Here is a 55603-nt window from a genome sequence, read left to right as displayed (position 1 = left end):
AAGACTGACTGTGGCTAAACCCCTCTTCCATATCAAGGCCATGATTGACAGCTGTGTGGACCAATCAGGATCCTAACCCTGACCCTGGGTGAAGAATGCTGAAAGGAAACCTGAGAGACCCTTAGACTCAGTTATGTTTCCTGTCCGGTCTGAGTGAAGAGCGACCAAGAGAGACCAAAAACCAGAGACCACAAAGAGCTCTTTTGGTTTTAGACCTTTATTCATGAGGAAGTCTTTGACTTCAGGAAAAACACAGACCAGATCATCTTACAGCATCTTTGGTTCGTCTCTACCATCTGCTCACTCTCTGAGCGCTCAGTCCAAACCAGCTACACCCCCAAAAGGGACCATGCCTCTGAGGAAGCATCAGGACGATCGCTGAGTGTTCGTTTCATTCACTGTGTCATGAAGTTAATGTGGCGTTACAATGGGACCGGTTGGAAACAGGAGCGCCCTCTGCTGGGGCCTCTGTGAACAGACAGGATGCTCCCCATGTTGTGTTGATACGAACAGATCCTTACATCACCCGCCGTGTTTCAGAGGACCTCCAGGTTGAAAACAAACACTTTAACCATTCTTAGTCTTATTGATCTGATTAGTCTGATCAATCTGATTGCTCTGATTGTTTTTCGATTTGATTGAGGATTTATGGGATATTATTTTCAAACTTATTCTTCAGATCTTGATTGTTTTTCCCTGAATTCATCCCAAACCTCATCACCCTGACTTCTTTAATCCGACCTCTCAGGTTATCCTCCGACGATGAGACTAAAGTCCTCTCTGAGTCCGTCTGAAGGTTTTTTATCCGTCACGATGATCACTTCCTGTAAACGATCGTCCACTTCAGGCCATTTGCTAAAAAAAGTCTCTTAACGTATAAAAATATCTGACGACCTCCATGGGGCCGAGGACCACAGCTTTGGAAGCTCTCAGGGTCCTTTTAAAGGCACTAATTTCTGTCTTTCTCCAGGGGGCGCTGTGTCCTCCATCGGGACACTGAAATGTGACATCATCTGCAGCAGCTGTCAGTCAGAGGATGAGGGTTCGATTCCCGAGCAGCAGAAAAGGCACTGAAGGTCAGAGGAACGTGAAGTGGAGTTCAGGACGGAGAGAGATCAGACGGCAGGTTGTCTTCATCTTCATCATCATCATCAGTTCATTTAAAGACAGCGTCTCTCCACTGACTCAGCTCCGCCTTGCACCGACTCGCCCTCCGGAGCGCGTAGACGTCAGAGTGGAGATGAGTCGACTTTCTGAGGAACTGCGGGACGGATGGGAGGAAGAGGAGGTCTTCTGCAGAGAGACATAGAGAGATAAAGACGGAGTCATGATGTCATCACTTATAGGTGACATCTAGTTTTACTAAGCATCAGGAATCTGTCCTCATTGATGTTTATTAATTATTATTAATATTGTTATGTTATTGATGTTTCCTCCCAGTGTTACTCTGATAGCTGCACCGTGTGTGGATAGAAGCGCCCCCTGCTGGAGCCTCTGTAGAAATGAGGGAGCTCTTCTTCTACTCTTCCAATATGAGTTTAATTAAAAAATAAATGCATTTCCTGTTGTCAGGTCGTTGGGAGTGATGTAGTGACAGAATTATCAACTCCTGCTCTGATAACTGTGATAATCTGAGACCTTCTGACTCTGTAATCCTGGTTTTCTCCTCTCCGTGGAGTAAAGTGGTGCCTCCTCTAACTTTGAAAATAAACATTCATTTATTTATTTCCACAAACGTCAGCCCCTCAGGTTTCGGAGGCTCTGATTGGCTGAAGCGGTCGTACCTGTTGAGTCCAGCTGCAGGTGCTGCAGCTCTGGGGATGGTTGGTTTGGTGTTGCAGGTGAAGCCGGGATGAGGGGGGAGGGGGGGCTGGGATGTCGGGACCAGAAGGCGGGGCTTAATAGGCACCACGGGTTTGGGTGGAGCGGGGACCTGAATGATGCATGATGGGAAATAAGATGAGAGTCTGAGCAGGAGAAAGGAGAGTTAGACCCGGACGTAAAGCTCCGACTCACCAAGGAGTCGTGCACATGCTCAGTAAGACAGGAAGTACATCATCACTTTAGGTGTTTACGCAGGGGAACAACAAACAGTTCTACGCCGCCATCAGAAAGATGACTCTAATCTAGGCGATTACAGGAAGCTCTAATCCTTATCAGATTATTAACTCTATGTTAACACAGCAGACATAACAATCCACATACAGAAAGTACTTCCTGTTTCTAAACCAGCTCAACCAATCACAATCCAGCAACAAAATCTACAAACACCCAGAGAAACCTGATTCACACAATCTGACCAATCATAGATCAGTGATCTCGGAGAAATCTGACCATTCAGAGATCAGAAAATTTGGATTAATTTGACCAATCAGAGATCAGTAATCCCAGAGTAATCTGACCAATCAGAGACCAGTAATCTTAGAGTAATTTAATCATCAGAGATTAGTAATCTCAGGGTAATCTGACGAATCAGAAATTAGTAATCTTAGAGTAATTTGGCCAATCAGAAAACTCAGATAAATATGTCCAGAGATCAGTAATCTCAGAGTAATCTGACCAATTAGAGATCAGTAATCCCAGCATAATCTGACCAATCAGAGATCAGTAATCTCAGTATAATCTGACCAATCAAAGATTAGTAATCTCAGGGTGATCTGACCTATCAGATATTAGTAATCTCAGAGTAATTTGGCCAATCAGAGATCACCTCTCATATATTTTTCAGTCTAGATTTCTCTCTACATGCTACATGCTAAGGGAGCTACATGCTACATGCTATAGGAGGTACATGCTCACAGCCTCCATCATGCAGGTGTACCTGTGTAGGTGAGGCAGGGTCAGGGGGGAGTGGCTTGTTGGGCGGAGCTGGTCGGCTCACCAGCGGCTGGAAGGTTAGCGAGGAGGAAGAGAGCAGCTTAAAAGAGGAAGAGGAGGCGATGAAGCAGCGTGCAGTGAGGTTTGTGTTAGCACAGAAATATCAGATCCAAACAACAGACCCAGGATCAAACCAGACAGACAGAGGGACAGACAGACAGATAGAGGGAGGGACAGACAGACGAGCCTCTGACACAGTTAAGTCAGTTTGATGAGTGGACCAAGGTGTAACAATAAATCCTCCACATTAAACCCTCTGATGAGGAACTAAAACCGCTTAAAGTGAAACCGTTAATGTAACTCTAGTCCTCCAAGCAGCAGGTGGCACTGTAGGCATCAGAATGACCCCAATCATCTGGACATGTAGTGTGGACAAACACAGGTGACAGACAGCAACACTACACACTACAGGTGACTGTACCTGGTATGGGGGGTCAGGGGGCAGAGGCTTGGTGGGGGGGGCGGGTCGCTGTTAAACAGATCGCACAGCAAAGAGACACGTCAGCAGGTCACATGATCAGGACGGTACACTGAGGTTTGATTCCTCACAAATTTATACAGATACAACTACAGTGAGGGGACTACAGGGGTTCATAGCTCTAGACACCTGTCACCAGGATGTGATGTCATGTTTCATGCTGACATCAGCATGTGGCATCACAAACATCTGAACTGTCCCTTTAAAGAGGCAGTATTCTGCTTTCCCATGATGCCTGAATCCATGAAACCCCTAAATCTCTCTGTAAACTGATTGAAACACTAATTTCTAAAGGTAGCACTAGATCTTCATAAGTATCTCCAAACTGGCTCATGTCATGTTGAAAGGGAAGGGCCTCAAACACCAAGGTCTGCCTGTAGCAGCCAATCAGAGGGAAGGGGGTTTGTGGAGCGAAGAGCCTTAAAGAGACAGCAGCTAACAAAGTGTTTCAGACAGAGGCTGAAATAAAGGTTTACTAAGCACCAGGGAGAAAAAAATATTTTTCTTTTTTAGCTGTAAATCAAGTGAAGTCACTACGGAGACACCAGAGGGACAAAATGATGTCTAAAAAATAACAAAATACCCCCTCTTTAACCTGGGACTCTTCAGATTTATTTTTTCTCATTCGACAGCCTGCTGGTCCTCACAGGTCTAAACATGAGGGGACACCTGGGTGTAATTACACTTTGACCTGTGAGGACCTGTCAGGACCTGAGAGGACCTTCACAGACTTTACATTGACTCAAACATGCAGAGCTGGAGCACAACACAGACCAAACAACAACAACAACAACAACAGTCAGACAGTTTGTACGGTGGCCTGTTTGTTAGCAGCAGAAACACAAACAGACATTAGCTCCTCCAGCTGAGGTCAGGTGAGGTTACCTGAGGCGGGGGTTTTAGAGCGGGGTCAGGGGGGAGTGGCTTAGAGGGAGGAGCAGGTCTATCACGATCCTGATAGGAGAGAAAACAGGAAGCAGAGTGATACATGCAGAGGAGGTCAAAGGTCAAGCAGGTGAGTGAGGACGAAGAATAAAAACACACACTTCCTGCTACTTCCTGTCGCTGGGTCTTTCACAATAAAAGCATGATAAAACATGTTTTCTTACGCAACAGTTCATCAGGGCGTAAAACTGAAAAGCTGAAGTGAAACAGGAATGTGTAACTTCCTGTTTCAGAACACATCCCTTCCTGTTTCTAGAGTTGAAGCTTGATAGAAAGAATAGGAGCATTGCTCTATCTGATTGGATAAAGACGTAAAAATAGTGTATTCTTCACTCTTTCTATAACAGACTACATTTCCCAGAATCCTTCGTAGCATCAGAGGTTTTAAAGGTAATTTTAGTGATCCTGCTGAGCGTAGGACTTTATAGCATCATTGTGGTCAACTCTTCAGGTGCAGTTCCTCTCTGCAGGATATGAACGTGCTCAGCTGGACACCTGAAACACCTGGACGTTTACTTCCTGTGTGTAGTTTAAAGGTGAGCTGTGTCTCCCTCAGGTCAGAGGGGAGGACAGGTGTCCGTGGTTACCTGAGGGGAGGGCAGGTTCAGAGGGATTTCGGTCTGAGGCTTCAGGTGATATCTGAGAGGTCGGACCTGATCCCCGTTCCTGTCGTCCACTCGCTCCATCACCGGCGTCCTGACCCAACAGGAAATAAAAACACAATGATGAACGTGCAGTCTGAGGTCAGAGGTCACAGAGACTTCCTGTTTGAGAGTTGACTATAGCTCTTTAACATGACTGTGTTACCACTTCACATCTGTATCTAACACACAAACAGGCGAGAACATAAAGACTAACAGGTCACATGACCAAGATACAAAGACTAACACAGGTCACATGACCAGGACCAGGAGGAGGGTTAACATCACAAAGTGTTCAGGCTCTGACCTGCAGCGTTCAAAGTTTAAAGCTTTATTTTCCCACACAGGTGGAAAGCTTTAAAGACTTTATTACCCAGAATCCTCTGTGACATCTCACCACAGTTTACAGCTCTTAAAGTTCAGATCTTAAGATCAGATCTGAGTCTGACAGAGAGAATCAGAGCAGTCTGGACCTCCTCAGGAGAAGGAGGAGATTTACCAGGTGAGAGGAACTCTACACCTGAGCCAGAGTCTACAGGGAAACAGGGCTACAGACCAGCTGTACCTGCGGACGTGGGCAGGGTCAAAGTCCTGACCCAGATTCTCAAAGTGAGTCACACTGCATTATGGGAAAGACATAGAAAAAAGAATAAATCTCTATTATCATTGTTCAACAAAACTGTATTGTAAGGTCTGTATAAATAAATAAAAATATAAATTATTAAAATTGACATAGATGACTGTAAATAAATATAAATAAATAAAAGAATATATATTATATAAATTGAGCATAAATGACTGTTAAAAAATAAAAATCAATAAAAAAAAAATCTATAAATAAACATTAATAATTGTAAATAAATATAAATGAATGAAAATATATATTCTATAAATAAACATAAATTAATGTATATAGATATAAATTAATAACATATATATAATATAAGTAAACATAAATGACTGTAAATAAATATAAATAAAAAAATTGTTATAAACCAATATAAATAAATAAAAATATAAGGTAAATAAATATTGATGAATGTAAATAAATAACAATAAATTTAAAGCAATGTAAAAAAATAATGAACCAATGTTTATTTATATAAATAAATGTAAATAATATTGAAATGTAAATAAATATAAACAAATATAAATAAATATTAAAAAATATAAGTAGATATTAAAAATAAATAATAATAAAAAAAATTCACAGCATGTAAATCATTTCACTTCAAACACGCACAGACGAAAAAAAAATAACAGTCAAAGTGATTAAGGGGAGCACTGACAGTAACAGTGAGTCATACACTGCCACCTGAAGGACACATGGTGTAAGAGCACCAGGAGACAGAAGGCCAAATATGCAGAGCAGCTTGTTTGGAGGAACAAATAAACCACACACACACATGCACACGCTGAGTGTTACCGGCTGTGCTGGCGAGCTTTAGTGAACGGTCCATTGTTGCAGAGAAGAGCTCGTCTGAAGCGAGGGAAACGCAGAGCGAGGAAGAGGAAGACCACGGGCAGGACGAAGAGGAAGATGATGAGCAGAGCCACACGGACCGGGTCGGATTCTGAGGGGTTGGACAGGGTTAGTGGATCCTGTACAGAATATGTGTGTGTGTGTGTGTGTGTGTGTGTGTGTGTAAGAAAGAGAGAGATACCTCCGGGGGACCGGGCCGGCCCACTGTCTACGCTGCCGCCATGACCCGAGAACTTGCAGTCAGGAGGAGCCCAGCCCACCTCACAGTGACAGTTCTTCATACTATTACACACCTGACGCACACACACACACAGATTAACAACTGAGGATGGATCATGTAATTGAGTCTCTGAGCTCTTTGAATCTTTCTACAAACACTAAAACATGGAGTAACAATCTAAACCATCAGCTGATCAACCATCCACTCACCCCGTGACCGTTACACTTAGTGCGACATTCATCCACGCCAAACACCGACACGTCCTGACACCGCTGGTTCAGACAGGCCTGAAACACACACACACAGACTCACGTTAAGTTTTCTCTTTAATGATCTTTAAACTGTCCTTCTAAATCATAAATATATTCTTCTATTCCTCCTGGCCTGCAGGGGGCACTGTCTGACCTTTCCAGGGCTGCAGGCAGTGCCCTGGGCCACAGTGGCCGGGTCGGACACGTCATCTCCCAGGTGGAAGAAGGTTCCTCTGCAGACCAGGTCACTGTGGTTGAACTTGACTTTGGTGGTGAGGATCTCTGCGTTGGTGCCCAGCAGGGGGCGCTGCCTGCCACCCTGACACTGGATCCTGCCACAGTGAACGTCGCTGCAGCGATGACAGATACAGTTCATCACATCCAGATTCTAAATAAAAGTGTGTGTGATGTGTGTGTTCATGGTGTGTTTTCTCACGAGTTTGCACAGGGGATGTAGGAGCCGTTGTTCAGCTGACCACAGTTCCCAAACTTGTTTCCTTGTTTGTTGACGGAGGAGAAGCAGACGGGAGGAGCACTGGTGGCATCTGCACACACACAGAGGTCAAAGGTCAGAGGTCAAAGAGGTACTGACAGAAGGCGCTCTCAGATGTTTGATTCAAACTTAAAACGTTAAGTCGGGAGGAAAAACTGTAAATATGAAATAGATCAAACAGACATGCTCAGTTTGAACAGGTTTCTGCTCTGGAGGTCAAAGGTCAAACTCACTGGGTCCCCACAGCAGCTGGCACTGCGTGTTCATGCTGGCACACACTCCTCCGTAGCAGTAGGAGGCGCCGTCCTCACAGGGCTCTCCGTTCTGCAGGAAGACGTTTGGCGGGCAGTAAGGGGAGGAGCCTGTGCAGAACTCAGGGAGGTCGCACTCTCCAAGGGGGTCACGGCACACGGAGCCCGCAGAGCGCAGCTGAGGGGGACCAGAACCAGAAGGAGGGTTAGATGTGAAAGTCTGAGCATTCATGTTTTTTATATGAGTGTGTGTGTGAGTGTGTGTGTGTGTGTCACCTTGCAGTCCTCGCAGCAGATGCCGTCAGACGAGCACTGAGCTCCAGGAACCAGCTGACAGGTGGACGCGTTACAGCACGGGTCCTCACACTCCTGACAGACACAACAAGGATGACTTTACACACATGAACAGGTAAATATAAAAGTGTTCAAGTGGTCAGGTGATAATACAGGTGGTAGGCCTGTCACGATAATCAATAAATCGATTAACCGACTGATAAATAAATACGTCCTTGGTAAGTTTGCCAGCCTAGATAAAGTGACACGTGCATGCATGTTTGTTTTCCTCCTCTCTTGTGACCAAAGAGGCTGAATGAGAAGATGGCTCACTACGTCTATCTTTCCTAACATCAAGGTGCATACGTTCTATAGCGTATTTATAGCGGAGTGAGCATCTGTCAAAAATGTGATCTTTGGGGTGAAGACGGGGCTGCTCGTGCGTACACACGGAGAGAGCTGAAGCGAGCGTCCTGAGGGGTAAGGAGGAAACACGCTAATATGAGTGATGGCACCAAAGATACGGTTCTTAAGCCGCCTGCCACAGTCCCAGTGTGGGAATATTTTGTTTTTTATCAGAATGAACAAAGTGTGAGCTCATGAACACCAACAAGCTGATATGTCGCATTTGTTTGAAAATAGTGGCGACGAAGAAGAAGAAGGGGAGGTGCAGCGGAGCCTTGTTCTTTGACAATCCGCTCTTACTGAGGCTTTTGGTCTGCAAAGTAAATAGAAATAAAAGCGCCAAATGGTGGCGCTCAAAGACAGCTACGTTGCCAAAGAAATGCAGCCCTTCAATACGGTTGAAAGCCAGAAATGTTAAAAATGTTTGACAGACAGTACGGATTGACTGGGAAAAAGTACATGTTACAAACAATTCAGGAAATGTATAAACTCCCTTTTATTTAGGCTATAGTTTTTATTGTTGTTGTTTTTTTGGAGTTTCGTTTTTTCTTTAGAGACAGGGTCTATGTTTTATTGTTTTTGATTAGTATTAATTATTTTCATTGACATGTATTTTTTTCTAAAAGAGTCCATTTCATTTACATTGAATTTTTTTTCTCTTTCTTGTTTGTTAAATTTATTATATTTCTTGTTTAATTTATCTTATTTACCTTTTAATTACAGTTAAATACTCTTAAGAAATTAAAGTTTCTTGCTTTTGATATGGTGTACTCACTTTAATATCCCATTTATCATAATTACATCAATGAAAAAATGGAAAAAAAACTAAATAATATTGACAATAATATCGTTTATCAGCAATCATATTTTGGAAAACTATTGTCTAGCAAAATTTGTTATCGTGACAGGCCTAACAGGTGGTCATGTGTTCAGGTGTGTACCTCCAGCAGCCCACAGTCACACTGCTCTCCCTTCTCCACATACAGGTTTCCACAGCGCGGTCCTCCCAGCAGACGGTCAGGCTGTGGCACGTTAAACAGACACATCCCGCCGCCGTGCAGCAGGCTGACGGACAGATCTGCAGCGCTGCAGCTGCTGAACTGCTGCCCAGGCATGAACCTGGGGTCAGAAAACAGAGTGTTACCTGGAGCTGAACACACCTGAGGTCAAAGGAATCAGTTCAACACAGTTAACGTTCTCACCCAGTGGACGGCTCCATGATGCATCCTCCGAGACGCGCTTCGTTCTCACAGGAGCAGCGGCGCTCAGCTGTATCGTGACTCATCCCTAGATTGTGACCAAGCTCATGGGCGACGGTGGAGGCCACGCCCAGAACGCTGACCAGGTGATCCTTAAAGAGAAACACACACAGGTGATCAGTATCCTCTACCACCAGCACGCTTTAACAAAGACAAGAAAGAACGATGATCTCACCACGTTGACGCCACCTGAGCGGTCTCTGGAGCACATGGACGACTGAGACGCCATCCCCACCGTGGTGCCATCAAACGACTCTCCCCTGTAGAAGAAGAACTTTTTAGACGAAGCATCAGGATTATAATTTAGCGTCTCGGATCAGTGTCTAGCCTACATGATGAGCTGGGCGTTGTCATGGCGAAGGCGTGGCAGCAGCTCCCGGCTCCTCCAGCTCAGGAAGTTGGTGAGCGTGTCTGTGGGATTCCTCTGCACCTTGATCTTATCCCTGTCGCTCCAGATCTCCAGACCGGTCAACGCCACGCGGACATTCAGAGGACGGTAGAACTAAAGGAAGAAAGACAGATGCTCTTTTCTTCTTCTACATGTTTAAAAAAACCTCACAGAGCAGAAAGGTCAGAGGTCACTCACCCAGTCCACCTGGTTGGCCACGTCCAGCATGCGGTAGATGATGGTCTTGTTGTTCTTCTGGTAGTTCAGGAACTGTGAGGAACAGAGACGGTTAAGTGCTGTGCTGCCACCTGCTGTCAGAAACTGGTTCTGCTCTACGTCAAAGACTCAGACTGACCTCTTGGTGGTCGGCTACCAGCACCAGCTCGATGTATTTGGTCTCTGACAGGATGTCTCTCTTCCTCTGCAGGTGGACAAACAAAGGTCAAAGGTCAGAAACTGGAGTTTGGAGGTCTGAAAGTAGAGCCTACGACCTCAATCTCAGAGTCAGAGGCTCAGTCTACTCAGTTAGCTTGAAGCTAAACCTCTGTGGACTCAAGATAGCATGTGTGCTAGCCAACCTGTTAGCATATTTTAACTCTCTGATCTGGGAAAACACAATACCCATGATGCTCAGCTGCTTTTCAAATAAGAGTGGGAAAACAGCTTGAAGTCAGTGAGAAAGTTTCCTCAGTGTTCAGCCTGTGAGTATATGTTTATGGGTGAAATGCACTCTGGGAGATGTAGTTTCCTGTTCTCTGCCTCACCCTGTGTGTGTGTGAGGAGCTGTGGATGGGGGGAACAGGTGTGTGAGACACCCCACAGCCTCCAGCACTGTCTCCCTCTAGAGGGCTGGTGGAGAACAGCAGGTGGACTTCCTCCCCATCTTCTCCTCCTGCTCCTCCTCCTCCTCCGCTCCCTCCACTCCCATCTCCTCCGCTCTCCCCTCCTGCTCCCTGCTCCTCCCCCTGGTGTTGGTGGAGGTGGTGTTGGTCCTCCTGAGGCTTCAGCTCAAAGCTCAGGGTGGAGTTGATGGCGATGACTCCGCTGTGGGAGGAAACAGAGGACGGTTTAAACCTCAAACAGCTCTCACAGCTCGCTCCAAACTTTTACGAACAAACTCTCAGAATCAGGCCAAGCCCTCCTCATAATCTGATTAAAGGTTTATTCTGTATTTTTAAACATTGGCCCCTTTTTCACAGATTTTGGGGACAGAATGTTGAACGTGTCCAAATGTTTTGTAACTGCTGCTGCAGGTGAACGAGCAGTAACACACTCCCTGATCCTACAGAGAGAGAAAGGGAGCGTTCAGTCATGGATTCTTAACCACACACACGCACACCTTACATCACTCTACACATACAAACACACTCGTAGCCACCACACACACAAACACAAACAAAAAATGTTTAAAGAGAGTGTATTTTGCTTTTAGTGCTGCTTCATGTTTGTAATAAAGCTGGATGTTCAGACTGAGCATGTGCAGAGTTTTCAAACCTCTACATATCCATACGTCATAAAAATCACTAAATCTGTCTGTAAACAGATCAAAACAGACCGTTCAACAAACAGCACCAGATCTGCACCAGATCTTATCTCCTTACTGCTTCATTACACATTGGAGGGCCGGGCCTCAAACACAAAGGTCTACCCATTGCTCCTCCCCCTGACAGGCCTCCAGGGGGCTGTCCAATCAGAATGAAGGGGGTTTGTGGAGCAGGGAGCCTTAAAGAGATACTCTGGGATGGAACAAGTTGGGTCCTATCACAAGGTTTAGGGCAGAAATTACCCCTACAGCAGTGTTTTTGTGCAGCAGAAGCCCAGAGCGCTCACACCAAACACCCCCTCCCTGCTCCTCTGCCGGTTTCCTCTGCACTCAGACGGGGCCATATTTTACTTGACCAAAAACACAAATAAACAGACTTCCACTGAAAAAATCTGATATCTGTCTGCATTCACGCTTTATTTAGAGAATTTTCAGTGCGTTACTTTCACACAAAAACACCACTAAATAAGGCTCTAGCGCTGCACCGCTGCAGAGCCAAAGCTGGCTACTAAGCGCTCGCCGCTTAGTGTAACGCACTGAAAATTCTCTAAATAAAGCGTGAATGCAGACCCATATCAGATTTTTTAGGTGGAAGTCAGTTTATTTCTGTTTTTGGTCAAGTAAAATATGGCCCCGTCTGAGTACAGAGGAAACTAGCAGAGGAGCAGGGAGGGGGTGTTTGGTGCGAGCACTCTGGGCTTCTGCTGCACAAAATCACTGCTGTAGGGGTAATTTCTGCCCTAAACCTTGTGATAGAACCCAACTTGTTCCATCCCGGAGTATCACTTTAAGGAGCAGCAGCTAAAACAAAGTGTTTCAGAAAGAGGCTGAAATATGGGTTCACTAAAACACCAGAAAAGGAAAAAAGGGTATAAATGAGCTTTGGTTACTTATAAGGATACAACAGAGGCTCCAGAGAAACAGAATACAGACTGAAAAAAGCTATTTCTGTTGCTGTAGATGTTAATATAAACAGAAAAGATAAATAAATGTTGTTAATCATTGTTTATAATAATGCTGCTATCAGAGCTGATAAATTAGGTAAAGGTCTTTAGTTTCCTACAAGTGTCTTTTAGAGCTCAGAGAGTTCCGGAATGTTGTGACATCATCAATGACAGAAAGCTCTCTGTCCTTGTTGAACATTCTAGAACCTCATTGATGGAGGCTGGCTGCAGAAAGACCAGAAACTGCCTACACATAAGCCAAAATAACAGACTTTTACGGTGTTAAAAACATATTTACAGCCTGGTTTAAAAAACATCTAGGGTCTGAAATGCTAATTCTGCTATCAGCACACACTGAACAGGGGTGAATTTTTTTTCTAACTCAGCGGTTTAGAAGATAGTAGATTGTTTTTTTGTCCAATCAATGACACAGCTCAGCTCACATTACTGACAAGCGGCCTATAGCTGTTAGAAAGGAATCTTAAAGCCAGTGTCATATCCAGTATGGTTGAGTTCGCTAACTAGCTTCATTTCACGGTATCAGGAACAGACAGGAGACGTTGTGAAGACTACGTCCATGTTTTATACAGTCTGTGGCTGCAACACACTAAAAAAAACTTCAAAAGCTTCAACATAACACCCGGGAGAAAAAAAGACTTTTCTGAGCTGTAAATCATGTAGAGAGGGACAGAATAAAGAGTCAAGAAAATAAAGTCCACTGTGATGACTCAGATTAAACTCAAAAGCCTTTTTTATTATAAACTTGCTGATCTCAGCAGCTGTTAACTGCAAATGATGAATAAAGTTCCTGTTTTTGAGTGTGTGTGTCCGGTGTTTGTAAGTTACAGCGTGTGTGTGCAGCAGGATGAAGGTCTCTTCAGGACAGGTCCCACTCTTTAAGCCCTGACTCATCTGAACCCTAAAACCTGTCAGAGTGACCCACATACTGAACCAGCACAGGTTTAATCTCAACTGAATGTTAACGATTCTGACACGGTGTGTTGAAAGTTCCCCCTCATTAGGTCCCTGACCTCAAACACACAAAGTGGACCAGGTTCTGATCACGCTGGTTTTCAGACCCCCTTTAATCCCACTGAGGCCTCCACGCTGCGGCCTGCAGGGGTCAAAGGTCACTGAGTGATCCGGATCAGTTTGACCTGCGGAGGAACGCCGCTCCGCTCGCTCACGTTTTCTGCTGAGCTCACACACAAACACAAAGACCTGAACCACTGTAAATCCTGGACTCTGCACAAACCGGATCAGAGGGGATTATTTTTCAGAATTCTGTTAAAGTGTTAAAGAGTCCGAGGTGGCCTCCCATACCACTCTGACCCAGCTCTGTGCAGCCGTGTGTGTGTGTGTGTGTGTGAGTGTGTGAGGGAGAGACAGGTGACTGACCGGAGTCCGGAGCAGGTGCTCAGAGCCACTCTGGACCGGGGAAATCCTCGGACGTTGCCATGGTAATAACAGTGAGTCTGCACAGAAAACCAAACATGTCACCGCTGGACACACACACACACACACATACACACACACACACACACACACACACACACACACACAATCTGACGGTGCGTTCACTGACTCACCACAGGGCTGGCTCTCACAGACACCCCTGTGCCGTTGGGCAGGTAGTAGAAGACGTTTGGTGGTTTGGGCAGCAGGTCGCTACAGACACATACACACACATATCACACACATTGCATTACACTCCATATGTTCTTGATGCATTCAGGATTCCTCAGTAAATCCCACTTACTGGTTCTTCTCTAGGTCCAGTAGGAAGAGTCGACCTCCGACCTCCAGCCCACACTGCAGCCTGTCAGGATGACCGTCCTAAAACACACACACAGGAAATAAATACGGAGAGGACGCACAAGGGCCACACAATCTGTGTCATACTGTGAAGAACGTACACCCCAGAGTTTAAGACGTCAAACCTCCATATACAGGGTATATGCTAAAACCCTGAGGTTGATTTCAATACCTTTTTAAGACTTTTTAAAAAACCTTACAAAAAGTTTAACGACTTTATCGCGACTTTGAGTTGTTGTTGGCGACCAATCTTTAACAGTTGTAGTTTGCATTTTTACAGAAATTAGGTAAGGTGGTAAGGAATAAAGCTTGAAAGAATAAATGAAACTAAAGGCAGGTTTATCGACACTCCCACAACAAGTAACAAGACTTATTCAAGGTCAACTTACCAAAAAAAAAAAAAAAGAGAAATTATTTCATCATTTTCAAAATTTAGGACATGGGCCTTGTGTGATTTGCTTTCATGTTGTTTTTAATTTCTCTTTTTAAAACTAGTAGTAATTCATAGCTGGTGTATATTCCTCTCACAATCTTTATTGTTGTATCTTAATGTAACTAAAATCTTTATGTATTTATTTTATTTTATTTTATTCAATTTTTGTACTGACTCTAAGTAAGTAAAGTAATTCTGTTATATTCTTTTTCATAACTTTATCGGCCTAATGTTTAATGTCCTAATCAGGGGACAGTCGCAAGGAGGAAAATAAATATTCATGGATATTTTTGGAGTCAAAGCTTGAATACCAATAAAATATAATACCTCATAAAACTACAATTAAGACTTTTAAGGGCCTCAATTTTCCCCAAATTGATTTATCAACTTTTAATACTTTGTAAGACCCCGCAGACACCCTGATATAGTATAGTGTCCGTGTCAGGTTTCTTTTTTAGTACTTTAGGAAGTGGGCGGGGCTACGGACATCCGTTGACCAATCAGCAGGATTTCCTGCCTGTTGATGAAGGAGCTCTTTGAAGAGGACACACTTCCTGTCCAACACCTCCGAGCTTTCTCCTCCCAGCTCACAAGGATGTCCAGGTGTGTGTGTGTGTCCCAACCACAGATCCATTATCCCAGTTTTCTTTTTCACATACAGGACCTGGACCTGAGGAAGTTTTTGTTCTCTAACTTAAACCTGCTCAACAACTTATCTGTTAATGATTCATTCCTCTGAACTCAGACTTTCAGAAAAACAGACGACAGACCGATAAAAAGTGACCTCACCCAACTTTTAACCATTGTTTCTTTGAACGCTGTTTCTATTTCCTCCGTACGATTGTACATTTGGTGTCTTTTCAAAATAAAACAAAGAGATAGGTTAGTGTAAAGCTGCAGAAAGGCTAAATTTAACTATTACACCTTTGACATCAAAAGTCTTCATAATTCCCCTCTTCTATTACCTGTGACCACTGAGGTGTTTTTCTGCCTCTACATACGACGGTTTAGAGCAGAGAAGAAGAAATGTTGTCCAGTGATGCCATCAACACCTCTGAGACGATTTTAATCAATCAGAGTCAGAAATACTCTGTTCATATCTGAAGAATATCACGGACTGATCCTTTAAGCCAACATCTGGAGGGGTTCAGCGCCCTCCGTCTGTCTGAGGACGTGACCCCAGCCCTGCAGGGTGGAGCACACGTTTGATTTTAATGGAGGAATTTTGGGTGGAGTGCTCCTTTAATCGAGCAGAATTCCCCTCCAAGGCGTGTTTGTTTTCTCCACCCTGTCCTCTGTGCTGTGTGGTGCTGGGGTCAGGTCATTGTGCAGCAGGATAGGGGTGGGGGGGTGGCTGAGTCATTGAGGGTGGTTTCATACCTCAAACAGGAAACAGTTATTCACAGACAGGAAGTATAAAATCTGGACCTCTCTCCAGGTTTCAGAAACGGTCTGAGTCTGAGAGATGAAAACTCAGGCGGAGGCGTTCACCGACCTGCCTTCTGTGTGGGAAATGAAAGCTCTGTCATTCAGGGTTGGACCCATCTCCCTCTGTAGCTCTTACAGAGGTTTCATGAGTTTATTTTGGGTCATTGAACAAACAGAAACATCTCTCAGGATCTGTGACAGAGAGAGTTTCTGTGGACTCGTGTCGCAGAGCTCGTCACCCTGAGCTCTAGGGTCACAACCTGCAGATTACAACAGGTATAAAAAGAGCAGAAATAAAGGATCCAGAAGAAAAATGCAGCGTAATCGGTCAAATCTTTCCAATAAAAGTTTCATAAGGAGATTAAAGGAGGACAATGATCCTGCTGACCCGGTTTCCTCAGGTCACAGGTGCAGACTGTAAACCCTCACCTCAGATGTTTACAGTTGCTGAAGCTGTCAACAAACCTACAGCACAGACTATAAACAGACCAGAGACAGCATACAGGCCACAAACAGACCATTAACAGACCCCAAACAGACTCAAGACTACTAACAGACAACAGACCAAAAGCAGACCATTTACAGACTATAAACTAGGGATGGGCGAGTACCGATACCAGGTATTGGTATCGGGCCGACACTTGGCCTTTTTTCAAGGTTTTGGTACTCGTGAAGGCTGCAGATACCAGCAGCAGATACTCTGGGCAAGAAAATCTTCAAGCAAGCGAGTCAAGCAAGTCCCCCTCACCACTAGTTGCTGCTAATTGCCGCGGTTAAACACCATGGTAAATGTGCTTCAGGTCCTGTTCAGACAACATGAATGAACCAGGGGGAGTTAACAGTTATGCTGTTTTATTTTGCTCTTCAGTTTACTGTAAAAAATACTTTATCTCTGACAGTTGCTAGTTTTATTGGGCACTTTGAATATATATTTTCTAATATTTATACAAATAATTTCTAAACTCAGAGAGAGTTGTTCGTGTTTTATTTGGACTTCATGTCAGAGTGACTGTGCTATCTCTGTTAGGAATCACCTGTCACTTTTAATTTAAATTTTATGTTTCAAAAGTACGAGTAGTATTGGTATCAGTCTGAAATAAAAGTGGTATCAAACATCCCTACAACAAACAGCAAAGATACTTCAGACTGCAAAAGACAACATAGGGACCACAAACTACAAAAAGACCATAAACAGACTACAGAAAACATACAGACCACATACAATTGACACACACTAAACAAACTAGAAACAATCAGACTCCAGACCACAAACAGGCCAAAAACAGACCTTAAACAGACCTTAAACAGACCACAAACAGACCTTAAACAGACCACAAACAGACCTTAAACAGACCACAAACAGACCTTAAACAGACCTTAAACCTTTTGTCACCAAGCTCCACTCAGATTCTCCCAGAATCCCTCATCGTCTCTACTGCGCAGACTCTGGCTGGACAACTGCTACATTGGTGGCGCCTGAGGCGGTATTTTGGCTTCAAAACTGTACAAGGACAAATGGCGGAGCCACGCTGTCCACTCTGAATACAGTCTTTGCTCAAAACAGACTAAAAAACAGACCACAGACGCACCTCTCTTAGTCACACACACACCTTGAGATAATATACACACACAAAAACCTTTGCAACAGGAACAGGACCTGGTGCCAGTAGTACGAAGCAAGATTAACACATCAGGGAATCTCTAAGTTACTTGGAGTGACTCAACAAGACATTTTCATACTACATAGTTGGGTATCAACTCAGTAAATGAACTCAGGGTTGGTCAGTGCATGATCACATAAAAGGGGCGGAGTTTGCAGCATCTGACCAATCACAAACATGGAGAAGTGGGAGAAACTCTGCAGAGCAGCCTGATTTACCCTGGAGGAGTGATAACCTCGCACACTCTGGTGCGTTACGCATGGCTCCATCAGTTTCCAAATGGAGCCTGTTCCCCCGTTTGTCATTCCCCACTTTCACCTTGTTTCCTCCTCTATTCACCGTCCTATCATCTCTGATTAAAGGCACAGAAAGACTAAGAAATGATTTTTTTTTTTTTTAAAGACAGAGAGAGTCCCAGAGCCTGGATTATTCAAACACATCTTCAACTGATCTGAGAAGAAAAGCAAAGCATAGTTTCTCCCTGAGTCACTCGTGTCAGACCAACTTCCTGTTTGTTTCTTAAACTCAGTGAAAGCTGTTCATCCCAGAGAGATCAAGGGACTATCTCTGAGCTCACCTGGACTCACCTGGACTCTCTCAGCTCAGATCAGGACCAGGATTTCTCTAACTACAACTCTTTTAAGCTAGCTCTGAGACGGACCAATCAGGAGTCAGCGTGTGTGAATGTTCAGCGTGTGATAAAGTTTATCCATGTGGGATGAAATCAGATGGCTAAAGGGTTAAATAAAATCATGTTTTTAAAAACGTCTCTGTTTCATCACCGCCCTCTCTTCTCAACACTGTTTGAAGCTTTCTCCCCATCTGCTTCACCCCCTCCCCCTCGACTTGTTGTTCCCTCTTCTCCCCTAAATTTTCTCTCCCTCTCTCTGTGGTGAGGTCATGTCTCTCGATGATGTCAGAGCTGCAGACTTTGGGCGAGGCTCCGAGCCGTCGACCACAACAACATGAGGAGGAGGAGGAGGAGGAGAAGCAGAGGGAGGGCTCATATGTTCTTCAGATGTTAGAGGAGGATGTTTGAGTGAGTGAGGGGTGTCTGCTCAGTCTGTTTATAAACCACTTCACTGATTTCTACACCGCCTGAGAGTTTAATCTGCAGCAGTGCATCATGGTCTATCAGATTTACCGTGCTGGGTATGAAATAATCAGACGTTTGCTGCCGTGTTAGGATCCTGAACTCCTGCTCCTCTCACCGTTTGAGTTCCTGTGAAGCGGCACAGATCAGCTGATTACAGACTACTCTCAGCTCACACAGGAAGAGTCAGACGCTAACAGAAACCTCCGCTCCTAAAGAATGAAGTTTTACAAACTACAGTTCCATGAGTGTCCACTAGAGGCTGTGTGCAGAAACAGCAGAAACCACATACACAGCCATTATAGAAGCTGATTCTTTACAGCAGAAATAAACATGTTTACAGCCTGCTTCAAAACATGAATTATTATAGTCTTGTTTTTATTACAGTCTGAGTTATCGGGTAGTCGTTGTGGACCCCATTATTCAAGTAACATTTTTTTACTTGAGCACTTGAGCAAGCGCTGTTTTTGGCGACATAATTTGAACAAATACAGCGTTACATTTGTGACCCAGCTTTTTGTCTTCGCCTGACTTAAGAGAGTAAGCAGGAAAATAATTAACAGGATAAAAAAAGACTTCTCCAGCCAGAGCTTTAGCACACTGAGTCAGATTTCAGCAAAAACAACTGCTTTACGGCAGGTACGGTACCTTTCTAGGAGCATGTTTTTACACCAAAAGTGTTATCTGAGAGTACTTAAACAAAAACGATGAAGTTAATGAGCAGTGTAAGATATGTGGCATCAAACTTGCACGCCATGGAATAACTAGTTTGATGCTTTACCACATGGTGGTAGCCCCTGTTAGCATGTTGTTGTGACGAAACCAGAGTGGAGAAGATAAGCCTGTTAATAACCAAAATGGTAACTTCTAAGCTCCTATTGGCTGATGGCGTTTGTTAGGCCAGAGTACAAGCCACCGCCACAGAGAACAATATCTAGAGCAGTGGTCCCCAACCCGTGGGCCGCAGATTGGCGCCAGTCCATGGGCCAATTGGTACTGGGCCGCACATAAAAAATACTCAACCTACATTATTTCAGTTTGATTTATTGTCTAATTCTGACCAATTTTTTTTATCTTGGATGACAGTATTCTCTCTTTCATATCCATCTAAGACTCATTCTTGACGCCGAATCCCCCAAGCTAGCAAAATGACAAAAAAAAAAAATAGTATCGCTTTATATTAAAATCCTGTGATAAGCATTAATAAGACCTTTGTAAGTACTTATAAGATGCTTATTCACATTATTATGTGTTTATAAGACTATATAACTGCTTAATAAGTGTTTTATAAGGTCATTGTAAGGGTTAGGCGTGAGGCCCCACAGGTTAGGTTTAGGCATGGGGCCCTGTATGGTTAAGTTTAGGGGAAGGGCTGGGGTAGGGCTCAAGAGAGACAAAAGCACAAGACAAAAAACAAAGAGGGTCAGGGTTAGGTTCCATATACCTTACAGGTTAAGTTGTCTTGTATCAACTATTACATTGGCCTTATCAAACACTTATTAAGCAGTTATATAGTCTTACAAAAAAATAATAATGTTAATAAGCATTTTATAAGTACTTACAAAGGTCTTATTAATGCTTATTACAAGACCATAATATAAAGCGTTACCAAAAAAATTAGTATCGAATATCTGTATGAGCAAAATTGGTGCATCCCTAGTTAGGGCTCTGTTTTTGTTCATAGGTTTGTTTTTGCCTCTTGAGGTCATTTGTTTGGCATTTCAAGCAAAAGCGCTATTCGATATTTAAAATTATTCGAGTATAGTCGTCCCCCTCACTCCACCCTCAAGCTGCCATCGCTACCCCCTGGCCACATACAAATAGAGGGACGTGTCTTCCTGCATGTGGATCATCAAACTTACAGTGCTAGGTGGCGGAGTTTGCCAGTGACTGTTGATCTGCAGACAGTGCCCTGCTTTCCGCTGGATGCTTTGCTCTCACATGGCTGAGCAACACTGTGGAGATGTGATATGCTAGCCTAACCTTGCGGAGTTTGCACTTCACCTCATGTCGTTTATTTTCTCAAAGAAGATCCTGCACTTCCCAATCCATTATTGATCCCTCCTGGTTCATGTTGGGCTGTAAAACCTCAAACCTGCTGACTCCTCGTCAGGCTTTGCTCATTATGTCCATTTGTTGTTGTTGTTCTAGGAAATACCATCTGGTTTTCTGTGTTTAAATAAGTGTGTGTCTTTGGGGTTAAAAGTTGGATTACTATGTGTTTCTTTGAGCAGTATCATTGGACCGGGACATGATCATCCTGAGATATAACCCTCTGTCCTGAGTTTTCCTTGTGAGCTCAGTCACTAGATGTCGGGGTCCGCATTTTTCTTCGCACTCTGTCGTCAGGCTTTCTTTGATCTGTGATATTCATCTTGAGTTAATAAAATCTGAGACGTCAGATCATCATCAGCTGACTGTCAGCTGTTCTCCTGAGGTTCATCCTCACACACAGAGCTGCTCTGTGATCCTTCAACATAAGAAACCAGTGCAATGCTCCTTTAATCCAACACTACTCCTTCCTCCTGGTCTGGGACGGGGTTGGGTCGGGGGCTTTTACAGGAAATGATCTCACAGCTTCTGTCAGCTGCACAGGAAGTATCCGTCCCCTAACACCCTCCCCTGTTCCTCGAGCAGGAAGCTGCTGGTGAAAGCTGTCAGCGCTCCAACTTCCTGTCTGAGCCACAGGCTGACTGCTAATGAGACAGGAGAGGAAGAGGAGGAGAGGAGGAGGAGAGGTGGTTTCCCTTCCTCCTCCAGGATCAAACCTGCTCCTTATTCCTGACAAAGACTGAAAATCAAAGATGAAGGTTCTAAGTCTGCTCTGTTTGTAGTTTTTCTCTCTGAACTGGACTACAAAGTCTCTACAAAGATCCTCTGAGTGAGTCTTCAGAAGACTAAGTTCAGGAGTTATTAAACCTGAAACACAAGAATCTATCTAACATGGTCATTAAGTCAGGATGCGCTTCACACAGTTTAAAACGGTGAACCTGAATCCACCTTCATCCTCTCCTCTTCTCTCCTCTTCCTCCTCCCGTGACCCTAACCAGCTGACATCACACCAACCAAACAAACTTTGTTGGGTGAGTGTGATACAGACTGAGGGGATGACACACCTGAACGCAGCGAGAGCCCTCTGATGAACCATAACCATCACCTGACCCCTGACCTTTGACCTGTCAGAAAGCCCAGGTGTCTCTCACCTGGAGAGCTTCAGCCAGGCTCCTCCTCTGACCATCCACCAGGATGAAGGGACGGGTCCTTCCCAGCAGGGGGCGCAACCTCCTGTCCACACCTAGGGACACAGACAGTGGTCCACACATGTTTTAATCCACAGAGCAAAGTGAAGGGAACAGGTGCTGATGGAGGAACTCAGGTGTTAATGTTGACAAAGACAAACTGTGTTTATTTTTAAATTCTTCCATGTTTATTATAAAACTAATCAAACTTCAACCCAGGTGAAAGACCTGAAAAAAAAATCAGTATTTAACATTGAGCAGGTTAATGACGTCATTATTACTCTGACACCTGGGCATCGAGCCCAGGTAGGTCAGAGGTCAAACACAAGCGGAGGTGACCGGATAAAGTGCATCACGCTACCTGTCCCGGAAAGCCTGTCGGTCCAGTCCGTGGATCCGTCCATAGGCTCCAGAGCTCCGTACTGCGGTGCGTTCAAGGACCGGGCAGCAGTGAGCACAGCCCGGCCGCTGAGCAGCAGCAGCGGCAGCAGCAGCGCGGCAGCCCCGCTCATCCTCCTGCGTCACCGGCAACCTGCAACAGGTTGCTGCTGTGTGATGTGTGAGGCAACCCCGTCCCGTCCCGTTACCTCAGCGTGCCCGAGCACCGGGGGAGGCTCCGGGGGAACTCCATGCTGCCGCTCTATCCGGTAACATCCACAGAAACCAGTGGGTGAGAGATGCTGCTGTACCGGGACGGGGACCGTTAACTCGGCTGTGATTCAGCGGGCAGCCCGCCCGGTCCTCCGGTCCTCACTGTTATCTACGCAGCGCTGGAGAAACAGTTTCTGGAGCCTCGAAGTCCTGTTAACCCGGTTCGAAACGGCTCGGTTTGAGTCTGCTGGGTTGGTCGGGAGGGCATAAAGTTCTGTTTTAAGTCGAGAGGGTTTGAGGCTGTTCGTAAACGGAGGAGAGATCATCTAGTGTTTAACCAGACCTAACGCTGACGTCATTTAGCTCAGTGAAGCTAACCGGAGCTAACAGGACAGAGGCCGGAAACACACTGCGACATGGTTTCCAAAATAAAAGCCGAACTGTAACTGAAACTATTTAGTTTAAACCATAAAAGTGAAAAAAAAAAAAAAAAGATACAACGCTGAAGCTATTAAATCAAACAAAGAAAGAAGAAAACAAAGAAAAAACACAACAATGTGTGAATATATATATTAATATATATATAATATTAGTATAAGTGTAATATCTAAGAAATAAAAAATTAAACACATTTGCTCTGTGAAAAAGAGTTCGATTTCTGTTTTAGTGAAATGACTGAATTACAGGAAATGTCTCCTCTTTATTTAAAAAAAATACCATAATATATAAATTCAATATTAATGCAATGATAATTAATTAATAAACAAACATTTAAGCAAGGCTTCCTGTTTGCATTTTCAGATGGAGGTTAGTCAGTGAGGAGGATCTTTGCAGTGTCAGTAAACTATTAATCTGAAATCTAATCATGGTAGCAGTATTTACACAACTAAGAAGCTTTATTCAATCACACACACACACACACACACATACAGACACACACACACACACACACACACACACACACACACACACACACACGCACACACACACAGAAGGTATTGCCTCTGGATTTAACCCTTTCCTCTCTGTACCTGCTGTACAGGTGTTACCTCAGATGTTTCGCACCGTGTTTCGTTTTAAAGATGTGAAATTTGCGATTAAAATATAAAATAAATAAGTTGTGAAAAACACTTTGACCAGTTTTGAACAAATAATGAATTTAACATTTGCTATGAAGCTCTCAGCCTCAGTGTGGACAAACTGTCACAGGAACATTTCACCTATCTATATAAAACCTGCAGGTGGCCCAGGTGTGTCCAGGTGTTTGTGACCCCAATGATGACATTACAGCCAGGAGTGCTGAAGTGGAGCACCAGCATCAGGATCAGCTGTAATCTGTAAATGAAGCAGAGCTGCACGTGCTGCTGCTGAGGATCAGCTGCTTACATAACTCCTCTCAAAGAGTGTGTGAGCTGATCAGGTGACTGACTACACCCTGTGTAGTTTGTTGATTAGTTATTAGCTGAGTTATTGACTCATCAGCTCCTCAGATTAACCTCAGCGCTGAGATTGAACTCTAAAATCCACCGACATGTTTATCCTGTGCCACTGTTTATTTATCTTCTTTCTATTCACTCCCTCCTTCTTCTGCTCCTCTTTTTCTACTGCTCTTAATTTAGCAGCAGGGGGAGGGTCCTGGTCCATTGGGGTCTTAGTGGCTCTCCTCACAGCTGGACTCTTCCTGCTCTCTGTGGTTACAGAGACGACGTACACATGTGCTCACACGCTCAGACATCTGCAGACAGAGGATGTGAAGAGGTCTTAAAGTGGACATATGATGCTTGTTTCTCCTTTTCACTATGCCAGACTAGGATGCCTGTAAAGCATTTCTGCCCTCAGTACAAGTCATTTAGTTCCTTCATTTCCCCACAATAGCGTTCTCAATATCCTCATTTTAGGCCATTCTGAAGATCTCGTTGAAACGCTCCGTTTGGAGAATGACCTCCAGTAACCTCGCAACGTCACAGCCCTTTGTGCTCTGATTGGTCAGTTCTATCAGAGGGGCGGAGGGGGTAGAGCCAGGGGGCGGTTTTTGCAGCATGGCAGTATTTACAAAATCGCCATATTGAATGGAGCAGACCGAGCGAGTTTGCTGTTTGCCAAAACTTCACCGTAAGGCATTGATAGCACTAATAAAATGGCAGAGTGTAGGATACGTCCTTTTGTATTGGACCCCGAGTCAGACCCGGACGGTTCTGCAGCTCAGGGGGAAGAAAATCCATCTCCACACAGATCATCTCAGGACGCTTCAGTGTGGTGAGACAAACCGGTACTGTAACACGTATAGTTTATACGTTTATACTCGGCTTTTGGTGGGTGTATCCCTCGGTGGCGGTTGTGTGACTAACTGACATCACAGAGGAGGAGCTGCTTTATCAGATTACTCCAATATAAAGAAAGGATCCTCGTGTCGCCACGATGGTCGAAATCTCGCGGCCAAATGTCAATGACCTATTTTCAGAGGCAGCAAATCTCGTTCTAGGATATCAGAAAAAATACAATATCTAATTTTTTGAAAATTCAGGGGGTGAAAGGTCTTGTTTTCAAATTTATTACACTAAATGTAAGTATTAAATCAGGCATCAGCATGATATGTCCCCTTTAAGGTCTGAGCACGTCGATGAACGACTCAATCACTAGCCACATTTACATGGACCCAAATATCTGCTTGCATCCGAAAGAAAAGTGCCAATCCGAATGGACATTTAATCAGTTTCACAGGGGTGGAATATTCATTTCCCCAAACTGATTGAGGTATCATGTATCCACTCAAATGGAAAGTTGTCAAGGTAAATTCTTTCAGCGCATTCTCAGATATGACGTAAGACACACCTAAAGACGTTCCTCATCTTGAAAATGGTGGCGAGCCGTCAGCACTGGACTGCTGCGGAAAGTTTGTTTTTGATCCAAACTTTGAAAGAAATGAACATAATATCAAGACTGGACAGACGACAAACTCGCAAAGTATTGCAACACCTTGATAAACAAACTGTCGTCCTCCAGCTTTGATAAATCTCGTGATGTTTACGTTTTTCTGCATATGCCCCATTGACTATTCTGTTTGATTACAGCGGCGCGTGTAGACCAGAGATTGGAATATTCCTTCCCATGTATACCATTGTTTTCGGAAAAGTCATTCGGAAAGACGAAAAACTCCTCATGTAACCGCGGCTTCTGACAGATGCTCACCGTCCTGAATCTCTGTCCACCACTGATGATGTGTTTCCTGTCAGGAGAGGAAGTCTGTCTCTGGAGCTGCAGATTATAGAGGAACAACACTCTTCTCTTCTCCCTCTGAAACACACACAGATATCATCATGTTATCTAAAAAAAAAAAAAGTTTCAAACTGGTAAAAACACTAAAACACTCCATCTCTCCTCTGAGCTGGATTCAGTCCAGACTCCCACAGGGACAGGTCCAAACCTCTACGGTCAGGCTCAGCTGTGATTACTGATAATTAGCTCATGTTAACATGCTAACTGTGTGAGCTAACCTAGAGAACATTAAGCTGCTGATTAAAGGTGCTGACTGATTAAAGGAGCTAACTGATTAAAGGAGCTGATTAAATAAAGATGCTGATTGATTGAAGTCAATTGGTAGTTAATAAATATTTAATTACAGAGGGTTGTTTCCTTAATAATGTTGAATTTATACAAAGATAAAAGAGATCAACATGTTAAAGCATCAGTAATGTGGGTGAAGTTATTAACAGTTAAAGCTCTTTAGTCTCAATGAGGTCACAAACCCACTATGGGTCAGAGCACTTCCTGTTTACATACCTTCAGATCAAACATTTCTCTTATTTAATCTAACAGTAAAGGAAGAAGTATTTAAATTGTTTTTGATATTGAAAAAAAATGTTGTGAACCCCTTATCCTGCACCCCTCAGAGGATCCTAACCCCCACTTTGAAAAACCTCAGGTCTAACAGGTCACCTTGTTCCACAGGTGAGTATTTGATGGAGCAGAAGCGTTAATTAAAGCTTCATGTGAGTGAACTGAACGCTGACAGATTGCTCTCTGAGGTTTACACTGGCTTTAATCCAGATTTTATATCTAAATAAATATCTGTACCGTGAGACAGACCTCTCGCTACCGCTCTGAGTGGCTCTACCCTCGCTCCCCTTTAATGCTCTTACTTTAATCTGATCAGATTTACAGCAGCTCACACAGTTTAAACACAGGTGAGTGTGTGTATGTGTGTGTGTGTGTGAGAAACAGAAAGAGTTGAAGGTAACTATTGTTCCTCAGGTGAACCTGTATTGTTCCTGGTTTTAATCCTGCTCAGGTCAGGGAAACTTGCTCACCTGGAGAAAATCTTACTCATAAAGGTGTGTGACAGTTCGAGGTTTGATGTCCTGACTTGTTTTAGTAAGCGTCACCTTTACGCTCAGTGTGTGTTAGGCTCTCAGGTATCTGTGACATCACTTCCAGCAGTTTGTAAAGCAGTCAGGTAGACAGGTGTTGTGTGTGTGTTTGCTTGTGTGTGTGTGTATGTTTACCTTAGGATAGTAGAAGGCAGCCATGACCCGGCGGAGGCGGTTGCTGTAAACCTGCAGGCAGCTGAAGAGCGCCACCAGCAGGATGCAGAACACACAGCTGACGTACACACCAGTGGGAAGGGAGGAGGGGGGAGACACACACACTAAGGGGGACAGAGAGAAGGAGAGGGTGTAAAGTGGTGTCAGTGACTCTGTCACCCTCTGCTGGCCATATTTGGAGTTGGTTTGAATGTTGTGAGCAACTCATACAACTTAAAGGGGACATATCTTGCTGATCCCTGATTTAATGCTAACATATAATATAATAAATTTGAAAACAAGACCTTTCACCCCCTGAATTTACAAAAAAAATGAGATATTGTATTTTCTCTGATATCCTAGAACAAGATTTGATGCCTCTGAAAATAGGTCATTGCCATTTGGCCGCGAGATTTCGACCTTCGTGACGACACGAGGATCCTTTCTTTTTATTGGAGTAATCTGATAAAGCAGCTCCTCCTCTGTGATGTCAGTCACACAACCACCACCGAGGGATACACCCACCAAGAGCCGACTGACTGAGTGCTGGATGCAGGGACTCTGCTCTGCTGCGCAGCTCGGCTTTACATGGTGAATTAGCAGTTGAAACACTGTGGTTTTAGCAGACGTCGTAATACTTGTGAGACTGTGATATTTGCATGCTTGTTCTGACATGCACTGTGAACCTGGACCACAATAATGCTGCGGTAATAACATAGTGACAAACTGACGGTAGAGGCGATCTTTAGACTACACTTTCAGCATGATGGATAAAACAGACCGAGAAAAGTGAAGGAGCAGGATGGAGCCCTGTTATAGAAATAGTTTATTGGTGAAGTCTGCCTATATTTCCACGCATAAACTCTACATGTTACAGTACCGGTTTGACTCACCACACTGAAGCGTCCTGAGATGATCTGCGTCCAGGTGGATTTTCTTCCTCCTGAGCTGCAGAACCATCCGGTTCTGACTCGGGGTCCAATACAAAAGGACGTATCCTACACTCTGCCATTTTATTAGTGCTATCAATGCCTTACGGTGAAGTTTTGGCCAACAGCAAACTCGCTCGGTCTGCCCCATCCAATATGGCGATTTTGTAAATACTGCCATGCTGCAAAAACCGCCCCCTGGCTCTACCCCCTCCGCCCCTCTGATAGAACTGACCAATCAGAGCACAAAGGGCTGTGACGTTGCGAGGTTACTGGAGGTCATTCTCCAAACGAAGCGTTTCAACGAGATCTTCAGAATGGCCTAAACTGAGGATATTGAGAACGCTATTGTGGGGCAATGAAGGAACTAAATGACTTGTACTGAGGGCAGAAATGCTTTACAGGCATCCTAGTCTGGAATAGTGAAAAGGAGAACAAGCATGATATGTCCCCTTTAAACCCTGAGCCTGAATAAAATAGACAGAAAAGAAAGAGAAATTAAGAGAAATAAAACAGCAAGTCACACACACCTGTCATCTCTCCGACCCTCACCTGTCTGACAGCAGGTGAGCCTGTGTGTGACCTTTGACCTACCCTGATTGTCAGTGCGGATGTCGAGGACTGACGAGCTGTTGAAAGCCGACACCGTCTTCCTCAGGAGGCGGGCCATCATGGAGTCTCCGCCCACTCTGATGTCCACCTGATGACTACCTGCAGAGAGAACTCCATTACCCAGAAACCCTCAGTGAAGCCAGAGACACCGGAATGTTACCTATAATGTGTGTGTGTGTGTGTGTGTGTGTGTGTGTGTGTGTGTGTGTGTGTGTGTGTGTGTGTGTGTGTGTGTGTGTGTGTGTTTACTTGTCAAATTGAGCTGGGTGAAGGTGTGTCTGCTGATGATGTCCAGCACGTGGAACAGAGAGAAGTCAACGGAGAGCAGAACGACACACAGCAGAGACATGGAGAGCACCTGAAACACACCTGAGGTCTGACACACACACATACACACACACACACACACACACACACACACACACACACACACACACACACACACACACACACACACACACACACACACACAGGAGCCTGTCAGTCAAACAGCACCATCGTCAGCATCAGCAGTGATGTAGTCTTGGTGCTCCAGTTGGACTCACAGCTCCTCTCAGCTCCTCAGGGTGGATTCTTGGACTCCAGGGGTCGATGAACTTCTTCTTCTCTGGTTTTGTCAAAGGCAGCAGGTGGCGCTTCCCCTGAACGTGACAAATTAGGATTATTCAATCACAGAGATTATCTGATTCAAACCATGACAGTGATGAAGAGGAGCAGGTTACCGCTGTCGCCCGGCGAGCATCGATCTGTCTGAAGTACGTGGTGATGTAGACGTTATCAAAGTGAAGGTCCCTCAGGTACAGTCTGAGGTAAGAGACGGCTCTGAGGAGAGGAGGAGAGGAGGAGGTAATGGTGATGATGGTGGTGGTGACTCAGCAGAAACAGGAAGTGATGTGTCAGGTCTTACTGAGTGAAGATGGTGATGAAGGTGAGGGAGAGGAGCAGCTGCAGGAGGTCCAGCAGGAGTCTCATGTTCCTGTTCAGGAGATCAAAGCTTCCTCTGACGGCTCGAGTGAACTCCTCCTCCATCACCGCTCCAACCAGCACCTCCTGCTGCTCCTCCTCCTGCACGGAGTTAGAGGTCACACAGGGGTTCAACACTCTGAAGGTCAAACACTCAGGTGTGTAAGAGGAGGAGGAGGAGTCAAGCCAGGTGTGTTAGAGGTGGAGTTTACCTGCAGGAGGAGCTCTGTGCTGAACTCTCTGGAGAGCAGATCGACTGAACCGTTCAACTGATCGAAGAGTCGACCAAAGTTTCCCTCCACAGGGATCTGATCCCGGCACCACGGAGTCATCACTGACCACACACAGGAGAGAGGAAGAGACAGAGTTATGACTCACCTGGATAACCCACCTGTACCCTAGTTAAAGCCTGGTAACCACGTCACATGTACGAGCACATGTCTTCTGTGACCTTTCACCTCTCATGACATCACACAGGAAATGGAACTTCATAGACACACACAGGATGTGGTTAATGATAGGGACAGGGATCGCCTCCATACACTCCGCCCACCTCCGGCTGAACCAATCAGTACATCGCTGCACACCTTCATCCACCACACCTGCATGAAACACACACACACACACACACAAACATACACACACGTTCATCACCTCACAATGACTGTGTTATGAGACATGTGCAGAGTTGGACTCACTGTCGCACTGCATCATGGTCTTTGTAGTGAACTGCTCCTGAGTGCTGTTCCCAGAGCTGACGGCGTGTGAGTGTTTGAATCGGTCGTATCCGTATTGCAGGACGACCTCGTCTCTGATGTTTTGGAAGTTCTTGCTGACACTGTGAGCCTCAGACTGAAACTCTGCCTCATCATCCTGAGAGGAGAGCAGCGAATCAACCCTTTAAACCCTACTAGACTGACACACACACACTTGGGTAGTGTAACTGTTAGCCTGTGTATCATAGCTGTTAGCCTGTGTTGCTGTTAGCCTATCTAGTGTAGCTCTTAGCTATGTTGTAGCGTGATGAGGCTTCACCATGAGCTCCTGGGTGATAAGGATGAACGGTCTGATGGCGTCTCTCCACAGCAGCTTGCTGTGATGAACCTGCAGGTCCAGGTTACAGCTCAGGGACAGAGCTGCCGTCTCTACGTTGTGCTGGATGTTGGAAAGAGGACCTATTATTCAAAAAGAGACAAACATTAAAAAACACACGGCCAAAGATGACGCTGTTAGCAGGGTTCTAAAAAACAGTCTTTACTCTGTCTGTTTGGGGTTAAAGAATGATGCAAAAACAGATGAAACAGTTAAAGAGGGGGGGAAATATAGAAATATGAATATGATAAATTATTATTTTGTCAAAATTCAATAAACTTTCTTCGTATTTGTGTGTGTGTGTGTTTTCACCTCTGCAGAGCACTGTCAGAATCAGCAGCATCAAGTAAGCTCGACCACGTGAGCCGAGCATGCCTGGAAACATCAGCAGCACTGAACACCTGCAGGAGGAGGACAGAGCTCCGCCCACAGCGCATACACCTGGAACAGGTGAGGCAGTGATTATAGATTGGTTTCATGTTTTATGAATCTTCAAATTAAGACGTTTTCCCGCTTTTCTTACCCATGAAGAAGAAACCAGCCGCCAACCAGAGGTCAAAGGTCAGGGGGAGGTTGTGAGAGACTCCCAGGTACAGAACTGGAGGAGGAAGGGTTAATTTTTTGACTGCATTGTCTTTTAGTGAAATTTGTGGGTCTTTGTCTTTCCTCCCAGCCCACAAAATGTGATATTTAATGACAAAACCTGTACTTAGTAGAGCTTGTGAATGTAAAATCCTGACCTAAAATGAGCTGTTTGGATTTTGGGGATTTGCCATTTTTTGACCCATCAGGAGCAAGTCGGACCTGATTGGTCCACCGAAGCAGATTCCCCCAAACCTCCTCCCTGCTGCTGGAGAGAAATATCTCCAGCAGCAGGGAGGAGAATGCCAAAGTTGAAGAGCCATCACTGCTCTGTTTTTGGCTGTAAACAGCCACATAGTTCCATGCACAAGGTTCCAATCTCGGAAGAAGACAAGACTAAGTAGCGAGAGTTCATTTATCAAGGAAATGTTCCAGCTACACTCAGTAAAACAGTGCATGTGTGTGCTAGTCACTTCATGGCCGACTGCTTATCCAACTTTGGACAGTCCAACAGAGGGCTAGCCAATAGACTGGTCCTGAATCCAGGCGCATTACAAACCATCCACCATCAAACCTGGGACCCTGGAAATGTGAGTTTTTTAAATGCTGTGTGCTGTGGAGCAGATGGAAGAGCTTTTCCTCAGTGTCCCCCCTGTCTCTGTGTTAGCTTCAGGATGCTAACTTTAGCTGATGTTAGCCTGTTGTTTTAGCCTGTAATGTTACGGTGAATGAGCTTCGCTTTTTTCTAAACACTGTGCACTCGGAGCTCGTGGCGCCGCTCTCAGTGACGTGGAAGAGCGGGGCGGTATCAGCGGTGGCTCATTTACATATGAAGGCCACGCCCACTAAATCAGAGCGTTCTGAACAGAGGGGCTATGAGAGCCTGGAAACAATGCTGCTGTGCTTGATTTATTGGCTTTTTGGACCAAAACATGTTTCTAACATTTCATGAAGACATCAATGATCCATATTAAACTGCAGAAAAGGAGCAGAATATGAGACCTTTAACTCTTTAAAAACCCACCAGAATTCTAAGCCCGGCCATTTTGAAGCGCTTTTTAAATTACCGTAACTCTTCAGTAATTTGGGCAACAGAAAAAAATTCAAAGGGCACCTTAAAAAGGAGAAGATTAGCTTTCTGGGTATGAGTTCTGACTCTTTGAAGGACAAAACAATAACAACAGTAAGAGTCCGAGTGGCCTGTTTACTAACTGGGTGGAAACCCTGGTATTAAAACCTTCAAGGGTTTCTTTTCTAGGTTTTACGCTTTCATTGATACTATGCACGCCTCACTGCCTGCTGTGGGACCGTAAAAAAGTAAGTTTGGTCGTAAAAAATAATCTTTCTGACTTAAATAATAATAAATCTTTGAATATAATCTGGATAATCTGTCCTTTAGACTCAGTTTGTGTTACCTGCTCCGCTCAGGGCTCCAAACAGCGCTCTGGCCACCAGGTGAGAAACAGGAAACTCCTCTGATTGGCTGAAGAGGAACCGGTGGACCGCAGGAGGAAAAAGGGCTAAACTGATCCTCTCAACAGCTGAAGAGAGATGGACAGAGAGAAACACACATACTAAGTAACAGGGACATGACAACAAACTGCTAACGTTAGCTTAAAGTTAGCTTCGGATGCTAAACGTTAAAACATAACAGGGAATCAGCTAACTGAGGTTTGACTCACTGCTGTGAGGAGCTGCAGGTGTTTTCAGGTGAGTCTGACTCATGATGCTGTGGGACACCCTCGGTGTGTGTGTGTGTGCGTCTGCAAGTGTATGTGTGTTTGTTTTCAGTTGTAGAGTAGAAGTTTGGGAGTACTTTGGTTACCAGGCAACAAAAACGGTTAGCGGGGCTTAGAAAGGAAGAGGAGAGGAAACACACGCCTCACACACACACCTCACACACAAACACACAGTAACACACCTAATGAGCACTGACGTCAGCGTGCAGGTGGAGGAAGGCGGGGTCGCACAGCCCGTCAGAGGTTCGCTGCGCAGGTGAGTGAGGCTGAGGCGAGTTAGCGAGGAGAAGCTAAAGGCTAACGGTCTGAGCCTGAGACAGCTAGCATGATGCTAAGTAACCCTGAAGGTGTGCAGCTCAGTTCACAGTTGATACCTGATGTTTTTCAGCTTAGTCTTACTTAGTGGTAACTGTTAACTACGAAAGCGTATTGCATTCACTTAAAGAAAAAAAAAACCTCAGGTTTTTCTGAGTAATTTATTTTACTATTTATTTAAAAAAAAATTACTCTGAAAAACAGGAAAAAGTAATCTGAAAACAGAAAAAAATTACTCCTAAAAACAGAAATAATTATAACAAAAAACAAACCAATAAAAAAAATTAATCAGAAAAACAAAATTAATTACCACAAAAAAATTACTTGTAAAAACAGAAATAATTATAACAAAAAAAAAACAAAATAAAAATTATAACAAAAAAACAAACCAATAAAAAAATATTAATCAGAAAAACAAAATTAATTACCACAAAAAACAAACTGAAGAACAGATTACTCCGAAAATCTGAGTTGTTTTTTTTTATCTTCAAGTGAATGCAATACGCTTCCGTAGTTAAAGAATAAATAAAATAAAGGGGAAAAAAAGGATGTCATCTCATGCTCGTAAACTGCTCCCCCTGGTGGCTGGCTGTAGTAATGGTCAAATTTTCTGCTTTTGAGTTGTATAAATAATTAGACATATTATTAAACATGATTAATGTAGGAGAGGTTTGTGATCAGGAAGTCTATAAACATAATTTTAGAACTTACCTCCATGTTTTTCTCCATCTTCAGGTCAGCAGGACGCTATGAACGCCGCCCTACATGGAGAAAGGTGAAAGGTCACCTGGCAGAGGGGGCCCACAGCCTCATGTCGTTTGCTTGTGGGCTGCTGTTGGCGACCGTGTACGGTGTCACAGCTCTCCTCCTGCAGAAACAGCCGCTGTGGTTCTGCGTTTACACCACCTTCATCATTGCCCTGCTCGCTGCCTTTGGTTTGGGTCTGTCAGCAGGTGTGCGTGCTGATGTCATGGTGATGCTGCCCTCGCTCTGCTCAGGTAGGTGACAGGTGTTTATCACTGGTGGTCTACTTCCTGTCAGACAGAAACTGAGGAAGAGGACTATGTGTTTCATGGTGGAGTCAGGTGTTGCTGAAGTTTTCAAGATGTGGGCGTGATCCTGCTCAGCCAATCACAGTCCTTCTTTTCTTCTGTGTCAGCTCAAGGGCGGGGCTTCTTGCTCTTTCTGTTTGCCTCGGTGCTGTTGTCCGGTCCTCTCACCAACACGCTGGAGAACACGGAGCGAGCTTCTGCCAGCTTGCTGTGTGGAGCCGAGCTGGCAGCCAATCAGACGCGAGAACTAATGCAGCGATCAGCCACTCCCCTTTTCTGTAAGACCCGCCCATCATCATCATTCCCTTCTTGGTTTGGGACGTGGAAAGGATTTGAAATTATTTTGAATAGTGTTTTATGATGGTGTTTTCCTCTTTCAGCTGCGTTGGACAGAATCAAACAGATCAGCAGTAACGCTCACGCCATCGCAGGCCGCGTCCAAAACTTCATCCATGCTTTGACCGACAGTGTCCGCCATGTTGGTGAGGAAGCGAGGCCATCAGGAAAGACATGATTTCCATCTTTATGTTTTCAATGTGATCTGACCTCTGACTTCTGACCCCACAGCTCGCACTTTGAGGAATGTCCTTCACTTCCTGGTGGAAATCGGGGACATGTGTAACGCCAAACTGGGCTCCCCATACAGGAAGTGCCGGGCGGTGTTTGCTGAGGCGCGAGCGGATTGCGCTGACCTGCTGGGAGAGTTTGACTTCCTGTGTGACATCGTGGATGGCTTCCTGCCTCTCTGCAGCATCGCCCGTGGTGCGTTCACTGACATCCCGTTAGTTACAGCGCTGTGAAGGAGGAAGAGGCAGACTTTACCTGAGACCAGGGGTGTATTTAGTCGTTTGGGGGCCCAAGGCAAACCCAGTCAATGGGGCCCTCCATGTCCTTGTAACTCATCTTCCTCGGAGCTAGACTGGCCTTCCCTGGGTCCACTGTCTCTTTCCCAGAATGAAGGCATGAGACAGTGCTAATCTTGTACATAGTAACTTAACGCAACTAAATGCATTTCCTCAAGTTCTGTACTTTAGTTTGATTTAGAAAAAAGTGAAAACATAATTTAGTCCACTTTGTCCTGGATTTGAAATCTTTTATGGTCAATTGACAGCTTATTTGTCCCACAGTGGGGAATTTACAGAGTAACAGTAACAAACAAGAAAGTATGAAGCGAAAAACATTACAATAGGTAAATATAGAAAAAATAATCTAGTAAAGAAAAAATATGTAAATATCAAGCACAACATAAAACTGGAGAGGTTATATTTACAGTTACCATACTTTTTAGTACTATTATTTTAAATTTAATGTATTTTTATTTGACCCCCTGTCCAGTGAGTTGTTTCCAAAAAAGAGATTTTGTTCAATAATGTTTATCACCAACTCAAAAAGTTTGATTTAGAGAAAATGATCCTGTTTCCTGGGCTAGATAAAGTCCTTAAAATCCTAAAAGTCTTATATGTTTATCTCTGATCTCTTAGCAACATTGTTTTTATTTCCGACTTGGTGGAAAATAAGAAAAAAATGAGGAAAAGAGTGTTTTTTACCACTTTCTTCCTGAATCAAATGTTCAGATGTGTTGTAACGTGGAATAGCCCATTGAATAAGAAGGGAGGGGGAGGACCCAAAACGATCATTAAAGATTAAGCCTTTTGATGTATTTTGAAGCATGTGAAGTAAGATTTAGAAAAAAAGAAATGCTTTCAATTGAAGAGAACTTCATAAATCAGTTTTTAAGAGATGCTTTGGGGGCCCCTGGGAATCTTGGGGCCCCAGGCAACTGCCTGTGTTTGCCTAATTGTTGCTACGCCCCTGCCTGAGACAGAATATCGAATAGGTAAATTGGTCTGTAAACTAACATCACTCTGACTCTTTCAGCCGGAGAGCTCTTCTGCACCATCCCCTCCTACATCGCCGCACACCTGAAGAAACGCCTGGCAGCTCGTAAGTTAACAGTTCCAGCTTTAGCCTAAAGGCCCCACCATCACAAGTTTAGCTCAGACTCTGAGCAGGACCTGATTCTGGTCTAAGATGCAGGTTTTGATTTAAAAAAAGTCAAAACTTTGAAATAGATGTCACTTCTTCCTTACCAACTAATCTCAATCCAGAGGGGGCGGAGCTTCTGAAGAGGTTGTAGTCTAAAACAGCTGATCCTCTCCTGAAACCTGGCCTGCAGTCGTGTTATTATTATGCTAATCTTTTCCAGATCTGGGTCTGGATCCTTGTAGCTTTTGGTGATTTATCTCATTAATCTCGGTAATCTTGTTAATCTCGTTCACCTGGATTCACCCTTTGAGTGCGTGACTCTCAGGTGTTGAGCTGCTGCAGGCGACTTGCTTTAAAGTAGATAACATCAGTTAGCTCAGAGGCTAAGATGCTAACACAGAGTGACCCTCTGGAGTGGAAACTAGCGCTAACCCTACTGAGCTCTCTCGTCTTTTCTCCTCCAGCCGCCGTCGCAGCGTTCGAGAAGCTGAAGCAGGAGTTCGATTTCAATGTTTCAGCCTCGGTGACCTTTGACCTGGACGCCAACAGCAGCCGCTCTCTGCAGCAGGTGTCTCAGGACATCCTGGAGGAGGTCTCAGCAGAGCTGCACCTGTTCCAGAAACTGAGCGAGCCGCTGATATACGCCGGCCTCGTGCTGCTCGCCTTCTCCTTCTTCAGGTCAGAGCGCAGACTGCGTTTCTTCATCCTCTGGTCATCATCATCATCATCATCGCTGGGATTCAAACCTTTAACCTGTGATGTGTTGTCAGGGCAGTGCGGTACAGGCGCAGGTACCTCTCTGAGCTGGACTTCGACAACGTCTACATCACCGCTCAGTTTGAAGAGCTCGACCGTCAGATGACCTTGGAGGGCGGGGCTTCAGTCCTGCCAATCACACGCAAAGAGGCTGAGACCTACATCACACCTTGTTAGTTCACCTGTCTGATCCTCAAGCTGATTGGCTGCTGATGAATGATGTCATCAGTTTTGTTTTCCTTGTAGTGTCATTCCGGCTGACGGGGCGGGAGCAGCGGGCGGTGCTGGTTGGCGTGGTCTCTGTGCTCAGACATCTGGTGATGGGCGGCCTGGTGGTGGCGCTGGACTTCCTGGTGTTCTGGATACTGGATCAGGTGCACCATCAGGTGAAGGGGGACGTGGTGGCCAGAGGTGAGATGTGATGCAGTCTTGCAAACAATGGCACTCTGATGATGATGACACACACACGTTTCACACAGCTGAGACTTCCACGCTAACCTATGATCTCTGACCCCCTCCAGCTCCCGTGACGGTAGCGGTGCAGGTGAACGGGTCAGGCTACGCCTCAGACATCTTCAGAGACCTGGTGATGTCATTCAACATCCTGCAGGGAGGAAACGTCACCGTCATCAGCAGGAAGTGTCTCGTGGAGCCATCAGAGCCGGATTACGATGCCTGCTTCATCCTCGGTCAGACCACACACAGGAAGTGACATCATCACACAGAACACACACTGTTGGAACACATCCAAAACCACGCGTCTGTGTGTCTGTGTGTATAAACACACTAGAATCAGAGACTTTAGTCTGTTTCCAGATCCAGAGCTCCTTTGTTGGAGCTTCTACTTACACTCCGGTTCTGGTTCCTCTGGTTCTGGTCCTCAGGGTTCCTGCTGGGTCTGACTCTGCTGCTTTCTCTAAGTGGAGGTTTGGTTCGGCGCTGCAGACGACTGATCTGTGCTTCATATCATCCTGACAGAGAGCAGGTCAGTACACACACACGCACACACACACACACACACACAAGAATTGGATTTGGAGGTGGGATTCTAATATCAGGGGGTGTGGCCTAACAACAGGGGGCGGGTCTTATCCATCACTCTCTTATTAATCAGTTTGATTTCCCACCTGAGGAGCCGTCTGCACACACACCTGTAGGTGTCTGCTCATGTTCTGTTTTGAGTCGTCCTAGCAGGTTAGTGAGAGCAAACAGGACGACAGGTGAGGCTCCTCCTGAGACTTCACCTGAGGGTCAGGGGACAAACAGAGACAGGTTTCAGTAGGGAAAGTGTTTGAGCGCTAACAGGTGGAGTGAACAGGTGATCAGCAGTCAATTAATCAATCTTTATTGATACAGTGCCAAATCATGAATGATATCTCAGGAAACTCTCCAAAAACATGAACTGGTCTAGACCTGTTGGACCTGTCTAGACCTGAACCAGACTCACTTACACAGATATCTGCTGTGAGTTTGATAAAGCTGGAGAGAAAAAAAGCAGGGGGTGGGGGCAGAATGAGAGACACAGACAGAGATACACAGACTGCAGGCGTCACATGGAGAAATTTGCTCTGCCTGCTGACGGGGTCTCATGGTGAAGTGTGCTCTGCCTACTGCAGGGGTCTCCTGAATAGGTTCCCTGCCAGCTGTAGGCATCTCATGAATAGATGTGCCCTGCCTGTTGCAAGCGACTCATAACTAGGTATGCTCTGCCTGCTGCAGTGGTCATATGAAGAGGTGTGCTCTGCCTGCTGCAGGCGTCTCATGAATAGGTGTGTTCTGCCTGCTTCAGGTGCCTCATCAATAGGTGTGCTCAGCCTGCTGCAGGTGTCTTATGCAGTGGTGCCTGCTTTAGGCATTTAATGTAGAAATTTGCTTTGCCTGCTGGCAAGTTCTCAAGGAAAGGTGTGCTCTGCACGCCACAGACGTCTCATGAAGACATTGGCTCTGCCTGCTGCAGGTGTCTTATGCAAAGGTGCCTGCTGCAGGGGTCTCAAGAAGAGGTGTGCTATGCCTGTTGCAGGCGTCTCACAAATAGGTGTGTTCTGCCTGTTGCAGGCATCTCAGAAATAGGTGTGCTCTGCATGCCACAGACGTCTCACAAATAGGTGTGTTCTGCCTGTTGCAGGCATCTCAGAAATAGGTGTGCTCTGCCTGCTACAGGAGTCTCACAAATCGGTGTGTTCTGCCTGTTGCAGGCATCTCAGAAATAGGTGTGCTCTGCCTGCTACAGGAGTCTCAGAAATAGGTGTGTTCTGCCTGTTTCAGGCATCTCAAAAATAGGTGTGTTCTGCCTGCTTTAGGTGTCTCATGAAGAGGTGTGCTCTGTCTGCTGCAGGGGTCCCATGAATAGGTGTGTTCTGCCTGCTTTAGGTGTCTCATGAAGACATGTGCTCTGTCTGCTGCAGGCGTCTCATAAATAGGTGTGCTCTGCCTGCTACAGGAGTCTCATGAATAGGTTCCCTGCAGGCTGCAGGTTTTGGCATTCCCCATAGACTCCTGAACAGGCAGGGAGCTCCCAGAACAAAGGCAGATAACTTAACAGAAACTAAGATGATGAAGATAATGAACTCTTTAGACCAGAGCAGACCTGACTGAACTGTGATTATACTGAAGAGCTGCAGAGAGGAGCAGTGTGAGCCCACACACACACACACACACACACACACACACAGGCTGTGGGTGAGAGGTCAGCGTGCAGAGCGGCATGTGAGGAATCCCCAGAATGAGAGAGGAGGAGGAGGAGGTCAAGTCTGAACCTGCTCACAGGAGCCCAGCAGACTCTGAGACACCTGAGGGACCTGAACAGGACTGGACTCACCTGAAACTCTCACTGACACATCACATACACACCTGGACTGTTTCCCTGCCTGGTCTTACTAACTGAGAACAGGGATGGTTGATAGATCTGTAGATTAAAGCTCACACACACATGGTGTCATGTTCCTCCCTCACACACTGAGACTCTTCAGACTAAAGTCTACACACTGACCGTCAGGATCAGATCCTCCAGCTGTGAACAGTGAGTGTAACATGAAGACGATGATGTGTTCGTGTCTTCAGGAGAGGATCAGGTTCCTTCGACAGCAGATCCTGGACCAGAGGAGGACTCTGGGGAGGGCCCTGAGGAGCTCTGCAGGGACGACCACAGGAGGAGGAAAAGAGGGAGGGGGACGTCCTCAGGCTCTCCTGCTACGGTACAGAGCCCCCCCCCCAATATAGACAGAAAATAAATGAAGAACACTGAACGACTGCATGAACATCAAATATGCTGTGTGTGTATGTGTGTGTGTGTGTGTCTCAGGTTACCTGGAGGAGCTCTCCTGTCTCACCTCCTAGGTCTATCCTCACGCACCTGTCTGACGTGCGGCGAGGTGGGGAGACAGGACAACATGGAGGTCTGTGATGTCCCTCAGTGTGCAGGTACACACACACACACACACACACACACACACACACACACACACACACACACACACACAGAGCTGAAACAGTCAGTTATGGATACTGATGAAGTCACTTCCTGTAATGTCACCGCCTCATTGTCATCAGTGATAATTGCTTGGATCAGATTCATCAGCTCATTGTGTTCACTGTGAAACTATACTACTGTGTGTGTGTGTGTGTGTGTGTGTGTGTGTGTGTGTGTGTGTGTGTGTATGTGTGTGTGTGTGTGTGTGTGTGTTATGTGTGTGTGTGCTGAGGGAGTGTCCTTCAGCTCTGTTGACTCAGCTGTGGTCTCTCTGATAGCAGTAACTGAAGCTGAGACCTGTTAACCCTTCACTGTCTGCTGTAGATGGATTCAGACTGGGGTCAGATCCAGGTCTAGAGAGAACCCTTTAGGTTCTCTTAGTCAAGTTTTGTGACTCAGATCTGTGAGAAGTCCATGTTTCCCTGATCCAGCTCTGTGGTGGTCTTTGATCAGCTCCTCTCTTGTTTTTCAGGTGTGTTCTGTCGGCCATGTTTCCACAGTTTGGGAAACGTGTGTGTCGTCTGTGTGCGACCTCTGACCCCACAGGAAGACGGCGACGAGGAGCTGTGAGTGTGATTGTGTGCGATGTTTGAGGAGCAGAGTTTCAGGCTGCTGAGCTCTGATTGTTTTCATGCTCTGATGATGGACACAGGGTCACTCCAGGTGGTCTTCAAATCCTGGATCAGTCTCTGAGTCTCAGCTGATGTTTTCATTTGGTCCCTCTCAGAGACTCCAGCGATGAAGAGCAGATCACTGAGCAGAGAGTCAGGAGGAGGAGGAGCTCAGACAGGAGGGACAGGGTCAGTGAGCTCAGGTAGGACCCCTCAGACCGCTCCTCCATCCCCAGAGACACACACAACTCCCAGAAACTAAACACACTGAAGCTCTGTTTTCCCACTGTCAGTGAAGTAGACGCTCATCCCCAGGACGGACACGGAGCAGAGGTTGCAGGCCGCCATCAGGATGAGACTGTCATCACACACAGAGTTTAGAGCTTCCAAACCTCCAGCGCTCTGGTTCAGGTCTCTACAGGACCCAGATTCAGGATTCTTTGAGTCTGTGATTAAAGCTTTTAAATCTGTGGCATTAAACAAATCAGAGCATCTCAGTTTGGATCTAATGTTTCATCATAGAGTCTACCAACTGAGGACTCTAACTCCAGTTTTAGAACATGAAGCTGATACTGGAGTGTTTAAACTGCAGTTCCCTGAGTGTCCACTAGAGGCTGTGTGCAGAAACAGCAGAAACCAAATCCACACCCATTCAAAAAGCTAATCTTTACAGCAAATTTAAACATGTTTACAGCCTGGTTCAAAACAGGATTTAAGTTTGGATAAAATCATTGCTCCATCAGCACACACTCAACGGAGGAGGAGTTATTATAACCAGTTATTTAAGAAGTTATAAAACTGACCAGTTCTGTCCATATAAGGACATGGCTGGCGGGGGACATTGTAGCTGATAGCGAGGAGTCTGAAGACGCGGCTCTTCAAAACTCTGTATGAGGAAGAAAGGTCACAGAAAAAATGTTCATGTCTCACACAGGCTGATTAATCTGTGCTCAGTGAAAGGGATGTCTTCAGATTAAAATCTATTTAATGTTGGATGGAACGCCCTGTGAGAGTTGATTCTGTGCTTATCATCCTGTAATCTGTGTACAACCTGTTTAATATATTTAAACTGTGTTTAATCTAGGGTTAATCTCTGTTTATTCTGCTTTATGTGTGAAACCATTTTAATCTGAGGTTAACCTTTTCAATATATTTAAATGATATTTGATTAATGTTTAATCTGAGTTATATCTTTGTTTAATCCATGGTAAATCCGTGTTTGAACAACTTTTAATCTATTTAACTTTTTTTTAATCTGAGTTTAATCTAAGTTTAATGTGTGTTTAATCAGAGTTAAATCTGTTACGTCTGTATTTGATCTGAGTTAAACCTTTGATCTGAGTTTAATCTAGGTTTTATGTGTGTTTAATCTGACAAATCTGTATTTAATCTGAGTTTAACCTGTTAATGTATTTAAACAATATTTGATTAACATTTAATCTAAGTTATATCTGTGTTTAGTTTGTGTTAAATCTGTGTTCAAACCAGTTTTAATCTGAAACTTTTTTAATCTGAGTTTTATCTGTTTAGTCTGAGTTTAATATGAGTCTGTATTTGATCTGAGTTTAATCTAAGTTTATTGGGTTTTAATCTGAGTTTAATTTGTTTAGTCTGTATTTGATCTAAATTTAATCCATTTAATTTGAGTTTAATCTAAATTTAATGTGTGTTTAATCTGAGTTAAATCTGTTTAGTCTGTATTTGATCTGAGTTTAATCTGGGTTGAATCTTTTTCAACCTGTGTTTAAACTGGGTTTAATCTGTTTTTTTTTTATCTGTATAATCTTGTGTTTAACTGGTGTTTCATCCATATCAAATATGTGTTTACTTATTTAACTCTAATAATCCAAATTTAATCTGTGTTTAATCTGTGTTTAAATGTTTTTTTTTTTTATTAAAGTCCAAGTTTTATTCGTGTTTAATTTTTTTGAACTGTGTCAAATTTGTACTTAAGTTTCATTTTTGTTTAATTCGAATTTAATCTATGTCCAAACTGTGTTTAACCTGTGTTTAATCTGTTTTAAACCTGTATTGTTTTTTTTTTTTTAATCTGAGTCTAACCAGTGTTTAATTCATGTTAAATCTGTGTTCAATTTAAGTTTCATTTTATTTTAACCTGAGTTTAATCAGAGTCTTAAACCTGTCTGATGGATGTGGAGCTGTTAAAGAATCTGAAATATTCAAACACCTTCAACCCTCAGGTACAGACTGGTCCTACTGGTCAGCTCCCAGTTTGTGTGTGTGTGTGTGTGTGTGTGTGTGTGTGTGTGTGTGTGTGTGTGTAGTGGGAGGACTCTGGGACTCTGCAGGAAACCGTGTGAGCGCTCTTTCAGTCAGTCTCTGCTCAGTCTCTGCTCGGTCTCTGTCTCTGCCAGGTCTACCTCTCTGCTCGGTCTCTCCCGCTTTCTGCGTGTGTGTGAGTGTGAGTGTTATCTTGTTGAGTGTGTGTGTGTGTGTGTCTCTCTGGGATTTTGTGAGCGAACCTGAACAGATGGCGACCAAGGTAAGAAGCTCTGTGAGCGCGGTGTGCTGGCTGTTTGCTGGGTGTGTGCTCGCTGATGTTGGGCTCAGAGGTGTGTCAGAGTCACAGATAGAGACCCTTCAGCTAGAGCTAGATCACTTAGAGTTTGATCACTTAGAGTTAGATGTTTCAGAGTTTGATCACTTAGAGTTTGATTAGTTAGAGTTTGTCTCTTCAGGTTTTTAGAAACAGTATCTGTAGACCTGATCCAGCTCCGTGTCAAACAGCTGGTCTGTCTTTCTGCTCGTGGAGCTGAGTTCAGCCTGAAGGTGTGTCTGAGGCTCCACAGGGCGCTCACACACACACTTTTCCCTCTCTTTCTGAGCATGTTTTAATCCAGTTCTCCTTCACATGTCAGTCTGAACATGTTCAACATATTCCTCAGGTTTAACCCTTTAGACCAGCTCCTCCGGATGTTTAACCTTCCTGAATCAGATTTAACTCTGGGTTCATAGGGCAGTTTTATGGAGACAGATGGCTCCAACACCCTGCTTCTTTTCATCTGTAAATCTCTATAAATGTTTCATAGTAAGGTTTTATTCACTGTATACGCTGATGACGTGAAGTATAAATCATTTAAACAGACTTAAACCAGGAGAACTCCTCCAGACTGGAACATATGGCAGTGACCTGATGAGAAAAACATTCAGGGTTTAGAGAGTTTATCTCTCAGACATTAACAAACACAGGATCTCCCCTTCACTCTGTGTGTTAAGTTTTTAAAAGATCAGTTTACTGTAAATCCTTTATTCTACAGACTGTTTGAACGCCTCACCTGTAACACACAAAGTTCAACTGTTGAAAGTGTCATAAAACTGACAGGAAACAATTTCAAAAACTGCTTCAAACAGAACTTCAATTGAAAACCTCTTTTAAGAGGAAACCATAATTTTCTTTTTTAAATCTCACCACTGAAGACATAATGTCCTGTTTCCTTCATATTTCCAGACAAATTTGCTGATAAAAGGTTATTAAACTCTCAGACTGTGAGGTAAAGGTATGTGCGAGTTACCTCAAGATAAAACCCTTAGTATAAGACCTCAGGATATGACCCTCAAAATGAGAACTCAGAATTAGAGCCCAGGATAAGACCTCAGGTAAGGACCAACAGTATGAGACTTCGGGATATGATCCTCAGAATGAAACCTCATTATAAGACCTCAGGTTAAGATCCTTTGTATGAGATCTCACATATGAGACCTCAGGTGAGGACCCTCAGTATGCTACCTCAGAATGAGACCTTAGGGTAAGACTCTTAGAATGAGATCTCAGGTTCAGACCCACAGTATGAGATCGCAGGTTAACACCCTTAGTATGAGACCTCAGGATATGACCCTCAGAATGAGACGTACAATATGAGATCTCAGTGTGAGACCTCAGGTTAGGACCCTCAGTATGCTACCTCAGAATGAGATCCAGGCTAGGACTCTTAGTATGACACCTCAGTTTCAGACCTACAGTATGAGATAGCAGGTTAACACTCTCAGAATGAGACCTCATGATAAGACCGTCAGTGTAAGACCTCAGATTAAAACCCTTAAATTGAGACATCAGGATAAGACCCTTAGTTTGAGACCTCGGTTTAAGACCTACAGTATGAGACCTAAGGCTAGTATCTTAAGTATGAGACCTAAAGTTAGGACCCCCAGTATGCTACCTCAGAATGAGATTCAGGATAAGACCCTCAGTATGAGACCTCAGTTTAAGACCTACAGTATGAGATCTCAGTCTGAGACCTAAGGCTAAAATCCAGTTTAAGACCTCACGTAAAGATACTCAGTATGAGACCTCAGGTTAGGATCTTCAGTTTGCTACCACAGAATGAGACCTCAGGATTTATCCCTCAGTAGGAGACCTCAGGATATGACTCCTTAGAATGAGACGTCATGATAAGACCCTTATTATAAAACCCTCAGTGTAAGACCTCAGGTTAAATCCCTTAGTTTGGGACCTCAGTATAAGACCTACAGTATAAGATCTTAGTTCGAGACCTAAGGCTAAAATCCTCAAAATGAGACCTCACGTAAAGATACTTCGAATGAGACCTCAGGTTAGGGTCCTCAGTACGCTACCTCAGAATGAGACCTCAAGATAAGACCCTTAGTAAGAGACCTCAGGTTAAGACCTACAGTATGAGATTGCAGGTTAACACCCTTAGTATGAGAGCTCAGTATGAGACCCTCAAAATGAGACATCAGGATATGACCCTTAGCATGAGACCTCAGGTGAATACCCTAAGTTTGAGACCTCAGGATAAAACCCCCAGAATGAGACCTCAGGTTGAGACCTACAGTATGAGATCTTAGTGTGAGACCTCAGGTTAATATCCTTCATATGAGACATCATGTAAAGATACTCTGTATGGCACCTCAGATTAAGACCCTCAGTATGAGATCTCGTGTGAGACCTCAGGTTTGTATCCCCAGTTTGAGATCTCAGTTTAAGACCCTCAGTATGAGACCTCAGGCTATGACCCTTAATATGAGACCTTAAGTTAAAACTCTTAGTATGAGACCTCATGTAAAGATACTTAGTATGAGACCCTCAGTATGAGACCTCAGGTTAAGACCCTTAGTATGAGACCCTCAGGCTGCTCTGAATGATGAGTTAATGTACTCTCACCACAGTTCAGCCAGATCAGCTCTAGATTGACTCAATTTGTGACATCACTCGTTGGTTAAGGCCATCCACAACCAGCCCCACCCGTATCTCTCTGATCTCCTCCACATTACCACCCCCTTTCGCTCCCTTCAGGTCTTCCTCCTCCTTCCACCTCTCTGTTTTTTCCCTGATCCATTTTGACTTGGCATTACTTGAAGAGTTCATTTGTTGCTTTAGAAAGAGAATCACAACTTTCTAAAACAGCAGCAGTGGAGGAGGCTTCCAGAATGCAGAGTTACTGAAGTTTCTTAAAGAGACAGTGACTGAAATGGGTGTTTCCTGTGGTGGTTTTGTTGTGTTGTTGATTTTGTTATAATGTTGTATAAACATTGTCCTGTTGTTGCTCTGTATTTCTGGTGCGACAGGACTTTTTGTTTTTAGGATCAGCAGATTTCAGCTGGACGCTGTCCGAGCGTCTCTGCAGCCGCCGCCCTCTTTCACAACAGCCTCTTGAGAGAGCTGCTCAGAAAGCTCTGATCTCATTCAGCTGTTAAACTGTTCAGCCTGAGGCGCAGGAGAAACCAAACAGCTGCTCGGGGCCCCTCACACTCCAGGGGCCTCTGTGCTCTGTCCCAGTTTAAAGAGACACTCCCTTAAAGTTCAGCGTCTCTGAGCTGGAGGACGTTGGGAAAGGAAACAGAGCTATGGAGGAGACTTTACAGAGTTTTTGATGAGTTTGACTCTGAGGGATTTTACTCAGACCCTGGAGCTGGACTGTTGGACAGGAAAGGAGGTCAGAGCAGAAAAAGAGTGATAGAGTACACAAGCTAAGCTGTTTGTGACGTTTTGGTGAGGATGGAGATGGTAGAGGAGCTCCAGTCTAAACTGCAAACTGAGTTTACAAAGTTTAATTGTTGTCACTTTAAAGGTACAAATAAATGCATTACTTTGTCGCTTTGCATCCTGGGAATCCAACAAATAAAAGTTAACAGAAGATCTGCTCTCTAAAACAAAAATGCCTTGGTCAGAGTCACAACTTTACCACAGTGGGTGACGGTGCTCATGGGAAACGGAGTCTTCATCCTGGAAAAACAGTATTGATTGTGACCATAGACTTTAAAAAAAAAGAAAGAAAAGGAGGTAATCTTGCTCAGCTTGAAGTGAGGTCACAACAAAAACTGCTCCCCCTGGTGGCTGGCTGCAGTATAGGTTAAAAAAAAAAAAATCCATCTCCCCAGTCATTCCAGATGGGCTGTGGTCAAACTTTAAAAAATTAATACACCTGGTAGAAATGTGTCTCACATCTGATTGTTGTGGTGATATGAAGATATCATTTGGCTGCCTTTTAATCAGGTTCTTTTTTTTCCGGAAAAGTTTAGTTTTCATAAGTTATAAGAGGTTAAAAAGGAGGTTTAACGTCACGTTTAGCGATGATTGACAGCTGTCGTTCTTGTGTATTTTCCAGGAATTGTAAAATATGTCTCGAGGTAGAGTCAAGAAGTGATTAGACTCTTGAAAGAAAAAAAAATATGGCTGCTTTCCACTCTATATGCAGACTGTGATTTTGACCACAAGGGGCACTGTGATCACTATGAAACTGGTGGTCCTGATAGAGACTTCAAAAAAACAAGTCAAAAAGCTCAAACAGAGAAAAGTTGAAAGAACTTTATCTTTAATAAAATAATCCAATGTAGAAAGATTTATTAACACTTCTTAACTCTGAGATGTTAACCTGTAACACACACTCTGAGGTGTGTTATTCCTGCTAATATTTGGTCTCTCTGCAGTCATTGTTTGGTGTGTTTGTCGAACACTTTACACCGAGTGTGCACGTTAAATACTCTGATGACGGAGGTCAGAGGATCAGTCTCTCTTTGAAACAATAAAATCTTTATTATTAATGACTAACTGGGTCATTCATTCATTCATACATACATTCATACGCTCACTGTGAGCTCTCTGCTGCTCAAACAGCTCACAGCGACTCCCTCAGTAAATACGTCAACAGTTACTGTTTGCTCTTCGTGTTAGACCTGCTTTAAAACATCTTTCTGTGTGTGTGTTTCTGTGTGTGTGTGTTTAGATGAGTTAAAAATGGAGTCATGTGACCTACAGTCTGCTCTCTGCACACCTCCACCTGTCAGTCGATGATTAACTGAAGTCTGTAACAGTCACCTCGTAAACTCCGCGCTGAGGTCGAGATGAACGTTAGATTAAATAAAAACCATGCCACACATCATGATTCTGATTGGCTGATACTCACTTCCTGTGCAGTGATCCGTGCAGTCACATGTTAAAGTGATGACAGGTGTGTGTGTGTGTGTGTGTGTGTGTGTGTGTGTGTGTGTGTGTGTGTGTGTGTGTGTGTGATTTCATCAGACAGAGAAACACACTTTGTTTTCTTCTCTCTGACTCTGAGTTGAAGTGGTTTCTGTTCCTGTAAATTCCATCAGAGTGAGACGTCTGTCAGCTCTCCTGTCTGTGCTCATCTCATTGTTTTTGGCGTTCTGAGTTTCCGGGTGTAAAAATTCCTGCTGGCGTGCTCAGATTGTGGAGATTCCTGAGATTCCAGCTGTGGGGAGTTTCTGCTCCCAGAGTCCCACAGCTGGAAACAGACTCCAGCTCCTCTTCAGTCCTGAGCAGATCTCTGCCCCCCTTACAGGGACTCTCTGCGTGTTCGAGTCCACAAACCCAGAGCTCACTCAAACAGACATAGACCCAGGGCCCTGCTCCAAGAGTTCTGCTTTTTGTCCCTCACAGGCTCAGGTGGTTTGAAGTTTGCTCTGTGCTGATTGGTCGATAACTGTGAGGCCTTGTTCTGTCTCAGTTCTCAGATCTGGAGCTGGCCATCAACACGTTGGTGACAGAGTTTCACAAGTCTGCGGATGATGGACCCACCATGAACACCACCCAGTTCCAGACCATGCTGTCCAATCAGCTGCCTGCATTCTCCAAGGTATGACATCACAGCTCCCCGTCCAATCACATCTCAGCTCTTCTTTCTCATAAATTCTGTCAGAATTCTACAAATAAAGGACGTAGATCGTAGAAATAAATGACTTTGCAGAGTCAAAGACAAGAACTCTGTGGTTGAATTCTTTGGATCTCAGAGACCGTTAATCGTGTCCATGTGTGCCGGTCTTTCCCCTCTTTCCTGTCACAGACAGTGGAGGGCGAGGAGGGTCTGGCTCAAGTCCTGCAGCAGATGGGTGTGGAGAGCGGTCAGGACATCTCCTTCAACCACTTCTGGACTCTGATCAACAAACAGGCCATCGATCTGTTCGGCTCCACGCACAAAGAGAAGAACGTCAAGTGCAGCTGCCTGCTGCAGTGAGACCACCTGAGACCACCTGAGACCACCTGAGCAAGGAGCCAACACACTGCGCTGACCATAGGGGGGTCCAGCTGATCAGTTATTGAAGTGGTCAGAGATATTTTAGAAATATAGGTATCATAAATGAGTAATTCATTAATCCTGACTGTGATCGTTACGTGAAATGTTAATGTACGACTGACAGACCGGTTCATCAGCTGTTCATCATGAGCTGGGTGGCCGGGAGCCAGTGGGTGTCGGACAATTTGCAAAAGCCACAACGGAAGTTAAAAGAGATTAGTTATCCCCCAAAAATTGGTAAATGATTATTTTACCATTTATGGGAAAAATTTGTCATCTAACATTTAGCTTTTTGAAAAAAACAACGTTAGCATTAAAGCTATATTTATCGCAGTTGAGGCGAGTTGTGGCTTTAGAATTTGTGTTTTTGCATTTGCAAATCGTCTGACACCTACAGGCCACCGTAGCAGTTCATCCTCTTCATTCTGAGCTGTTCATGAAATGTTTAGACTTTACCTGACTGATTTCTTCAAAGGTAAAATTACGACTTGATGAGCCACAAAATTCCCAATTAAAATATAATTTTAAAGAAATCAGAGAGCTTTTTATTCGTTTAGTATATTAATATAAAGTCACATTCTTCACACCTGAAACCTGAACAGATTTTTAGAAGACACATTTTTGAGTCAACCCTTCATTTTAATGTTTGCATGCTTTTATACGAGTTTAAACTCCATACAGATCCTTTATTCAGCCTGTTTTACTAATACACTTCATGTTGAGCGCCACATGTAACCAGACGTTACATGAACTCTGTTTCTCGTTATTAAAGTGCTGGTGATGTTTGATACTAACATGACTTTATATCGATGTTATAAACCTCTGATCACCTGAGCTCTGATCAGATCCATGCTATAAGTCTGTGAATAAAGAATCATTGTTGTGATAAAACTCTGATCCTCTGCTCCTTTTGTTTGAGATGCTTTACAGTTTAACATGAATATTTCAGCACGTTTCATTTTAAACCAAAAGAAGAAAGAAACTCGATCCTCTTTTTTCCAATAAGCAGGGTCGCCCCCTGCTGGCCATTACTGTTAGAAAAAGATCAAGACAAAAGGAAATGAAAACACTGAAAAAGACACAAATCCCTCTGCGTGCTCTTCATTTTTAAACTCTTTTATTGCTTAATTTTGAACTTTTATTCTCTCAGAATGAGAAGAAATGACTCTAACTAAACAGAGAAACAGAGAAAATCTTTACTTTGTATAAATCACACACACCTTATTTACGCACACCTGTCAGATTTAATAAAAGACCACTCTGAAGGTTGATAATTGCTGAAAAACATCAGTGAACACATGATCAACAACCTGCTCCGTCACAGACACAATCACCCTTCAGACCACAAGAGGGCGCTCTCTGCTCCTCCTCTTTGTGGAAAACCTTCCCATCAGGCTGTTCCCTCCATCGCAGCTTCAGCTGTCCTCCCACCCCTCCCTCCTGTAGCTTCTGCTCCAGCTGAAACACACACACCAGCAGATAACCATCTTTTACTGTGGTTAATTAATAACTTTTGACCGTATGAAAGTTCAGCAGAGGTGGGACGAACAGTGTGCAGTTCCTGAAACATCCACTAGATGCTGCTGTGATCACACTTTGTGTACACAAGTACTAAAATTGAGTTAAAAAAAAATTACTATAATGAAAAATAAATATGACTATTACAATTGGACACTATAGACAGCCCCAACTATCTCATTGATGGTAATTAGTTTCATTTTACAAGATGCTGCTAAAATGATTCATAAGCAAAAAAATAATCTGACATATGTGTATCTATGTCTTAAAATCTAAAACATATTTTCACAAAATCCCTCAATTAAAAATAGGCTGATGTTTGAACAACAGAAAGTCCATGTGGATAGTTATATAAAAGTGTATTCTATGTGTTTACAGTTTTTATGTTGTGTCATATTTACAATGTAACTTTTGTGTATTTCTTTTTTTACAGTGTTGTTTTTGTCGTGTCATTTTCAGCAGTGTTCTTTTTTTTACAGCATTTCTCTTTCATTATGTAATTTTTTATTTTTTTTATTTTTTACATTTTCATTATTTAATCAATGTGCTTTTTACAGTGTTGATTTAAACAGTGTTATATTGTACAGTTTTCATGTGTTATTTTTACAGTATCATTTTTAACAGTGATACTTTGGCATTTGAAGATTAAAACAAAATTTTTGATTTTAATTTATGTTTTTAAAGTGTTCTTAAACAATGTTGTTTTATGGTATTATTTTCAACAGTGTTATTTTAACAGTGTTATTTTACATCTTTTTTAATTGTGATATTTTAGCATTTTTTGACTTGAACAGTGTTATTTCAACTAAGTTTTTAAAGTGTACATTTTTTACAGGATTATTTTACTGTGTTGTTTTTAACTGTTTTAATTTTAACACCGAATAATTTAAAGTGTCGTTTTAATGGTGTAAATTTTTTACAGAATTTTTTTTTTTTAGTTCTTCAGTTTTTTAGTTTCAGTTCAGTTTTTGTTAAAGTTTTTTTTTCAGTGTAGTTTCGACATTTTTTAATCACTGTTTTTTTAAGTGTTATACACACACACACACACACACACACACACACACACACATATATATATATATATATATATATATATATATATATATATATATATGTGTGTGTGTGTGTGTGTGTGTGTGTGTGTTTATATTTTTTATGTATTTTTTAGTTTTAACATTTAAATTTTTTTAACACTGTTACTCTAACAGTCTGAGGTTTTTACAGTTTAAGGTTTTTTTAAACAGTTTTTAACAGCACTATTTTAACACTGTTAGGTTTTGCAGTGTTATTTATAACGTCTAATTTTAACCGTACTATTTTCACAGAGAAACTTGTCACAGTCTGAATATTTAAACCTTGTTAACCCTATCACCCCACACCCCATGAGTAAAAGTGAGAAAACGTGTGTGGGGGTAAATCTGTGGCTCTCTGACCTGCTGCAGGACGGCGCGCTGAATCTGAGGGTCGTTCAGGTTTACAGGCCCCCCAGTCAGACGAAACTTCAGAGATGTCACAACAGAGTGTCTGCCGGCTGAGGAGAGGAACGAGAACGTCCTAAGACTGGCACAGATTACAGGACTCTTCAAACCTCCACAAATTTAGAGAGCACACTAACTGAGTATCAGCTTCTTCACCCTCAATTTTCCAAATCATGGGTAAACCAGATCTGATAGTCTCTGCAGGACTCACCTGAGTGACAGACGAAGCTGAAGGTCGCACTGCAGGGTACTGAAAGCCACCTTCCAGTCTTTGACTCCATCGCCACACAGTCTGAATCACCATCTGGCTGACCCATCATCCAATTCAAGAAGTGGGTGGGGCTTTGGTCAGACCACGCCCACCATGCTGATCTGTGCAGACCCACCCAGGCGTTACTGCTAGCACTAGTGCTGACCTGAATGGAGACTGCCAAACGCTTCCCAAAAGTGGAGTAAGTGGAGTCTAAAGGTTCATCAAGAAACACAGTCCCTGTGGTGTCCCCTGGCTCTCTGGTGCCTCCTGTCCCTGCAGTCCCTTCTGTCCCTGCAGTGCCCTCTGTCCCTGCAGTCCCTCCTGTCCCTGCAGTGTCCTCTGTCCCTGCAGTCCCTTCTGTCCCTGCAGTGTCCTCTGTCCCTGCAGTCCCTTCTGTCCCTGCAGTGCCCCCTGTCCCTGCAGTCCCTTCTGTCCCTGCAGTGCCCCCTGTCCCTGCAGTCCCTTCTGTCCCTGCAGTGCCCCCGGTCCCTGTGGTGCCCCCTGTCCCTGCAGTCCCTTCTGTCCCTGCAGTGCCCCCTGTCCCTGCAGTCCCTTCTGTCCCTGCAGTGCCCCCTGTCCCTTCTGTCCCTTCTGTCCCTGCAGTGCCCCCTGTCCCTGCAGTCCCTTCTGTCCCTGTAGTGCCCCATGTCCCCACAGTGCTCCCTGTCCCTGCAGTGTCCCCTGTCTCTGTGGTGCCCCCTGCAGGCCCAGCAGAACTCTGCAGCAGCTGTCTGATCTCCTCGGCATCTTTCTGGCTCAGGATGCTGCTCAGCTGCAATTTCAAGGAGCTGCAGAGTTTCTGAGCTTCAGACCAGGTCCCTGGCTGATCCAGCAGGATGTGTTTCCGAGTTGCAGCTGAGAGACATGAAAAAAACAGATAATCAATGAAGTCCCTGTTCCTATAAGGAGCTTCCTGTTAGCCTGCCCTTGCTGTGTCACTAACCCTGTGACTCTGTTTGACCCCTCATAGGACTCACCGTTATAGCAGAGCACGGGATTCTTGGTGTTACAGTCTTTGGCAGACCAGCCCTGTAGACTGACGGTCACACAGTCTCCTGACCCCGGCTCGTTGGAAGACCAGTTGGTGAAGGAGTTCCAGTTTAGTTTCAGGTTCCCTGAAGACCATTCCCAGCTTCTTCTCAAACCGATCCAAACCAGCCCGGTGCTCACCAGCGCCCTCACTTCTTCATTGTCTGTGTCGTCCTGGATGGTGGCGAGGTCAGTGAACCTGTCCCTGCAGTCCCTCTGAGCCTCAGACCAGGTTTTAGGTTCTGGGACAAGTTTGAACCGTCTGATACCTTCAGTGTGAGAGCGATGGACCAGCAAACCTGGAAGACCACACAGGAAGGACTAAGAACGAACCTCAGACTGACTCACTGCTGGAGAAAGACTCCAGTGGACACTCAGGGAACTGCAGGTTAGCGTGGAGCTGATCAGGTTGGGTTCGAATAAGTGGAGGTGTTCAGTTTACTCACCTGACAGCAGCAGGAAGATTAAACCTCCTGAAACCATGGTGACCAGCTTAGGGTCTGTGGGGGCGACATCATGTTATTTTCATCAAACTGACTTCAGCTAAAATGCAGTGATCTCCACTACAGAGTCATGTCTGTTTTAAATGCAGTTAAAATAAGAAGTTATGTAAATACACAGGAAAAGAATAAGAAAGAAATTAAAGTTCACATGAGATTTGAACATACCTGTTTACAGCTACCTCAGTCCTTTAGTTTACTTGTTCACCTGTCGGCTTTATACTCCCTAAGCCCCGCCCATCACAGGTAAACACAAACACATCACCTGTTCATGTGACTGGTAAATGATACTGAGACAATTTCATGGTTCATTCAAATCTGAAATTTCACTCATGCAAACCTGATTACCTGGCTGACCTTGTTAACCAAAACACCTGGATTAAAGAGTCTGATACTGAAGCAAAAATCACAGCTTGACGGTTTCTTGTTTTTTGTCTTTAGATCTCTGAGTAATAACTACCTCTCTTTTTAACTTAAACTTTTATTTAACTTTCTTTTTTTTTAAATGCAAAAGAATAGTCAATTTCCATTTTAAATTCAAAGTCAAAAAAACATTTTTTGTCCCTTGGGGGCATTAAAAGCAAGTTGAGCAGTAAACAATGTAAACAACCATAGATGAGACCAAAAGAAAAAAGAAACAGCACAGCACATTAAGTTTGAATTAAGTCTGTGGTTTAAAAAAAACAAAAAACAAAATAAAAATAAATAAATAAATAAATAAATGAATAAACCTTAAATATTCTTTCCAAGAAAAACTAAATTAATAGCAAATTAAAATGTCTATTTTTTTATTAATATTGTTGTTGAAAAACAATGGACCAGAAATCACAAAATTAAAAAAATACAAAGAAAAAGAAATTGAGCTGTAAAGACGACCCATTCAATTTTAACCCAACAGTAGTAGTTTAAGATATTTTTAATGGGATATAAAGATTAAAAAAAAATGCTTGGCCAAACAGTAGAGCAGTAAAT

General features: G+C 44.0%; 4 protein-coding genes across 7 annotated transcripts; 2 read left to right on the top strand and 2 right to left on the bottom strand.

Annotated features, from left to right (window-relative positions):
- Positions 1-210: 210 nt before the first annotated feature.
- Positions 211-23158, bottom strand: adam15 (ADAM metallopeptidase domain 15). Of its 4 annotated transcripts, none has more exons than XM_074683517.1 (25): positions 22482-23158; positions 22085-22176; positions 14211-14287; positions 14041-14119; positions 13850-13926; positions 10729-11008; positions 10320-10385; positions 10163-10234; positions 9909-10078; positions 9752-9836; positions 9520-9668; positions 9259-9436; positions 7916-8008; positions 7622-7817; positions 7332-7440; positions 7050-7245; positions 6854-6931; positions 6606-6717; positions 6368-6515; positions 4888-4996; positions 4241-4309; positions 3299-3346; positions 2822-2917; positions 1785-1933; positions 211-1293 (listed from the first exon to the last, which is right to left on the bottom strand). In XM_074683517.1, the coding sequence occupies exons 1-25, from the start codon at positions 22630-22632 to the stop codon at positions 1230-1232; spliced, it is 2943 nt and encodes a 980-aa protein (XP_074539618.1). In that variant the 5' UTR covers positions 22633-23158; the 3' UTR covers positions 211-1229. The 4 variants fall into 4 exon arrangements, with proteins under 4 accessions (XP_074539618.1, XP_074539619.1, XP_074539620.1 ...); XM_074683518.1 differs by having other exon boundaries at positions 2822-2887; XM_074683519.1 differs by lacking the exon at positions 2822-2917.
- A 465-nt stretch (positions 23159-23623) lies between these two features.
- dcst1 (DC-STAMP domain containing 1) lies at positions 23624-33134 on the bottom strand. Its single transcript, XM_074684213.1, has 16 exons — positions 33092-33134; positions 32825-32950; positions 31351-31425; positions 31140-31268; positions 30771-30910; positions 30434-30608; positions 30194-30337; positions 29948-30069; positions 29680-29837; positions 29495-29594; positions 29318-29413; positions 29022-29148; positions 28755-28871; positions 27214-27356; positions 25901-26005; positions 23624-24446 (listed from the first exon to the last, which is right to left on the bottom strand). The coding sequence occupies exons 1-16, from the start codon at positions 33132-33134 to the stop codon at positions 24363-24365; spliced, it is 1884 nt and encodes a 627-aa protein (XP_074540314.1). The 3' UTR covers positions 23624-24362.
- Position 33135: 1 nt separating this feature from the next.
- On the top strand, positions 33136-41586 carry dcst2 (DC-STAMP domain containing 2). Its single transcript, XM_074684212.1, has 16 exons — positions 33136-33154; positions 33269-33404; positions 34199-34461; positions 34623-34793; positions 34896-34997; positions 35083-35277; positions 36394-36459; positions 36966-37179; positions 37272-37429; positions 37504-37668; positions 37779-37946; positions 38142-38242; positions 40318-40451; positions 40559-40677; positions 41199-41292; positions 41454-41586. The coding sequence occupies exons 1-16, from the start codon at positions 33136-33138 to the stop codon at positions 41542-41544; spliced, it is 2196 nt and encodes a 731-aa protein (XP_074540313.1). The 3' UTR covers positions 41545-41586.
- A 2109-nt stretch (positions 41587-43695) lies between these two features.
- Positions 43696-50694, top strand: s100v1 (S100 calcium binding protein V1). Its single transcript, XM_074684021.1, has 3 exons — positions 43696-43840; positions 49287-49415; positions 49623-50694. The coding sequence occupies exons 1-3, from the start codon at positions 43829-43831 to the stop codon at positions 49791-49793; spliced, it is 312 nt and encodes a 103-aa protein (XP_074540122.1). The 5' UTR covers positions 43696-43828; the 3' UTR covers positions 49794-50694.
- The last annotated feature ends 4909 nt before the right edge of the window (positions 50695-55603 follow it).

The sequence above is a fragment of the Halichoeres trimaculatus genome, unplaced genomic scaffold, assembly GCF_033239565.1.
Source record: "Halichoeres trimaculatus isolate MK-OKI-2021-1 unplaced genomic scaffold, fHalTri1.1 fHalTri1_scaffold_12, whole genome shotgun sequence".
NCBI lineage: Eukaryota > Metazoa > Chordata > Actinopteri > Labriformes > Labridae > Halichoeres > Halichoeres trimaculatus.
Note: the sequence above shows the minus strand (reverse complement) of the source record. Positions and strands in the feature narration are given on the sequence as shown.

Bases quoted from the DNA above. Each gene is read 5' to 3' on its own strand.
- dcst2 (XM_074684212.1), top strand. The intron at 37,180-37,271 runs GTCAGAGCGCAG...ATGTGTTGTCAG, and splicing joins CTCGCCTTCTCCTTCTTCAG to GGCAGTGCGGTACAGGCGCA. The intron at 40,452-40,558 runs GTACAGAGCCCC...TGTGTGTCTCAG, and splicing joins CCTCAGGCTCTCCTGCTACG to GTTACCTGGAGGAGCTCTCC.
- dcst1 (XM_074684213.1), bottom strand. From the start codon at position 33,134: ATGAGTCAGACTCACCTGAAAACACCTGCAGCTCCTCACAGCA. The intron at 31,426-32,824 runs GTAACACAAACT...TTCCTCCTCCAG, and splicing joins TGGAGCCCTGAGCGGAGCAG to TTCTGTACCTGGGAGTCTCT. The intron at 30,338-30,433 runs GTGAGTCCAACT...TGTTTCATGCAG, and splicing joins GACCATGATGCAGTGCGACA to GTGTGGTGGATGAAGGTGTG.
- s100v1 (XM_074684021.1), top strand. The intron at 49,416-49,622 runs GTATGACATCAC...TTCCTGTCACAG, and splicing joins AGCTGCCTGCATTCTCCAAG to ACAGTGGAGGGCGAGGAGGG.
- adam15 (XM_074683517.1), bottom strand. From the start codon at position 22,632: ATGAGCGGGGCTGCCGCGCTGCTGCTGCCGCTGCTGCTGCTCAGCGGC. The intron at 4,997-6,367 runs GTAACACTCAGC...CTGTTGGGTCAG, and splicing joins AAAGCTCGCCAGCACAGCCG to GACGCCGGTGATGGAGCGAG. The intron at 1,294-1,784 runs GTACGACCGCTT...GTCTCTCTGCAG, and splicing joins CCTGCAGCTGGACTCAACAG to AAGACCTCCTCTTCCTCCCA.